Source organism: Zea mays, chromosome 1 (assembly GCF_902167145.1).
Source record: "Zea mays cultivar B73 chromosome 1, Zm-B73-REFERENCE-NAM-5.0, whole genome shotgun sequence".
Lineage (NCBI taxonomy): Eukaryota > Viridiplantae > Streptophyta > Magnoliopsida > Poales > Poaceae > Zea > Zea mays.
In genome coordinates, this window is record NC_050096.1 from 262,263,175 (window position 1) to 262,334,131 (window position 70,957).

The following is a 70,957-nucleotide window of genomic DNA, read 5'->3' on the forward strand; positions in this document are numbered from 1 at the left end:
GGGGGAAAGCGCCATGTTGCCCTCGGAGGGCGCCGAACATTGTGTCTCTAGTGAGTTGCTAACGGGTAATCCGAGTGGACGCCCGTGCCCCATTCGTTAGGGGTCGGCTAGTGGCCCTGAGGCGCGCTCCAAAAGTACCTGCGGGTGATTCACCGGACCCGGTCCCCTTTTGACGGGGTCCGAGGGCTCGATGCCTCCCTCTGGTGGGATTTCGTTACAAAATCGTTCCCGTTGGTCTCGGAAATGTCCTAGGGTACCTCGGGAGCGTAGCCCGAGCCTTGGTTATGTATCGAACGTACCCAGGGTCATCCCTCGCTCTGTGTGCTCTGAGGCGGCTGTCAGAACCCTTCGGGGGCCAGCCTACGAACCCCTGATCAGTAGTGGGCGCGGAGCCCGAGTGGCCTGAGGCGGCCGTTGAACCCTTCCGAGGGGCCAGCCTTCGAACCTCTGACCAATAGTGGGCACGGAGCCTGAGTGCTCTGAGGCGGCTGTTGAACCCTTCCGAGGGGCCAGCCTTCGAACCTCTGATTAGTAGGGGGGCTCGGGGCCCGCTTCCTTCGCGGAGAAGGATCCCTTTCGGAGTATCCCCTTTCCCAGTCCCTGTAGCAAGAGAGAGAAAGAGGAAGTGGAAAAGGATATGAAATCGAACGACGTGGCGCACCTTTTTTGACGAGGTCATTATGGCGGAGGTGAAGCGTCGCCTGCTTCGCCTGCCAAAGGTGTCGCATGTCCTGTCGTAGAGTTAATGCGACGGGACGAGTGGTTCGCGGGGCAGCCGTTGTGCGTGCGCGAGCCGTTCGAGGAACGGAACATGGACGCGTCGTCTTCACGCCGTGGGAGAGGGTTCTCTCGCTGTCCCAGGAGGGGGCGTGAGCTTGCTGACGACTTGACTGCTGCTTCCGCCCGCCTGCCACCGCCATTACTGCTGGCCCATTTCTGGCCGTATCGACCGTCGCGCCTTCTCCCGCGGCTGGCTGACCCGTGACCGATGTGCTCGGTTGGCACTGTTGGGTCATGCGCAGGGTCACCTCGAGTCGCGGCACCGGTTCCGCAGTCGAGAAGGCGCGGTACTGGCGCGAGTGGCGGTGCAGTTTCTTGCACGTAGTAACCGGCGTGCCGATTACATGACGTGTGGGCCTGGGCCTCCATGTTGAACGCGTCGAAGTCCAAAGGGTGTGCCCCCTTGGTGCGGTTGCATGCCGCCTGCATGGCAGTCCGCCCTTTCACCCGCTGGTCCGGGCAATAGTGGAGGAAGGCTTGTAACTGCTGGGAAGTTGCACGCACCGCGCGTGGCAGTTTTGGCTCCTTCTGTCCTGGGCCAGCTTGCATGACGTGTGGGACCTAGCCCCCGTGTCGTAGGGAGAGGACCTTGGAGCGTGTTGGTGAAGACTCAGTCCGCGACGGCTGAGGACGCAAGTGGGGAGAGTTGCCTTTAAAAGGAGGGTGACCCCCTTGGATGGCAACCATGTCTTCGCACTCCCTTCATGCATCGTGTCCTTCCACCTTCCGAGCCCCGGATGGGGAGCACTCGCGTCGCTTTCATCTTGCTGTCGTTGGAGGAACGCAACTTCGCGGAAGTTGGTACCTTTCAGCCATCGTTCGGCTTCAAGGATTTTCATCAGGCAGCCCGGCTGCATCCCCTCGCCGGTGGTCACCCAAGACGGTGACCACCAGTTTGATGGTGGGGAGAAGCAAGCCGGGCTGCGACCTCTGCCCCGCCCTCAGCTTCAAGGATGTTCATCATCCTGGCTGGGGCGAAGGCCGGACTGAGTCAGAGCTCTACCTCCCGCGTGGATTCGTGGGTCACCTTCTCCCTCAGCATTCAGGGGAGAGGGCGCTCACCGGCCTAGCCGGAGGGTCGGACTTCGACAACGTGGGGCTGGTCGGCGGCGAGCGTCGTCAGCTTCAGCGCATTGGGCTCGCTGGCTCAGCTGGCTCAGCTGGCTCTGGCTCGGCTCCCGGTGCCCCCTCCCGCCGCGAGAGCGGTTGTCGCGCCGCATGCACCGGAGGACCGCCAAAGACGTCGCGCGCTGCTAGGGTGGCGTTCGTGTTCTTGGGCTATCCTGCCTTTGCTCCGGTATGGCGCCTCTGCGCGGAGGTTGGTGCTCGCCCGTCCGGGAGGATCCGAGTGGGGATCTGCCGGTGGGCAGATGGCTTCCGTCGTCGGTGCTGAGGTGGTGGCGGCTGAAGAAGTCCTCGTCGCCGACGGGATCACCGCCACCATCCGCGCTCCGAGCCTCCGGCTCTTGGGCTTTGATAGCTTGTCTTCGCCCCTCGAGTGGGGACGTGGGTGAGGGCCTTGTTGCAGCAGCGTCCGCCCTGAGGCCGTCGCTGCTGCTGTTTGGCCACCTGGAGCGGAGGTCGTTGTCGCTGCTGCCGGAGCAGGTGGCGGTGAGCCACCTGGGGTTTCGTCGCCCCGCAGGCCCTCCAATGTGGGGGGTTGTTCGTACCTGCGGGGGTGGAACCGGAGTTCTGTTTGTAATGGCACCTTGAGTGCCGGTGTCTGTTCATTGTGGCTGTCGGGGCCTGAACATGTATGTATTTTTGGCATGAAGCAGTGTTTTTCCTTATTTCGAGCACTAGGACTCGCCTGTCGGCTAACTGAACCGCTTAACCAAATGTGAGTCGCCTCGTGCGAAGGTGACGAGTGAGGTATTCGTATCCCGGAGGCGTAGGAGTCCCTCGGCTCGGTCGGCCTTGCCGCCCGAGGCTTCTCTTGCTTAGTTAAAGGAACCCTCGGCCGCTCTGCGGTGAGCCGGGGCCGAGGGCAGCGGTGTTAGCGTGGACAGAGGCGGAGTTGGCTCGAAAAGAAGACTTCGTCGGCCGGAGCCTGGCCGGGCCGTCCACTGGCGGGACCAGCGCCGGAGTCGGGTTGCCGAGGCCATGAGCCGGGCTGGTAGGAATCCCTCGGCTCGGTCGGCCTTGCCGCTTACGTGTACTCTTACTCGTCCGTAGGATTCTGCTATCGATATAATCGAGAAGGCACGAAAAATCGTTTCGGCAGAAAAGTTTCCGAGCATTGAGACTTGTTCGGTCAGCGGAATCGCTTATCCGAGCGTGAGTTACTTATCGCAGAAGGTGATGAGTGAGGTATCCGTATCCCGGAGGCGTAGGAGTCCCTCGGCTCGGTCGGCCTTGGCTGCTTACGTGTACTCCATCGTTTTCAGGATCCCACTTTCGAAGTAGTCGAAAAGCACGAAAGACGTTCTCACAGAAAGACCTTTTCCGAGGAAAATTTTGACGCAGAGGGGGTTCCCCCCTTCTAGCCCCCGAGGGAGGGTCGGGCTTTGCCGAGGCAAAGCTGACCCTTCCTTGATGGTTAGACTTCATATGTAAACGAGGTATATGAACGGCTTGAAAACATCTTAAGGGTAGAAGCGACGTAGCTGTCGGATGTTCCAAGCGTTGCTGTAGACTTTGCCTTGACTGTTGGCCAGCTTGTACGTCCCGGGCTTCAAAACCTTGGCGATGACAAACGGCCCTTCCCAAGGAGGCGTGAGCTTGTGCCGCCCTCGGGCGTCTTGTCGTAGTCGAAGCACCAAGTCGCCCACCTGGAGGTCTCGGGACCGAACCCCTCGGGCGTGGTAGCGTCGCAGGGACTGCTGATACCGAGCCGAGTGTAGTAAGGCCATGTCCCGAGCCTCTTCCAGCTGGTCCAGTGAGTCTTCTCGGTTGGTTCGATTGCTTTGGTCATCGTACGCCCTCGTCCTTGGGGAACCGTATTCTAGGTCTGTGGGCAAGATGGCCTCGGCCCCATAGACTAGAAAAACGGTGTGAAGCCCGTGGCCCGGCTCGGCGTTGTCCTCAGACTCCAGACCACCGAGGGGAGTTCCTTCATCCATCGCCTGCCGAACTTGTGGAGGTCGTTGTAGATCCTCGGCTTGAGTCCTTGCAGAATCATGCCGTTGGCACGTTCTACCTGCCCATTCGTCATGGGGTGAGCCACGGCGGCCCAGTCCACCCGGATGTGGTGATCCTCGCAGAAGTCCAGGAACTTTCTGCCGGTGAACTGGGTGTCGTTGTTAGTGATGATGGAGTTCGGGACCCCAAAGCGATGGATGATGTTGGTGAAGAACGCCACCGCCTGTTCGGACCTGATGTTGTTTAGGGGTCGGACCTCGATCCACTTGGAGAATTTGTCGATGGCAACCAGTAGGTGCGTGTAGCCCCCGGGTGCCTTCTGCAAGGAACCGACGAGGTCCAGACCCCACACAGCAAACGGCCAGGTGATGGGTATTGTTTGCAGAGCCTGAGCGGGCAGGTGGGTCTGCCTTGTGTAGAATTGGCACCCTTGGCAGGTGCAGACAATTCTAGTGGCGTCGGCCACCGCGGTCGGCCAGTAGAAACCTTGTCGGAAAGCGTTTCCAACAAGGGCTCGAGGCGCTGCGTGATGACCGCAAGCCCCCGAGTGTATTTCTTGTAAGAGCTTCTGGCCTTCGGTGATGGATGTACATCGCTGGAGGATGCCGGAGGGGCTGCGGTGGTAGAGCTCCTTCCCGTCACCCAGCAAGACGAATGACTTGGCACGCCGCGCCAGTCACCGAGCTTCGGCTCTATCGAGGGGTAGCTCTCTTCGGTGGAGATATTGCGGGTACGGGGTCTGCCAGTTTCGATTAGGCATGACCCCGTTCCGCTCTTCCTTGATGCGCAGTGCCTCACCCTCGGGGGCCGAGGGTGCCTCGGGCTGGGCCGAGGGCGCCTCGGGCTGGGCCGAGGGCGCCTCGGGCTGGGCCGAGGGCGCCTCGAGCAGGGCCGAGACCTTCTCGGGCTCGGGCGTGTCGTCGGTCTTGACTAATGGTTGATGTAGGTCCCGGGAGAAGGCGTTCGGGGGAACCGTTGTTCGCGCCGAAGCTATCTTCGCCAGCTCGTCCGCAGTCTCGTTGTATCGTCGGGCGACGTGGTTGAGCTCGAGCCCGTAGAACTTGTCTTCCAGGCGCCGAACCTCGTCGCAGTAGGCTTCCATCTTCGGGTCGCGACAGTGGGAGTTCTTCATGACTTGGTCGATGACAAGCTGCGAGTCACCGCGAGCATCGAGGCGTCAGACCCCTAGCTCGATGGCGATGCGCAACCCGTTGACCAGAGCCTCATACTTAGCCACGTTGTTGGACGCCGGGAAATGGAGGCGCAGCACGTAGCGGAGGTGCTTCCCGAGGGGCGAGATGAAGAGCAGGCCCGCGCCTGCCCCTGTTTTCATCAGCGACCCGTCGAAAAACATGGTTCAGAGTTCCGGTTGGATCGGAGCTGCTGGGAGCTGGGTGTCGACCCATTCAGCCACAAAGTCCGCCGAGACTTGGGACTTGATGGCCTTCCGAGGGGCGAACGAGATCGTCTCGCCCATGATTTCCACCGCCCACTTTGCAATCCTACCCGAGGCCTCTCGGCACTGGATGATCTCCCCCAGGGGGAAGGATGACACCACAGTCACCGGATGAGACTCAAAGTAGTGTCGCAACTTCCACCGCGTCAGAATCACTGCGTACAGCAGCTTCTGAATTTGTGGGTAGCGGATCTTGGTCTCGGACAGTACTTCACTAATGAAGTAGACCGACCTCTGGACGGGAAATACATGTCCTTCTTCTCGTCTCTCAACCACGATCGCGGCGCTGACCACCTGAGTGGTAGCGGCGACGTAGATCAAGAGGGCTTCTCTGGCAGCGGGAGGCACCAGGATGGGTGCGTTCGTAAGGAGTGCCTTCAGGTTCCCGAGGGCTTCCTCGGCCTCAGGGGTCCAAGTGAAGCGCTCGGTCTTTCTTAAGAGGCGGTATAGAGGTAGGCCTCTTTCGCAGAGGCGCGAGATGAAGCGGCTCAGAGCCGCAAGGCATCCCATGACCCTCTGTACGCCTTTCAAGTCCTTGATGGGCCCCATGTTGGTGATGGTCGCAATTTTCTCCGGGTTGGCCTCGATGCCCCGCTCGGAGACGATGAACACCAAGAGCATGCCTCGGGGGACTCCGAAGACGCACTTCTCGGGATTGAGTTTTATGCCTTTCGCCTTGAGACACCGGAATGTCGCTTCAAGGTCGGAGAGGAGGTCGGAGGCTTTCCTCGTCTTGACTATGATGTCATTGATGTAAGCCTCGACCGTTTGACCAATGTGTTCGCCAAACACGTGGTTCATGCACCTTTGGTATGTCGCACCCGCATTCCTCAAACCAAATGGCATAGTTACGTAGCAGTACATGCCAAAAGGTGTGATGAAAGAAGTCGCGAGCTGGTAGGACTCTTTCATCCTTATTTGGTGATACCCTGAGTAGGCATCGAGGAAAGACAGGGTTTCGCACCCAGCAGTGGAATCCACGATTTGATCGATGCGAGGCAAAGGGTAGGGAACCTTCGGACATGCTTTGTTTAGACCAGTGTAGTCTACACACATCCGCCATTTCCCTCCTTTCTTTCTCACAAGCACAGGGTTGGCAAGCCATTCGGGATGGAATACCTCTTTGATGAACCCTGCGGCCATCAGCTTGTGGAGCTCCTCGCCTATGGCTCTGCGCTTTTCTTCGTCGAATCGGCGCAGAGGCTGCTTTACGGGTCGGGCTCCAGCTCGGATATCCAGCGAGTGCTCGACGACATCCCTCGGTATGTCAGGCATGTACGAGGGACTCCACGCAAAGACTTCGGCGTTCACGCGGAAAAAGTCGATGAGCACTGCTTCCTATTTGGGGTCGAGCTCGGAGCCGATCCGTATCTGCTTGGAGGCGTCGTTGCTGGGATTGAGAGGGACGAACTTAACCGTCTCTGCTGGCTCGAAGTTGCCGGCATGGTGCTTCACGTCTGGCGCCTCCTTGGAGAGGCTCTCCAGGTCGGCGATGAGGGCCTCGGATTCGGCGATGGCCTCGGCGTACTCCACGCACTCCACGTCGCATTCGTACACGTGTCGGTACGTGGGGCCGACGGTGATGACCCCGTTGGGGCCCGGCATCTTGAGCTTGAGGTAGGTGTAGTTGGGGACGGCCATGAACTTGGCGTAGCATGGCCTCCCCAGTACTTCATGGTAGGTTCCTCGGAACCCGACCACCTCGAACGTGAGGGTTTCCCTTCAGAAGTTAGAGGGAGTCCCGAAGCAGACGGGCAGATCGAGTTGTCCGAGGGGTTGGACACGTTTTCCGGGGATGATCCCGTGAAAAGGCGTCGCGCCTGCCCGGATCGAGGACAGATCGATCTGTAGGAGCCCAAGGGTCTCAGCGTAGATGATGTTGAGGCTGTTGCCTCCGTCCATGAGGACCTTGGTGAGCCTGACGTTGCCGATGACGGGGTCGACAACGAGCGGATACTTCCCCGGGCTCGGCACGCGGTCGGGGTGGTCGCCCTGGTCGAAGGTGATGGGCTTGTCGGACCAGTCTAGGTAGACTGGCGCCGCCACCTTTACCGAGCAGACCTCTCGACGCTCTTGCTTGCGGTGCCGAGCCGAGGCGTTCGCCACTGGCCCACCGTAGATCATGAAGCAGTCGTGGACCTCGGGGAACTCCTCTGCCTTGTGATCCTCCTTCTTGTCGTTGTTGTGGGCCCTGCCACCTTCCGCAGGTGGCTCGGCCTTGTGAAAGTGGCGCCGAAGCATGACGCACTCCTCAAGGGTGTGCTTGACGGGCCCCTGATGATAGGGGCACGGCTCCTTGAGCATCTTATCGAAGAGATTGGCACCTCCGGGAGGTTTCCGAGGGTTCTTGTACTCAGCGGCGACAACAAGGTCCGCGTCGGCGGCGTCGCGTTTCGCTTGCGACTTCTTCTTGCCCTTCTTCTTGGCGCCGCGCTGAGTGGACGCCTCGGGGACGTCTTCCGGCTGGCGACCCTGGGGCTGCTTGTCCTTCCGGAAGATGGCCTCAACCGCCTCCTGGCCAGAGGCGAACTTGGTGGCGATGTCCATCAGCTCGCTCGCCCTGGTGGGGGTCTTGCGACCCAGCTTGCTCACCAGGTCGCGGCAGGTGGTGCCGGCGAGGAACGCGCCGATGACATCCGAGTCGGTGACGTTGGGCAGCTCGGTGTGCTGCTTCAAGAATCGCCAGATGTAGTCCCAGAGAGACTCTCCCGGCTGCTGGCGGCAGCTTCGGAGATCCCAGGAGTTCCCAGGGCACACGTACGTGCCCTGGAAGTTGCCAGCGAAGGCTTGGACCAGGTCGTCCCAGTTGGAGATCTGCCCCGGAGGCAGATGCTCCAGCCAGGCTTGAGCGGTGTCAGAGAGGAACAGGGGGAGGTTGCGGATGATGAGGTTGTCATCGTCCGTTCCACCCAGCTGGCAGGCCAGCCGGTAGTCCGCGAGCCACAGTTCCGGCCTCGTCTCCCCCGAGTACTTTGTGATGGTAGTCGGGGTTCGGAACCGGGTCGGGAACGGCGCCCGTCGTATGGCCCGGCTGAAAGCCTGTGGACCGAGTGGTTCGGGCGAGGGACTCCGATCCTCCTCACTGTTGTAGCGTCTCCCACGCCTGGGGTGGTAGCCTCGGCGCACCCTCTCGTCGAGGTGGGCTCGACGGTTGCGGTGGTGGTGCTCGTTGCCGAGGCGACCCGAGGCCGCAGGCGCTGTGTTGCGCGTGCGCCCGGTGTGGACCGAGGCTTCCCGCATAAATCGGGAAGTCGCGGCGCGATGCTCCGAGGGGTACCCCTGCCTTCGGGAGGCGGAGCTTTCGGCCCGTCGGACCGCGGCATCCTCCAGGAGATTCTTGAGCTCTCCCTGGATACGCCGTCCTTTGGTGGTCGATGGTTTCGGCATCGCGCGGAGTAGTATTGCTGCTGCAGCCAGGTTCTGGCCGACCCCGCTGGAAGCCAGTGGCGGCCTTGCCCTGACGTCGTCGGCAATGCGGTACTGGATGCCTTGGGGTAGATGGCGCGCTTCTCCGGCCGGAGCTTGGTCTGCCCATTCCTGCCCGATGTTCCGCCGGAACGGCTCAAGTGTTCCTGCTCCCTCGTCGAGCCTGGCCTGAATCTCACGGATTTGCTCGAGCTGTGCGTCCTGACCCCCCGCAGGGACTGGGACCACAGCTAGCTCCCGAAGGATGTCAACGCGAGGCGCAGGCCTAGGGGGATCGCCGCTCTCCGGCATACCAAGATGGTTGCCTTTGCCGGGTCCCCCTAGATCGACGTGGAAACATTCACGACTTGGGCCGCAGTCCTCGTCGCCGAAGCTGCGGCTACCATCGGAACAATCGGAGAGGCAGTAGTCGCATGCGGTCATAAAGTCCCGCATGGCACTGGGGTTACCGAGCCCGGAGAAATCCCAACAAAAGTCGGGCTCGTCATCTTCCTCGGAACTCGAGGGTTCGTAGGTCGAGACGGCCGTTAGTCTGTCCCAGGGCGAATGCATATGGTACCCCGGAGGGTTGGTACATGCCTCTATGAAGGCTTCCACCGAAGCGAGGTCGCTTGGTGGATCGAAGCTGAATCCAAAAGGCAAGATATGGGAATCGGTCGGTACCTCTTGGTCGACGGGCGGTGACGAAGTCGTCGGGGGCAGACTGCACCGTTGTCTCAGGTACGAGGGCGACACCCAGCAAGTCCTTCGCGAGCTTGCTGGCGTCGTTCGTCTGCTCGGGGTTGGCGTGTTGCGGGGAAACGGCGCTCGTCTTCATCTCAGACGCAAGGTCAAAGCCCGACGTGTCCCCCGCTGGGGCACCGGCGTCGTTGACTTGCTCGACAGCCGACGAGGTGCCGCCTCCTGCTTGGCCATGGTTGCCCCGCCTCCTCCTCCGTCGGCGGGGGAGGCAACAGGACAAACCCGGATGTTGTTCTTCCACCACATGGGGAAGACGTCGTTGATTCCGTCGCCGGCGAGCGGGCTGACGGCCGCCATTGTCGCTGTCGCGCGGCGGAGGAAGGAGTATCATGTCGTAGCTGCCGTCGAGGGACATGAACTCAAGACTCCCGAAATGGAGCACCGTCCCGGGCTGGAAAGGTTGCTGGAGACTACCCATCTGGAGCTTGATGGGAAGTTGTTCGTCAACACGCAGCAGGCCCCTACCTGGCGCGCCAACTGTCGGCGTTTCGACCCCCGGGGGGTCCCTGGACCGACGAGTGAATTGTCGCCGCGTGTCCCAGCCCAGATGGGTCGGCGCGAGACGGAGCACGAAGGGGGGAAGAAACAGGCAAAGGGGAAACCCGCGGCCTTCGTGTTGCCCTGCGCCCAGGTCGGGTGCGCTTGCAGTAGGGGGTTACAAGCGTCCGCGTGGGAGAGAGAGAGAGAGAGAGCCTTATGCGCCGGCCCGTTCCCCCGCGCGGCCAACCTTCTCGTACGAGAGCCCTGGACCTTCCTTTTATAGGCGTAAGGAGAGGGTCCAGGTGTACAATAGGGGGTGTAGCAGTGTGCTAACGTGTCTAGCAGAGAGGAGCTAGAGCCCTAAGTACATGCCGTCGTGGCAGTCGGAGAGGTTTTGGCACCCTGTTTATGTGATGTCGTGGTCGTCGGAGGAGAGCTGGAGCCCTGCGGAAGGACAGCTGTCGGGGCTGTCGAATCCTTGCTGACATCTCCTTGCTTCCGTAAGGGGCTGAGAGCCGCTGTCGTCATGGAGCACGCGGGGCGCCATCATTATCTGTTTACCGGGGCGAGCCAGATGGGACGCCGGTCTTGTTCCCCGTAGCCTGAGCTAGCTAGGGGTAGGGTAATGATGGTCCCCCCTGTGACATGGTCGGTCCGAGCCCTAGGTCGGGCGAGGCGGAGGCTCCTCCGAGGTCGAGGTCAAGTCCGTCTTCCGAGGTCGAGGCTGAGTCCGAGCCCTGGGTCGGGCGAGGCGGAGACCGGCTTCCGAGGTCGAGGTTGAGTCTGAGCCCTAGGTCGGGCGAGGCGGAGACTGTAACACCCCTGGTGTTACTATAACTAAAACTTGAGCATGGCATCATAAGCATTGGCATTGCATATGTTTGACACACCTAGAGTGCATTCACTAGGTAAAAATTTCAAACAAGTTGTATTGTTTTAATGTTTTGCAAATAGAACCCTGGTTAAGGAACTTAACCTTAAATAGTGGTTAAAGGGGTAAAACTTAACCCAAGTTAAGAAAACCTAAAGGCTTTAGGGTAAAAGTCATAAAATGACCCTAAGAATAAACTTGAATCACTTTTGTACCCCTGGGATACCAGAAACCCTAATTGGAACCCTGGAAAATCCTAAAACCAAACCCTAGGGGCTTATGTGCAAAAGTGATGAACCTTTGGACTAAAATGTAAAAACTACTATGTTTATGCATCTAAAGTCATTTGGTTCATAAGTATGTGAATTTGCAAGCTAAACCCTAAGTTTTGGGCTTATTTGCAAAAATCACCTCTTAAGCACTATAGAGCCTAAGTCTGAAATTCAGTTTAGTTGGTTCAACTTTGGAGCCCTGTATCTTTTAAAATATAGGGATTTTGTCCAAAGTGACCATAACAAGTTTGAAGACCAAACATAGGAGAACAACTTTGTTTAAGGATTCAAGCCATGTTCTTATAAGAAATGTGGAGAAAATCTCCACCCAAGTTGGACTGTCAGACTGCTAAAGGACTGAAATCAGGCTAACAGTGAGCTAACAGCAACTTCAAGCCCAATTTCGAGTATGATCTAATGGCTTTTAGTGGCAACACCATATTGCAACATGGTATATGGTACATTGCTCTACAATTTTTCTGCAGAGCTTGACATGGGTTGTCATTAGAAATTGAGAGAGAATTGGGCTCCAAAATTGGCTGTCAGGCCAACTGAATGGTTTTGTCGATGGTACAGTAACCTGCTTGGGTTCAGAGCACTTCACCGCCGTCGATCACTCCTCCGCCGCAATACGTGTCGCCGGCGTTGGGATTCGCGCTCGGGTGGGTGGATAACATCGCGAGAGGAAAGATATTTGTCGTCGGTGGGCTGGAGGTCACTCCGGTGACTCACCGTCACCATCTCCCTTCTGTTTTGCGGCTGAGCAGATAAGCTCGCCGGGGAACCACCGTCGCACGGCCTTGCGCCACGTATCTGAGTACCTCCACCGCATCGCCGCGCTTCGTTTTAGCTTCCCGCCGATCACCGGAGTTGTCGCCACGACGGTTGCCACGAGTTCACTTGCACCAGTAGCCTTTTTCCTCTCCGGCCGCCACCGCGCCATCTTCAATTCATGTGCCACCGACGAAGCTGCCTATAAATTGAGCTCGTGGCTAGCTTCGCAATATCATTGTGCACCCCCACACCAAGTATTGCTCCTAGTCGATTCCCTACGAGCTCTAATTTTGCATTCGCCCCAATTCTGTTCAAGCACACCCGAAATCCAACCTCATCGTGGCCAGCGCCCCTCCGGTCAGTAATGATCAAATTACTCTTTGTTTTAGTTAGTATGTGATCTCTTATTGCCCCAGTATCAACCAATCGAATTGCGGCCGAAGCCTTTCACCAGAACGCGTGCTTGCTCTGAAAAATACCGTCGTAACCAACCCTCACCGCCGCCCTGCTCTTCGAGTCTCGTATTACCCAAACCAAAGCGTGTCCAGGATCCCTGGTGAACCCAGGAACCTCTCCCTGGCTTCAATTCATCCAGCCCAACCTTCGGTGATCCGGAACACATAATTCACTTGAACACCCGCACTGGCACCGTGGTCAGAACGTGACAGACCGTCCCTAGCAAAATTGATTGAGGGGAAAGGTGCGGATGGAGCCTAATTTGGATCCTGTCGCTTGAAAACTCCAGCTGTGGCGTCATCCGGTCGGTCTAGCTCGTCGGAGCTCGGCTCCTAGCTTGGACCGCCGTCGAGGGCTTCATGGTGTAAAGAATTAGAAGATTGAGGACCTATCTGCAAATCGTCAGAGACTCTTAAAAATAGTAACTGAACCCGTTCGCACTTTGACAGAAACGCGAGGGCCCCTATGCAAAATAGCCAGCGCGCGGGCGCGGGCGCGCCCTGTTTCTCAGAGTAGCTGGGCCGTATGGGCTGCTTCCGGCCTAGTTCTATTCACACTTTTGCATTTTCTTTTCCTGAGAAACTTGAGAAATGTGTAGAAAACTAAAGAAAATTCGTAAAATTGTGAAACCAATTTTCCTAGGCTTATTATTTTACCTAGAATTTAATAAAAATATTTTCATGAATTTTTGGTTAAATAAGGAATTTTAAGGCATTTAAAATAGCTTAAAGAAGTAGTTCTGGATTTTTAGAAAATAGATAGTAATCCCAAAATTGCCCAAACTTTTTATGTGAGCTTTTCACAATATTTAGAAGCCATGGGTAGAGTTTGGTTTGATTTGAACATTGTTTGATAATTAGAACCCAAAACCCCTACCCCTGCCCTTTGAACTCCTTTACCGACTCCGGAAACCCTAAGTTCCCGGAATTCCGTGAAGGAAAGTTGTATTCAAGACTTAGTTAATAAATCTTTATTATCTTTGCACTCTCATAAGCATGACATGGCATTCATTCTTATATATATACCTATATGGTTATATTTAGAAAACGAAGAAGAGAGTGAAGTGACTCAAGAGAAGACATCACCACCTTTGGAATCTCAGGCAGAGACTTGGCTCTACTTCGACATTTGCGAGTCCGAGCCTGACTCACCTACTAACAAAGGCAAGCCCCGGTGCATGCAACCCCTTTCCTTGTGTTTTTAAAATACTTTTCGCACACTTTAAGTCTAGTGAAATGTGCATTAGGTTCATAGGAGTTGCTTGGAACCCTTTGATGCATTGCTTTCCTTGATATCCATACCTTTATAGATACTTCTGTGAAGTATCAAAATATGATTTACAAAAATGCTTAGCCTTGCTTAGATCTTGTGGATAGAGGTTGTCCTTAATTTAACTCGAGAAAGGATGGCTTCTACCTGCAAGAATATTTTCATTTGGAGCAATGGTGGGATCTTACTGCAAAGTTCCCTGTGATGCTCTTTCATCCTAAGGAACAGACACAATCCTAAGGATGGAAATACTTAAATTGAGACTTGGGGTAGGAACAGGTGATGTTCTACCCAGCTTGGTTAAGGATTAACGTGTATGTAGGCGTGCTGACCGAGGACCCTTTAACTGGTCACATGCCTCGTCATGGGTAAGCCTTGCCTCGGGCAGACTAAGGCCGGAATAAGACAACACGAGATGGGCGTGGAGCGGTGGCGAGAGTAGCGTGTACCCTCCGTGGCAAGAGGCTGGACGGTGGTGTATCTGTGCTCTCGGTCTGCGTGAACCTGATCCGGTCTTAAGAACCCCGGTGGCGGGTTGACATATGCAAGGGTTAAGTGCTACATATGTCGTGTGATTGGAGATCCTCAGCTGAGTATAATCGATTCGGATCGCCGTACCTTCGCGGTTATGAAGACTTGGTCACTTCCCTGCAACCTAGAGTCAAGATGTGAACACAATGGATAAGAATGATGTTGTCTTGATGTGATGTGAAATTAGACTAGATGCAAATGGAGTCTATTAATACTTAACATGGCGTTAAAAGATTGAAAGTAAGGACTCACTTTAGTAAGCTACTTCTGCAAAAGTATAAGTTGATTTTTGCTAAAGCCTCTCCTTGACTCCTATTTATCCAGCATACCCTTGAGAGTCTTTTCCTTAGTCGGGTAAGACTTGCTGAGTATTCCATACTCAGGGTTTATCCTTTTGTTGTTTTTAGGTGAGGAAGCGACAATCTTTTGTTGCTTCTGCTCCAAGGTGGTACCAAACGAGGAAAAAGAGGACTGAAGTGCGGGAGGACTCGGTCCTCCACTTAGGATCTTTTGGTTTATTAAACTTATCGGGAGGAGTTTGTGCCTCCCCTGGCTTGTATAATATTACTACTCTGCACTCACTTGTAGTCTGGTCTGTAATAACCTAACTCAAGTTTGCTTTTGAAATAAATGTAAAATTATGTAATTCGCTTCCGCATTTCTTTATCTCCGATGTTCTGTAATGTCTACAAGATGGGTGAGACGTTCCTGGTAAGGTAAGGAAAGATACCGAACTTGTCAAGTAGTTCAGGGGCACCTACAGGGTTGTCTGATGTCTGTGAGACAAAGACAACTGTAGGTGGGCCTAATTACTTGGGAGGTTCCGTCACAGCTGGTATCGGAGCGTAGCCCTTCTTGGCAGATATTATGAGGCATCTTCAAAAGAATTTTCAAAAGTCTTACCTAAAAATTCTTTTCTCTTCTTACCTAAGTATTCTGAAGAGTCTATCTTAAAGACCAGATAGGAAGAGTGCAATGTATAGAAGGTTGAATCGACTAAGGTTGATTCTGTACTTACACATGCATCATGCTAAGCACTATATTAATAAAGTTTTCCCCCTTAGAGAAATGTTGTCGCGCATCAGAAAGACCGCGCACAAATCTACTAGACCCATTGGCGTACCCTGCCATTAACTTACTCCAAGACATGAAGAAAGTAGCAGTGGTAGCAACGATCCTATCGGGATCTGGAAGCACAAGTCGAACTGCTTCAATCAGAACTCCGTCACAGGAATGATCTATGGATCGCGGATGCAGCCATCCGCTACTTGCAAGACCAACTCGCGAAACGAGATTTAGCACTCGATTGGGTGGTTAACTCTCGTTTACTCGTCTGGGCTAAGGAAGCCAAAGCTCGAGCCCGTGTGGAGGAGCTTAGCTTAGCCATGGATAACTTGCAGGTCTGTTGTAATGCACTACATGAAGAAGTGCATGTGTTGTATTCACAACTGCACCCGAACGTCCCTGCGAATCTTGTCGGGACAGAAGCGGGACCTTCTCATGTAGCGGGAGAAGCACGTGATGGTGAACCGGACCTTTTCAGGCCCCCTCCCTCTATGAAGTTGGTTAACGAATGGTCTTCTACGCCCGACAGTAAAGCTACCAAAAGTGAAAAGAAGTGGCTTGTCAGGTGCCCTTAACATTGGCCAGACAGGACTTTCCTATTAATATGATTGTTCTGAAAAGCCAAGACATGGATGTCATCTTGGGCATGAACTGGTTAGCCCAGCAAAAAGCAATTCTCAACCTTGATCCGAGAACCATCAGGTTGAGTTATGACCAATAGAGAGTTGATGACTTGGTTGCCTAAACCCAAGAATTAGGCTTTAGTGAACCATGACCCGACCCAAAGTCGAATTTTCCGTTATCATTCCATGACCACACCCGTACAAGTAAATGCCTAGATAATTTCTTTGTCGGACCTAGAGTATACCTAGACTTCAAACAAGGATCTCAAGTCGTGCCTCCTTTTAGAGCCATTCTCTTGATCAGCTGATGCAGGTTGAAGTCTCTAGTATAGTTGGCCTCTCCTTGTGGATTGTCAGGTTACTTTATTAACCCAACCTAGGAAAGACATGTCCGACCATTTCCTTGAATTTGATACCTTTGGTTTCTTCATATCTATCGAAGGCATACCAACTTAAGCCTTGACCTTGTGATCTCTGCGATGGGCATAGAAATATGATTGGGCTGAATTAACAGTCTCCCATCGTACTCCTTCTATCAAGTTTAGATTATGGCCATGCCTTGGGCCATGATCTATTTGGCCCCTTACTTGCAACCATCTTTATTAGTGGAGTATTTCGTTGTGTATAATCACCCTTGCTCAATCTATTGGTGACATGGTTAAGAACTTATGGTACCGCGGCGAAGCTGAGAGCCTCCTATGAATGTGCACCCAGGATTTTGCTGCTTGGCGCATGTCGGTATCGCGGTCTCTAGTCATGATCCATTATGGAATTACACTGATGTGTTGTCTTCCATTGACCTTTCCTTGAAACACTCTCTATGTTGTCTTGAAGAGATCAAGCAACATCTGTCATTTCCATTGGATCAAAGGGGCATACCACTTTCATGTGTGGTCTTATTTCTTTTGATCTTGGTAGTGACTACTCACACAAGTTCCCTTTGCATCCTTTGTGTAAAGGTGAAGCCTTGGAGCTTTTTAGTGTAAGAAAACAACTAATTAGCTCTCAAATTGGAGATTGACTTTCCCCTGCTGCTGAAATGCAGGAGTTTGTTCATTCGCTTTCCTAATTAATCTATGTATTCCCTAACCAAGTGGATAATTCATCTCGCTTGAAGAAACGGATGAACAACCTGACCAAATGGATTTCTATCCAAATGCATGACCTTTGGCTTGCAAATGTGAACTCTCAACCCTTGGCTTACCGATGGTACTGAGAGGACTTGCTCAATGTCAAAAGTAGTTCAACAAGTTGGTTTCACTAACGTGCAACTACCTGGTGAACGAAGGTTGAGTTTAGAGATCGTTTTATCGAGTTGTCTAAGCTCACTTTTGTACAACCCCTCTTAAGGAAGAATTTTCAAGAATCGAGATTAAGTCGGTCAATAACCACCTAACCATCGCTCTAGTCGTGCCTCGATTGCCTCATGTATGCTTTTCCAGCATAAGTGATTGGGTCGAGCCATGTCTAGTGCCCGATAAAATGGACTAGTTGCAAAGTCCGCATTTTTAGATCCCTCCACTGGTGATTTTTCTTGAATCAATATCACCTTTCGTGAATTTGGATTCCCTGGCTAACACGAGTTGACCGTGATGTTACTCGACATTCACACTCGTCTCGTGTGCTATGAACTCACTGTAACCACTTGTTGGTAAACCTCTTCTTGTGTGTTTTACCCAAGATGGTGCATCTGATTCTATTTGGGTAAAGTTGCATAATTGCCACCCAACAGACTCAGATAGTACAGTGTCATCAGAAAAAGCAAGTTGCACACGTGGAAATGGGAAGATATTGTATGGACTTTATCATGGGATTACCCAGGACTACAAAAGGGTATGACTCTATCTGGGTTATTGTTGATCAGCTTACGAAAATTTCTCATTTTCTGCCAGTCAAGACCGATTACCCAGTTACTGTCTATGCCCAATTGTACATTGCTCGTATTCTTAGTCTGCACGGTGTTCCGAAAATCATAGTGCCGGATCGTGGATCGCAATTCGTATCCAAATTCTGGGAAGAACTTCATAAATCCCTGGGTACTAAACTGCTCCACAGTTCGGCCTATCATCCTCAAACCAGTAGACAGACTGAAAGAGTCAATCAAATACTGGAAGATATGCTACAGGCATGTGTTCTAGAATTCCCACAGAAATGGGGTGAAAGTTTGCCCTTAGCGGAATTCTCATATAATAATAGCTATCAAGAAAGTATCAAGATGGCACCCTTCGAAGTTTTATATGAACGACGATGTCGTACTCCGCTAAATTGGTCTGAACCTGGAGAAAGATACTTCTTTAGGCCTGATATGGTGAAAGAGGTCAAAGAAAAGGTTCAGAGAAGTATTCATAATATGAAGAAAGCTCAGACTCGACAAAAGAGTTATGCAGACCGATGACGACAACCCTTATGCTTTCTGGTAGGCGATTATGTCTACTTGAAAGTTTCATCAATGAAGGGTGTATCGCGTTTCGGGGTTAAAGGGAAGTTTGCACCCTGGTACATTGGTCCATTCCTGGTACTTGAGCAATATGGACCAGTGGCGTACCGACTTCAACTACCCGAAACATTGTCTGCTGTGCATAATGTGTTCCACGTGTCACAATTGAAGAAGTGTCTTCGGGTTCCTAATCGAACCGTTGAAGTAACTGATGTTGTCCTGGAACCAGATTTAACATACTCGGAACATCCTATTCGAGTTCTGGATCAAAAGGACAGGGTTACCCGAAGAAAGACTCTCAAGTTCTACAAGATACAGTGGAACCAACATTCTGAAGATGAGGCTACATGGGAAACCCAAGACTTTTTAGATAAGAATTTCCCAGGCTTTCTAGCCTCATGTAAATTGTAAAGCCTGTATAGTTGTTGTAATAAAGAAGTAACCCCCACGTCACCCCTGCCTTGTACCAAAATTAAGGAAATAAAAATGTGATGTGTTTCCTTTACCATTATCTACCCTAGGATCTTAATCTCGGGACGAGATTCTTTTATGGGGGGAAGGATGTAACACCCCTGGTGTTACTATAACTAAAACTTGAGCATGGCATCATAAGCATTGGCATTGCATATGTTTGACACACCTAGAGTGCATTCACTAGGTAAAAATTTCAAACAAGTTGTATTGTTTTAATGTTTTGCAAATAGAACCCTAGTTAAGGAACTTAACCTTAAATAGTGGTTAAAGGGGTAAAACTTAACCCAAGTTAAGAAAACCTAAAGGCTTTAGGGTAAAAGTCATAAAATGACCCTAAGAATAAACTTGAATCACTTTTGTACCCCTGGGATACCAGAAACCCTAATTGGAACCCTGGAAAATCCTAAAACCAAACCCTAGGGGCTTATGTGCAAAAGTGATGAACCTTTGGACTAAAATGTAAAAACTACTATGTTTATGCATCTAAAGTCATTTGGTTCATAAGTATGTGAATTTGCAAGCTAAACCCTAAGTTTTGGGCTTATTTGCAAAAATCACCTCTTAAGCACTATAGAGCCTAAGTCTGAATTTCAGTTTAGTTGGTTCAACTTTGGAGCCCTGTATCTTTTAAAATATAGGGATTTTGTCCAAAGTGACCATAACAAGTTTGAAGACCAAACATAGGAGAACAACTTTGTTTAAGGATTCAAGCCATGTTCTTATAAGAAATGTGGAGAAAATCTCCACCCAAGTTGGACTGTCAGACTGCTAAAGGACTGAAATCAGGCTAACAGTGAGCTAACAGCAACTTCAAGCCCAATTTCGAGTATGATCTAATGGCTTTTAGTGGCAACACCATATTGCAACATGGTATATGGTACATTGCTCTACAATTTTTCTGCAGAGCTTGACATGGGTTGTCATTAGAAATTGAGAGAGAATTGGGCTCCAAAATTGGCTGTCAGGCCAACTGAATGGTTTTGTCGATGGTACAGTAACCTGCTTGGGTTCAGAGCACTTCACCGCCGTCGATCACTCCTCCGCCGCAATACGTGTCGCCGGCGTTGGGATTCGCGCTCGGGTGGGTGGATAACATCGCGAGAGGAAAGATATTTGTCGTCGGTGGGCTGGAGGTCACTCCGGTGACTCACCGTCACCATCTCCCTTCTGTTTTGCGGCTGAGCAGATAAGCTCGCCGGGGAACCACCGTCGCACGGCCTTGCGCCACGTATCTGAGTACCTCCACCGCATCGCCGCGCTTCGTTTTAGCTTCCCGCCGATCACCGGAGTTGTCGCCACGACGGTTGCCACGAGTTCACTTGCACCAGTAGCCTTTTTCCTCTCCGGCCGCCACCGCGCCATCTTCAATTCATGTGCCACCGACGAAGCTGCCTATAAATTGAGCTCGTGGCTAGCTTCGCAATATCATTGTGCACCCCCACACCAAGTATTGCTCCTAGTCGATTCCCTACGAGCTCTAATTTTGCATTCGCCCCAATTCTGTTCAAGCACACCCGAAATCCAACCTCATCGTGGCCAGCGCCCCTCCGGTCAGTAATGATCAAATTACTCTTTGTTTTAGTTAGTATGTGATCTCTTATTGCCCCAGTATCAACCAATCGAATTGCGGCCGAAGCCTTTCACCAGAACGCGTGCTTGCTCTGAAAAATACCGCCGTAACCAACCCTCACCGCCGCCCTGCTCTTCGAGTCTCGTATTACCCAAACCAAAGCGTGTCCAGGATCCCTGGTGAACCCAGGAACCTCTCCCTGGCTTCAATTCATCCAGCCCAACCTTCGGTGATCCGGAACACATAATTCACTTGAACACCCGCACTGGCACCGTGGCCAGAACGTGACAGACCGTCCCTAGCAAAATTGATTGAGGGGAAAGGTGCGGATGGAGCCTAATTTGGATCCTGTCGCTTGAAAACTCCAGCTGTGGCGTCATCCGGTCGGTCTAGCTCGTCGGAGCTCGGCTCCTAGCTTGGACCGCCGTCGAGGGCTTCATGGTGTAAAGAATTAGAAGATTGAGGACCTATCTGCAAATCGTCAGAGACTCTTAAAAATAGTAACTGAACCCGTTCGCACTTTGACAGAAACGCGAGGGCCCCTATGCAAAATAGCCAACGCGCGGGCGCGGGCGCGCCCTGTTTCTCAGAGTAGCTGGGCCGTATGGGCTGCTTCCGGCCCAGTTCTATTCACACTTTTGCATTTTCTTTTTCTAAGAAACTTGAGAAATGTGTAGAAAACTAAAGAAAATTCGTAAAATTGTGAAACCAATTTTCCTAGGCTTATTATTTTACCTAGAATTTAATAAAAATATTTTCATGAATTTTAGGTTAAATAAGGAATTTTAAGGCATTTAAAATAGCTTAAAGAAGTAGTTCTGGATTTTTAGAAAATAGATAGTAATCCCAAAATTGCCCAAACTTTTTATGTGAGCTTTTCACAATATTTAGAAGCCATGGGTAGAGTTTGGTTTGATTTGAACATTGTTTGATAATTAGAACCCAAAACCCCTACCCCTGCCCTTTGAACTCCTTTACCGACTCCGGAAACCCTAAGTTCCCGGAATTCCGTGAAGGAAAGTTGTATTCAAGACTTAGTTAATAAATCTTTATTATCTTTGCACTCTCATAAGCATGACATGGCATTCATTCTTATATATATACCTATATGGTTATATTTAGAAAACGAAGAAGAGAGTGAAGTGACTCAAGAGAAGACATCACCACCTTTGGAATCTCAGGCAGAGACTTGGCTCTACTTTGACATTTGCGAGTCCGAGCCTGACTCACCTACTAACAAAGGCAAGCCCCGGTGCATGCAACCCCTTTCCTTGTGTTTTTAAAATACTTTTCGCACACTTTAAGTCTAGTGAAATGTGCATTAGGTTCATAGGAGTTGCTTGGAACCCTTTGATGCATTGCTTTCCTTGATATCCATACCTTTATAGATACTTCTGTGAAGTATCAAAATATGATTTACAAAAATGCTTAGCCTTGCTTAGATCTTGTGGATAGAGGTTGTCCTTAATTTAACTCGAGAAAGGATGGCTTCTACCTGCAAGAATATTTTCATTTGGAGCAATGGTGGGATCTTACTGCAAAGTTCCCTGTGATGCTCTTTCATCCTAAGGAACAGACACAATCCTAAGGATGGAAATACTTAAATTGAGACTTGGGGTAGGAACAGGTGATGTTCTACCCAGGTTGGTTAAGGATTAACGTGTATGTAGGCGTGCTGACCGAGGACCCTTTAACTGGTCACATGCCTCGTCATGGGTAAGCCTTGCCTCGGGCAGACTAAGGCCGGAATAAGACAACACGAGATGGGCGTGGAGCGGTGGCGAGAGTAGCGTGTACCCTCCGTGGCAAGAGGCTGGACGGTGGTGTATCTGTGCTCTCGGTCTGCGTGAACCTGATCCGGTCTTAAGAACCCCGGTGGCGGGTTGACATATGCAAGGGTTAAGTGCTACATATGTCGTGTGATTGGAGATCCTCAGCTGAGTATAATCGATTCGGATCGCCGTACCTTCGCGGTTATGAAGACTTGGTCACTTCCCTGCAACCTAGAGTCAAGATGTGAACACAATGGATAAGAATGATGTTGTCTTGATGTGATGTGAAATTAGACTAGATGCAAATGGAGTCTATTAATACTTAACATGGCGTTAAAAGATTGAAAGTAAGGACTCACTTTAGTAAGCTACTTCTGCAAAAGTATAAGTTGATTTTTGCTAAAGCCTCTCCTTGACTCCTATTTATCCAGCATACCCTTGAGAGTCTTTTCCTTAGTCGGGTAAGACTTGCTGAGTATTCCATACTCAGGGTTTATCCCTTTGTTGTTTTTAGGTGAGGAAGCGACAATCTTTTGTTGCTTCTGCTCCAAGGTGGTACCAAACGAGGAAAAAGAGGACTGAAGTGCGGGAGGACTCGGTCCTCCACTTAGGATCTTTTGGTTTATTAAACTTATCGGGAGGAGTTTGTGCCTCCCCTGGCTTGTATAATATTACTACTCTGCACTCACTTGTAGTCTGGTCTGTAATAACCTAACTCAAGTTTGCTTTTGAAATAAATGTAAAATTATGTAATTCGCTTCCGCATTTCTTTATCTCCGATGTTCTGTAATGTCTACAAGATGGGTGAGACGTTCCTGGTAAGGTAAGGAAAGATACCGAACTTGTCAAGTAGTTCAGGGGCACCTACAGGGTTGTCTGATGTCTGTGAGACAAAGACAACTGTAGGTGGGCCTAATTACTTGGGAGGTTCCGTCACAGAGACCGTCTTCCGAGGCCGAGGTTGTGTCCGAGCCCTGGGTCGGGCGAGGCGGAGTCCGTCGTCCAGCGTCGAGGTTGTGTCCGAGCCCTGGGGTCAGGCGAGGCGGAGTCCGTCGTCCAGCGTCGAGGTTGTGTCCGAGCCCTGGGGTCGGGCGAGGCGGAGTCCGTCGTCCAGCGTCGAGGTTGAGTCCGAGCCCTGGGGTCGGGCGAGGCGGAGCTTCCTATGGCGCCTGAGGCTGGACTAAGCTGCTGTCAGCCTCACTCTGCCGAGTGGCACAGCAGTCGGAGCGACGTAGGCGACGCTGTTTTCTTGTCAGGTCGGTCAGTGGAGCGGCGAAGTGACTGCGGTCACTTCGGCTCTGTCGACTAGAGAGCGCACGTTAGGATAAGGTGTCAGGCGATCCTTGCATTAAATGCTCCTACGATACGGTCGGTTGGTGTGGCGATCTGGCCAAGGTTGCTTCTCTGCGAAGACTGGGCCTCGGGAGCCGAAGGTGTGTCCGTTGCTTGAGGGGGCCCTCGGGCGAGACGTGAATCCTCCGGGGTCGGCTGCCTTTGCCCGAGGCTGGGCTCGGGCGAGGCGAGATCGTGTCCCTTGAGTGGACTGAGCCTTGACCTTAATCGCGCCCATCAGGCCTTTGCAGCTTTGTGCTGATGGGGGTTACCAGCTGAGATTAGGAGTCTTGGGGGTACCCCTAATTATGGTCCCCGACAGTACCTACGCTCCAAACTTAACAATATCCCAAATGCTAGCGTGGAGTGAGGTTAGATGATGCCTCATTTTATCACTCCACATACAATAATCTTCACCATAAAAAATCGGTGGTTTGCCTAGTGGGACAGAAAGTAATGGAGTGCGTTTAGAAATGCGAGGGTAGCGTAAGGGGATATTACTAAACTTCTTGTGCTCATGGCGCTTAGAAGTGACGGACGGTGCGTCGGAGCCGGAGGTGGAGGGCGACGAAGAATCGGTCTCGTAGTAGACCACTTTCTTCATCTTCTTCTTCTTGTCGCTACTCCGATGCAACTTGACGCGGGGAGGTGATTCCTCCCTTCCTTTGGCGTCGGACTCCTTTGATGGAACCTTCCCGCGGCTTGTGTCCGTCTCCCTCTTGGCGGATCCTCCCGACATCACTTCGAGTGGTTAAAATTTAATGAAGTACTGAGCTTTGATACCAATTGAAAGTCGCCTAGAGGGGGGTGAATAGGCAAATATGAAATTTACAACTTTAAAGCACAACTACAAGCCGGGGTTAGCGTTAGAAATAAAACCGAGTCCAAAAGAGAGGGCGAAAACAAATCACAGGCAAATGAAGAGAGTGACACAGTGATTTGTTTTACCGAGGTTCGGTTCTTGCAAACCTAGTCCCCGTTGAGGTGGTCACAAAGATCGGGTCTCTTTCAACCCTTTCCCTCTCTCAAACGGTCACCTAGACCGAGTGAGCTTTCTCCTTAATCATCGGGTCACTTGGACCCCTACAAGGACCACCACAACTTGGTGTCTCTTGCTTTGATTACAAGTGTCTTGAGAACAAGAATGGAGGAAGAAGAAAGTGATCCAAGCGACAAGAACTCAAATAAACACGAAAATCTCTCTCTCACAAGTCACTAAGTGTTTGTAATGGTTTTGGACTTTGGAGAGGATTTGATCTCTTGTTTGTGTCTTAGAGTGAAGTCTAGAGCTCTTGTATTAAATGCAATATGCTGGAAACTTGGATGCCTTGAAGTGGTGGTGTTTGGGGGGTATTTATAGCCCCAACCACCAAACCAACTATTGGGGAGGTTGTCTGTCGATGGGCGCACCGGACAGTCCGGTGCGCCACCGGACACTGTCCGGTGTGCCAGCCACGTCACCCAATCGTTAGGGTTCTGACGGTTTCGACCGTTGGAGCTCTGACAGCTTGGTGCACCGAACATGCATTGTTCACTGTCCGGTGCGCCTTCTGGCGCTGCTCTGACTCTGTGCGAACTGTCCGCGCACTGTTCACGTTTGCAGGTGATCGTTGGAGTCGACCGTTGCGCTTCTTAGCCATTGATCCGCTGGCACACCGGACAGTCCGGTGAATTATAGCGGAGCGGCTCTCCAGAAACCCGAAGGTGAAGAGTTCAGCCTGTACAATCCCTGGTGCACCGGACACTGTCCGGTGGCACACCGGACAGTCCGGTGCGCCAGACCAGGGTTCTCTTCAGTTTCTTTTGCTCCTTTCTTTTGAACCCAAACTTGCATCTTTTTATTGGTTTGTGTTAAACCTTTGGTACTTGTAGAATACATAATCTAGAGCAAACTAGTTAGTCCAATTATTTGTGTTGGGCATTTCAACCACCAAAATCATATAGGAAAAGGTTTGACCCTATTTCCCTTTCAATTAATATGCTTCCTTACTCTAAATTATTGATATTCAAAAATTGTGAATCAAAATTTGACGAGTCATTTGATATTGGGTGTTTTGACATAGGACTTGTGCTTAGTTTGATGTTTGAATTAGATGTGGTTAAGCTAGAAAAGTGTGATAATTGTGCTTAGTCATATGTTGATAACTAGTGTTTCCTTATAAAATGGTACAACGTCTCGCCACTAGCTGTTTAATTCGCTATCGTGTAACATTATTTAGGCTTGTGATATTCCTGCATTTACTTTCATGCCTCATTTGTTACCTTCTGAATTTTGATGCCTTCATCGAGGTTGTTTCACTGTTTGGCATGTACGCTTATATAATGCAATATCATGTACCTAGATTGTTTTGATTGAAATTTAGACATTTGTATTCTAGGAGTTTTTCCTCCTTGCAAACGAATGAGACATGAAAGTAAGATATTTGATGTGAACTTTAACTGAAAGTGACATTTTGTCTCTTTGTTTCTATGCAAACGAATGGTCTTAGTTTTCTGCTTGTGGTTTTTGGTAGGTTAATAAGAATGGTGTCTGACAGTTTACTGTCATGTATCACATTTTAGACACAATGCAAAGTTTTCATCACTAAGCTGACTGAATATCCCGAGTCGTCCTACATACCGGCACATAATAAATGAAGCGATTTCTAGATTCCTCTCGTTTCAAACTTAGCTAAACATTTAGTTCTTGATGGAGTTGTGGAGGCATATATATTTGTTAGTTAGTTGGTTCTGATTCTCTTCTAAATTCTTTAACTAACTGCATCATGTTTACAAAAAATAATTAGACCCCGATTCACAATAAAATAGCCAACAAACCTACTTACTATATTGTTTGACATCCTAATTGTGGTGACATAGGATTAGACCAAATCCACAAGTCCGGGGGGTAGAACGCTATAGTCTATAAACTGAACAATTGATTTTTTTTAAGTTTGTGGTTGTTTGTTATAAACTAAGATGTTTTCAACAATGCTCTTTCTTTTACCAATGTAATCGCTACTGTTTTTTTGCATGAAAGGGAATATGCTTTGAGATCTTTCAAGAGTGGGCAAACTACTATTTTTGGTCATTCCTCTGAACTCGTGGAGATGCACCGGTGGACACTGGAGATTGTGGTGTAGGCCATGACACGCGTGCATGGACGCCGGCGTCGGCGCATGTCTTCACGTCTTAGTCATTCTGAGCCAGACGATCATTGCCATTTGTGATGTGCAGGAGAGATGCATTATGGTGTCTCGCTATATAATTGGTATGGATAGAGTATGTTTTTGCTATGTCTGTATTTGTATATCATATGTGTTCTGAATGTTGTATGATACTAGATAATAAAGGGGTGATGCTCCTTCAATAGGAATCTTTTCTCTAAACAATAAATGTTCTCAATAGGAATCTTTCTTTATTTCGATCTTGTATTATCAGCTTAGGATTTGTCTATTTCGATTAATAGTAACATTAAGCCAAATTTTGGTTGTTCGAAATGGCAGACTTTGACATTTGTTATGATTGTTGAGTTGATTTTTGATAGCATCATTAAACAATGACATATGCATACAAGTGTCTTCCGTTGCAACCCATAGGCATATACCTAGTATACAATTAGGTCTCATGTGTAAACGTGCAAGCGAGCATTCAGATCCATTGGATCATAATCTAACCGTACATATAATTATGGTTTGTTAGGGGTTTTATTATAAATCTACGCAAGCCCATGGTGAAAGAATTTAAGTGTTAAACTAGCCAACGATTTTTATATATCATATAAATAGGTATTAAGATATTTATTCAAATATAATTATTGTTTATTTCTAAACACTAAGGTACGTGTGGTTTAATGGTTAGCCCCAAATTTCCGGATCTAGGGTGTGGGTTTGAGTGCTCGCTCTGCACTTTTTTGTGTGGTGTGGTAGCTGCGTGGGTGGGGTCGGGTGCTGAGCAGGCGCAGTAGATGGCTATATGGGCGTTGGGATCCATAGGGCAATAGCTAAGAGAAGGGCGGGAGAACCAGTTAGAGAGTGTGGGATGGGCCTAGAGTGCCAGCGTGTCCACAGGGTAGTAGTTGAGAGAGGGACGGGAGAAACAATCGGGGCGCGTGGAGTGGGCACAGAGTGTCAGCGTGGAGGGTGAAACGGTAGCACCAGGTGTCCACCTTAGATTCTTAATTGACTAGTATAGATAAATAAGTATTGAGATATTTATTCAAATATAAGTATTGATTATTTATAAACATTAAGGTATGCGTGATTGCGTGGTTACCCTCAAATGTTTAGAGAAGGGAGCGTAGGTTCGAGTGCTCATTTTGCATTATTACATTTATAATTCGAGTGCTCATTTCACATTTATAAATTAATATGATATTTCATATTTATAAAATTAATGTGATATATATGTTTGAATCATGATACAACGGATTATGAGTCTCGCTTGCATGTTGTACATCAAGATCTGATTGCACAATAGTTGTTGTGATTGGACACCATGAATATTTAGTTTAAGTTATTTTTTTTTCAATAACGATAGAAATAAAAATTAGAAACATTTATAAACGTAATATTCAGTTATTCAAACTTTTTCATGTTAGTAACTTTTTTATATAGTTTGGTTAAATCGTTTGATCTTTTGAAAATGGAGAATTGTTGTTGCTTTTTTATGGAAGGGGTATTTCTTATCACTCATAATTTTCTCTCTCTGTAACTGTAACTTTAACATGGCCGTTCCATACGCTCGGCTCCATGCACTCCCCGCCACCCAGGCCCACATCCAATCGATCTGGTCCCACTGCGCAGTACTTATAAAACCTTTCTCCTCTGAAGCTGCTCTTCTGGCCTTCTTTTCCCGGCCGAGAGGCGAGAGCCCAAACCCGCGCAGACGCGCAGTCAAGATTTCTCGTCGTCGTCGGCAATCGGCAACGGCAAGACAAGAACTCGAACCCCTTCGCCGCTTCCCCTCTCTTCCTGTTGCTCCCCGCCGCGCCGTCGTACGATCTCCTGAGCCGCCGGGCGCTCACGTCGACTACCTTTGCGCCCGCCACCGTGCACCGCTGCCTCCAGAGCGTCTCAGGTTTGGCCTCAAGCCCCGCTCCGCCCGTGCAGAAATTTTGTGTTTCTTGGTTCTTCATTTCTTGGATGGTGACTCCAGCGTTCTTGTTCCTCACTTCCTTGCTTTGGGGTTTCATCGAATTGGCTCGCGGAGTATGGCAGGCATTTTGTTCTTGGTCTCCCAAATCCCAATGGCGGAGCGCTAGGGTTCTCGCACTGTTTATTTGGGCATTCTTTCTTGGTCAATGTTGTTTGGACTCCACGGACCGGATAGATATATATTGTGGGTTCTTGGTTCATTTCTGAAAAAAACAAAAGGTTCGGCTTTTCTTGCTTTTAGTGTTGAATCGCTCGATGACAACAAATGTGATTCTCTTTTCCTCAGATAGATCAGTATTTGTTAGCCCTTTGTGCCAATGTCAATCCATCCTAGACAAAGGCGTGAGTTCTTCGCGCCTCTCCCAAAAGGCATTTATCTGGTCAACATTCGTTTCCCCTGCTCGGTTTGAAGTTTTGAACACCAAGCGGATGTCTCGTAGTTCATTCGTAAATAAGCACAATGGTCAATGGATTATGTTGATTTTTTTATCCTTCTTAGTCAACTCCTCACTTTGGTTAGGATTCGGATCTTTTGAGTTCGTGTTAAGCCTCGACTATGAAACATAAATAGTTCTTCCACTTTCGGCTTGCTCAGTCAAGATGGAAGTTTTGACATTAATTGGACTGAACTCTCCGAGGTCAGTGCTGTTGGTTGTTATTGCAACATTCCTTAGTTATTGCTTATTAGGTAAATTCATAGTGTTGGCCAGGTTCACCAGGTAGCTGCTTGCATCAAAATTTCGTTTTACTGTTAGATAAAGGTCTGGTCAATTCTTGGTCGTTGTCAAGTATGTCTGTTACCGAATTTTGGCAATGCTGATTATTCACTATGCAAAAAATTGGCACCTCTGAACTCTGATGTTTCCGGCTTCATGGAATTTCCAGCATAGAACTCAGATACAGCCAATTTTAAGTTTTTTATTATTTTACAAGAATTGTCAAGAACTTTTTTTGTTGCCGGAAAGTTTGGGTAAGATACCATTATTATCTTACTATTGCAGCTGCCAAATCTTCAGTGACATATTTGTTACTACCTGCTAGACTCCAAGAAAGGGTTGGTTCTTTCAGTGTGGTTTCCAATGGAGAAAAAGGGGCCTCAGGCCCTCACAGCAACTGAGCTGAATGCTGCCGTGTACAGATACCTCCAGGAATCAGGTTTCAGAACCATAATATAACCCTGTCACATTTCGGTTAGATATTAGCATTACATGTTTGTCGGTTCTTTCATGGGTAAATTATGATCGTTGTGTTGTTAGGGGTCTACGTAATGAACAGAATTAGTGTTGGTTTGCTAAGGTCGATTGAAAATCTGGAATATTTATGTCTAGAGAGAACAAAAAAAAGGAGGTGAAGGGAGGCAACAGGAACAGATTTTATGAAAACACCTCTTACCATTGTTCCATAAATTTCGGTTGATTCTTGGATCAGGTAAGGGTCTTGGGGTCATTTATTGTCATGCTGGTTTCATCAAATTGCTTAGTGAATCTTAATTTCTTTATAAATATGAACCAGGAGAGAGTACACTTCTAATTTAAATAAACGTTAATGGTGCTTCATTCCTTTCAGAAACATCTCTTCTTTGTTTTCAAGACTACGGTAGTACATCCTTGTATAGCTTCTTCTTGCTTAGCAAGTAGCTAGAAGAAGTATGGAACACTGTGGTTATTAAAATATGATGTTCCATGAAACATTCAGAGTTTGAAAAAAAATATTGTGCTCAGTTCATTATTAGGTTTGTAGTATCGAACACGGTTTGTTAAGAAAAGAAACCATGATTAACATTTTTAAGGGATTGTTAGAATGTGTTGCTTTGGTTCATCTTTGGGACAATTTAACAAGTTTGTTTGGGTTCTTTATGTAGCTACTTCATTTTTTTTATACAGTCAAACAACTAACTGAGCAGTGGCCACGTACCAGTTCTTTATAAGTTAGGATTGAATAATAAAGTGTTGTTGGCTTGTTGATTTGTTTGACATGAGAAAAATGACTGATTTCAACTGCACATACAAACTGGTAGGAGAACTCAATGAATGGCAACATTTCTTCCTTGGTTGGGGCGTTCCTTTTTTCATACCCCACCTTGTCTGCTTACGCGATAATTTAATGTTGGACTTTTTGACCCCAGATTGATTTGATTCTGGCATTATTCTTCTGTTGAACCATAATTTGGTCTATGCAAATAGCTAAAAGCACTTGGGTTGACCCCACCTTGTCTGCTTACACGATAATTTAATGTTGGACTTTTTGACCCCAGATTGATTTGATTCTGGCATTATTCTTCTGTTGAACCATAATTTGGTCTATGCAAATAGCTAAAAGCACTTGGGTTGTAACATGTTTTTCGAAGGGCGACAAGATCATTGCCACATAATTTATTATAAAAAAAAATGGAACAACTGCACGGTTCCAAAATGGAAACCAGCCCAACCTGCACAATTCCTAGCAATTTAGAGTTAAAGAAAACAGTATCTAATGTAGTAGTAAAACGCTGGCATCATTTGTACTACTATCCTTTATTGAGAAGGTATGGAATTGTTTCTGCATTGCTTAATTGTTTCTTGGATGCTTTATCAGGTTTCCTCAATAAATAATTCAGCACCTCAGAGAACGCACTACAACCTAGCTGATTGTTTAGTGTCATCTTGTTGCTTAGTATGAGACAACTGTAAGGTCCCGTTTGTTTTATTTTATTTTGAGGAATTGGAATCTTACTAATGGAATAGACTATTTTTTTAGGACGTGACATTTCACCACTTTTTAAAGTTATCATATAAGTCTATCTCAAATTTCATGGAGTGAGAGATGGAAATTGATTCTATAGATTTGTATACTATTTTTCCGATGTACAACTTATAGCACACTTTTATACTTGCTTCGCTATAACATAAATGTAGTATATAAATATCTCTCTCATATGATTTAGGATAATATACAAATATATTACATATATAAATATATGAACTTAATTAGTTTTGTCTAAATTATAATTATTAAAATGGAATTGAATTCCAACTAAACAAACGGGGCCTAACAGTTTTTATTGTATAAAAAGTAGATTCAAACTTTTCTTTAGTTGATTGATTTCGGTATTGGCGTTCTCTGTGTTTTTTTTCTTTTGCTGTGTTGTTTAGGTTTTTATGTCTTCAAGCATGTAAATTATCTGTAAAGTTTAATCTGAAAAATAGGCATTCCATGTTTAAAATGCTTTATCTGTTACATATCAAATGCAGGATTTGTGCATACAGCATTCAATTTCTTCTACGAGGCAGGCATTGGAAAAGGCAACATACAGGAAATGCTCCCACAAGGTGCCTTGATCAGAATCATGCAGAAAGGTCTTGAGTACATTGAACTTGAAGCAAATGTAAGCTAATATATCTAGTCTGTTGATAATCACTGTGTTATCTGTTGGTAACTCCTAACATGTTTTCTATTATTTGTGTCTGTAGTCTGAGATTGGCAGCGATGAGGAGCACCACTTTTTTGAATCTCTGGACTTAATGACCAATGATTTAGATGATCTGACAAAGAAAATTACCAGCAGTGGGAAGCATAGTTCTGAGAAGAAAATCGATTTAGTTGAGACTGACAAAGCGCAGAATATTGGTTCTGCTGAGACTACCACAACTTATAAGGCTGCACAGAACAGCAAACCTGATGAGACAGCTACGATGGTCAGAACTCAGCCAGTGAAGCATACGAAGGCACAAAACATCAGTTCTGCTGAGACTATGCAAAAGACTGGTTCTGTTGAAACTACCACAGGACCGGGGTTGCCTGTTTCATGGATAGGGAAGAAATCTAGACCCAGAAGACGAAAGGATTGAAAGCTAGACAAGTGAAGGGATTGAAGTTAGACATTAAAATCCGTTGCTGATTCAGAGTGTGGAGATTTGATAAGGATGCTTAAAATACTAAATACATCAAATTTATGACAGATACCATTCAGTTTCTGATTTAGTAGGCAGTATATGGAAGTACATATGGTATGGCTGCATTTTCACACATGCTAACAAGCAGTTTTACAACTCGTATACCTGGGATGGATGAATTTGTGCTTGCCAATACGTTAGTAAGCATGTTAAAGGATAATTGACAATGTGCATAGCCTAAATGATTACTGGTGCATTTTTTGAAACTTGAAAGGATATTTCATTTGACAGCAGCATTGTATGGTAAGATTGTGTACTTGTGTAGTAGTGCACTGCTTTTGTAAATCGGATAGGTTCTCCTTCCCCCTCTTGTAGTATCCCCTCTTTTGGGGAGCACTGTCTTGTAATCAAACTTTCGTACCTTTTCATAACTTTTTTGAGAATTTTTCATAACTTTTGTTGTTTAATTGCACAACAGTTTTTGCTGTTACACGTATTCGGTAGCCTTTTGACAAATATTAGGATAATCAACTGTATTGATATTTGCAACACTATGTAACACTCAGCAAAAACACACAATCTGTTGCATATTATTTACTCGCTGGATGTGAGAAGTGGCAAACATAAATTATATCCAAGCTATACATACGAATTTCAGCCAAAACAGCCCATGGTCACTCTAAAGAAGCTACAGCAGTTTTCGTCTCTTGTGATTAGTTCACACCTCTTAGGCGTAACTGTTCCCTGCTGAGACGCTTGAGTAGCTCTAGTTATTCTCTATTTTCCTAGGTGGACTCTAGCCGAAACATGACCCTGCAGAGCCAGTTAATTTGATGTGAATACGTTTGAGAGGTTGGTTTGAGTTGACCAGTTTTGTTCCATTTTGTCTGCATAACCTCCTGAAAATCATCCATGTGCACCTAAAAAAATTCAAAACAGAAAATAACCGATACACTAGTACTCATCTTTGTCATCTTCTTCTTTCTCGTCTAATTTTTAAGGCCAACTTGTGGTTCCTTTTGTGTCATCATCCCTCTCGGTGGTAGAGCGATCTAGCAATTGTTGAATTGCTCAAACAATTTTGATTGAATCATCCCCTGGCTAGCCTTATAAAGCTTGTTCAACATACTCTTCTTCATGATTGGGGACTCGCTCCTACTCATTGCTAGCCTCTTCCTCTTGTGTTGAGCTCCTATCCTAGCCTCAGGGACGGTCCGTGATAGTGTAGGGTCATCTTCTTCCTCGCGAGAACATAGATCCTGCCCCTGGGGGAGAGATCTTAGGGTGCTCTGGGTCGGCAGATCACTGGAAGCGTCTCAAGATGACTTAGAGTCGCATAGGAATTAAGAGATCAACTCGAGAAAGAGATCTCTTAGATTGACAACCAGATCTTGCCTCTGGGAGAGGTAAGATCCTAGGATCATTTTGAGATCGACATGTCATACAAGACAAGTCAAATAGGGATGGAGGTGGATATGTAAACAGCTATAAATAAGATTATGCTACATCTAATTCTATTGCAGAAATGATAAAGAAAATAATTAGAATAAACTGATACTAGATTTGTTTGATTCCGGAAACTTCACTTACTAGTATTCCTGTTTCCTGATATAAATATCACCATCACCGATATCTTTCACAGCAAAACCAAAAAAAAACTCTGAACAAGAGACCTACCATGTTTTTTTCATGGATGGATCGACTGAGACCTTCAGATGCTGCCAAGTGTAGCAGAGCTCAAATTCATGAACCATACGATGTTGCAGTACTTTACTCGAGGACATCTGTACATCAGTACATGCATAGGTTAAAGGAAAGATAGCGTGTTTGCTAAAAAGCAAAGCAGGATAAAAAAAAGCTGGGAAGAAGAAGATGCCAAGCAGAGACGAAGCAGTCCAGTCAGTGTCGCGGCTCGATCACAAGGTAGCTACTGAAAGTTCCTGTCCGATGTTCAGGCACACAGCCTCTCGCGCGTTCATCGGCCGTCGACAGATGCGCGCAGTCCTCGAGAGCTACCTGTCTCTGTCGCAGCGCGACTGCCGACTGGGGAACAACGGTAGCGTGAGGAGGACAAGCAAGAGAGACGTGCCCGATTGGAGCACCACACAAGCCTGGTTGCATTGTTTGTCAGCAAATTAATGTTTGGTTTGAGGTCAAAGTAGAATGAAGCTGCCGGGACGATATCGTTCACTTAATTTTTTGGATTATGTCGTCACTAAAAATTATTATGGTATTTACCTTGCTATCACTTGACTATCATCCTCCTAACACTAGAGAAACTGTGGTCGCCCACTTCAATCCCTCTTTGTACATCAACCAAACACATTATAAAGTGTTGTCGTCTTTGAATGGTCGAGCTCCCAATATTCTTCTTTTCTCGCACTAGCTAGCAGCTCCATCTGCATGAGTGAGAAGCTAGGCCGGGCACACCTGAGACGTCACGTAATAACCCGCTCTAGTAGTTCTGCTCTCATCGCATGCTACAGTGCACACACACACACATGTGACATGTCGCTCTCACTCACGCCCGTTGCCTTTTGGCTTGTAGGCAGGACAGGACAGGACAGGACAGCCCCCAATTCATGCATGCATGCATGGCTGACAAATTGAGCATGCATGGTCCAAGGAATCAACATGTGTCTACATGCATGCATGCACTTGGCATATAGTACTACTACTTACATGCATGAGCATCATCAGATGACTGATTGGGAACCGAACGCATCGCATCAGGCTAGCTACGGGTTTCTTTGTTTTCTTCCTTTCTTCAGGGAGGCAAATTAGGCAAGCAATAAATCACATCGCTCGCTCTGTCGTCTCTGCAGCTCCAAGTCTCGCCTCTCAGTCTCAGCAAGGCGGACGATGGATGGGAACGGTTACTGACATGTCGCGTCGGTTGTAATTAGTTCAAGCTTGAAGCAGCTGATGAAGAAGGGAAGGGATAAGCTAGGCCTAGGCCGGCCGCGCGCCAAAACAAAACAAATAACTGTACTTGAGCTCCCTGTCCCTCCCATACAGATACAGGTTTGCTGCAAGCTAAGTACAGGCCGGATCGATGGAAGCCATATGCAGTTGCGTGTGTGTTCCTGATTGCTTGGTCATTTCTAGGTCACACTGCATGGCTTATATATCTCTATCTAATCACGTTGAAAATTCGCCCAACAACGTACGTATAGTACTGCCGTCTCCATTACGAAACCGAAGGACCTACTGCCATTATATATGATCATGTTGATGTTGAAAGAAGAAGATGAGGTTTGAGATCATCAGGCAGGTCAAACGCAAACAGCTGATCGAGCTCTGGACGGACGGACGACGACCACGGATTAATTCAGGCGCTCACCATCCATCGATATAAATATACCTAAATATATATCATGATGGCAGGAAGCACTACTAGCTTACTTGCAACAGCCGGCGAAACCGAACTGCCCTGATCAATCGTGCTAGCTATAGCTAGCTGGAGCCTGGAGGAGAAGAGACAGGAATAAGGCATGTAGATCTGCAAATCTCGCCGAAAGCGACCGCCTAATGTTGCAGCTGCGCCCCCGCCCCGGAGGCCCAGGTGCCTCTCCTTTTCTATGCGTCGTCTATCTATCCTCAACTCAAGCCAGCTAGCCTGACCAAGTTGACTTGGACACCCACCCCCAGCTGATTAATGCCAGCACCATCCACACACACTGCACTAGCTTTCACAAGAACTCATGATCATCATCGTCAGCTCCCTATGCAGTCCCAGCACAAGAGAAGACCACGCCCAAAAAGTGCGGCTGGTGGTCGTCGTCCTCCGGTCCGGTCCGGTCCGGTCCTCTATATACCGATATATATCAGTGCACTTGTGACTTGTGCTGCGACAGCAACAGTCTCCCACTACCAAAAGGAATGGAACCCTACCGCCTGTGCCTGTGGTGTGTGGAGGGGACGGGAGGAGAGGCATCATTGTACAATCCCATTACAAGAGCTGCTGCTGCCACTGCTACTTGAGGAGGAATAACAAGAATGCATGCACTGCACTGCACGCATGGGACTCTACCCTGTTTAGTCTAAACTCTGAACTGACAGAACTCTTATTAGTGTTCATATCAGTCAGCTCTAGTGCTTCCAGCACGCAATATATATATATATATATATATATATAATATATATATATATATATATATTACAAAAATGAACACTACTACTAGTGCATAAACACTAGTATACAAAAAGGAAATCATCATGGGTACTAATGGAGCTTTTTCGTCATCAGAGAGAACAGCAGGCGCAGTCAACGTCAGGCGGCGGTGTGGTGGGTGCGTCTCGATCAGTCTGCCGTGTTTGGGCGCAAATGCTAATCTCCAGACAGATTAAAGGTTGTTTGCGAGAGATGTGTAGTCTAATTAAGCATGTAAAGGTAGGGCGCGGGTGCCCATCAATATACTAATGGCGTGTGATCGGGCGCGGCGCCGGTCTGCGGAGGGATCGACACTTCGACAGGATTACTTGGTGCATGGCTTTCTGACTGTGACATGAACCCGGCCGGCCGTTCCTCTAACTGGAGTCTGGTCTCTGGACAGCTAAAACTCCACAAGAGTTACGTGAACTAGGTCACTTTCACCGCACCCTGCGCCACTGGTAAAACGACGCGTGTCCACTCCACTCCATTGATGTTTCAGTGGATGGTTAACTTGTTGTCTACATACAGAGAGAGAGAGAGCTACAGTTTGCTACAGAACCCGCAGATGATCGAGCATGGATGGATAGTATAGTACTGCTGAGAATTGAGATGGCGATGCTGACGTGAGGAGCAGAGGAAGCGTTGCTCCAGGGACATGGGCCAGGTCCACAGTTGGATTGGACATGGATCGGATGGAGGAAGAAGAGATGAGCCGAGCGGGCTTCGCCTAAGATTATCCACTAAATAACTTATTGGGGTGGGAGAGACAGACAGACACACACACACAGGCCTCCCTACCTCCTGATTCCGCGCAGAGACAGAGAGCTAGAGACGAGACTCTCCCCCTCCACAACCCTCCCTCCATTACCATCACCCAAACGAATTGTTCTCTCCCCATCTCCGATCCCTACGTCAAACGTGTCCCCCCCGCCCGGCCTCGCCTCCTCTCACTCTCTATAAAGCAAACCGCGAACCTGAAAGCAGGCTGATCTTGATCACCTGCAACTGCAACTGCAAGCGACGATCGAGAGCCAACAAACAACATCAGCAACAGCAGCAGCAGGCTTCAGTTTGCACGCAGGGTTTATCGGGCATGGACTTGGAGCGTATGGACGAGACGTCGTCGGTGAACGATCAGAGCGCGGAACGGCGGCCCACGGTGGCCGGCGGCGGCGGCGGCGCCATGCCGTGGCTCGACCTCACGCTGGCCGTGACCGCCCCTCGCGACGAGTTCCCGGCGACAACGGACGGGGACTCCTCGTCCGCCGCCTCAGACGGCGAGCCGCCGCCCAAGCCCGTGCCCGTGCCGTCCTCTCCTCCTCCTCCTCCTCCCTCCGCGCCCGCGCCGCACAAGGTGTTCTCGTGCAACTTCTGCATGCGCAAGTTCTTCAGCTCGCAGGCGCTGGGCGGGCACCAGAACGCGCACAAGCGGGAGCGCAGCGCGGCCAAGCGCTCCTCCGCGCCGTCGCCCGCCTACCAGTACCAGTACCACCACCTCCACGCGGCGCAGCGGATGGTCATGGCCGGCCTGCCGCTCGAGGCGCACGCCGCCCTGGTGCGCGCCGCGCTGCGGGTCAGCCCGGCCAGCGCGGTCATCCAAAAGGGCGCCGCCAGCCAGGAGCTCGCCGCCGCGGCGCGGAAGGCTGCCGGTGCCGGGGCCCCCGGCGCCACGAGCACGGCCCCCAGGTTCCACGACGGCAACAGCGCCGCCGCCACCTCGTGGGCGCCGGCGCTGCTCTACGAGATCGAGGAGCCGGTCAGCTCGACGTGGCCGGGGAGCTTCCGCATGAGGACGCAGCCTGAGCCGCCGAGCTCGGAGGAGCAGGCGTCGGCGTCGGAGCAGAGTAAGAAGATAGACTTGGATCTCAGGCTGTGAAACTGAAGCCGAAACATCGTCGTAGTTACATGTTGCATACTTGTAGATGAGGAGGAGCTCGCGCGACCAGACTGTACTTTGATTTCTAACTAGTTTCGATTTTCACCGGTATATAGTTGTCTGTCAGCTGCCTAATCCCTCGACTTCGTGCCGCCTTCTGAATAGCGAACGGTTCCTCGAAACGAGCAGTTCGATCTGCGTCTTCTGAAAAAAAAAACGAGCAGGCAGTGATCATTTTCTGAATCCTTTCAGCCAGATGCGAAATCCGTTCTGAGTGCAAGCTCAGACAGTATTTGTTATTCAGGGAAAGAAAGAAAAATATATGGGAGAAAATAAAGGAAAACTGGATTAGAAAAAAGAAACTTTGCAAGGCGGATGGAACGGTACAAAGAACGCGTTGGCAGCAATAAAGCTTGCTTCAGAAAAATGTTCCTTTGACATCTGAATTTGTCCGGACGCAGCCCCGACATGGAAACTGCAGTCGTCAGCTATTCCCTCCTGTTCCTATTCAGCAAGTTGCGGTTCCAGGTGCCGATGTGACATTCCACTCAGCACAAATGATAGAGAAAAGCAACCTAGTTCCCTATTAGAGCATATAAAAAACTAGCTAAATAGTTTGTAAAGCTAAATTTTAGCTAATTAATCTCTACTACTTATTAAGTAAGCAATAGTAGTCTGCCGTTCTGCCGTTCTGCCATCCTGCAATCTCAACCGTCCGTTCACCGTTCTGCGATCTAAGCCGTCCGATCCTGCCCACTAATTCCACACGGCCTCTCCCACCCTGCCTTCCGCCGCCAGCCCGCATCTCGCAACCGTCCCGCACGAGCAAAGAGCCCTCGTTCCCCTCCCCTTCCGCTCGAGTTCGTCGCCGTCGCCCTGCCCTCGTATCTCCTCCCACGACACCGGTGACAACCACAGGCCACCGTCCTGATCCTCATCCGGGTGATCCCCAGGCAGGCAGGTCGGCGAGGAGGGCAGCAAGACCGAGCCGTGCGGGGGCTCGGGACGGGAACGGGACAGGACCCCAAAATCTCAGATCCTTCCTGCTCGCCCGCCCGTGCCCGTCGGCGCGTCGTTCTTGCCGTCCGCGCCCCACCTCCGCCCTCTCCTCCTCCAGGTAGGTGAATGGTGATTGCTGCAACCGACCGTCTTTGATGGGCGGGGATTCTTCGGTGGGGTTGGTACGCGGTGTGGCGGCCGGATTCGGAGAGTGCTCTGCATACTCCCGCGCGCGCATTGGGTTTTGGTGTTTGGGATTTCATTTTCCCGAGGGTTCTCATCTTCGCGGTGGCGACCATGGTTCGTTCGGATTGGGACGGTGGATTTTTGACTCTCGTCTCTGCATCTGTTTCCGCAGGGGAATCAGATATGCCACAGGCTGCGCGATGGTGTTGTGGGTCTTCGGCTACGGCTCCCTCATCTGGAACCTCGGCTTCGACTTCGACGACAAAATCCTCGGCTTCATCAAGGGCTACAACCGCACCTTTAATCTCGGTATGGATGCTTGTTTTGCAGGCGCTTGCTTGGGTTTGGGTACACCCTCGTTGACGCGAACCTCAGCCTCAACTTCCTCCCTTGTTCTGTCTTCCACCCTCGCAGCTTGTATTGACCACAGAGGCACAACAGAGCATCCGGCGAGGACCTGCACGCTTGAAACCGACGGCGAGGCGACGACGAGGCCATATGCGTGAGAAACCAACCACTTTGTGTTTATCCTTATTTTCCCTGTTTGCAGTGTTCTTGTTGCGAAGATGAATTATCTAGCTTTTACTGCAGGTGGTGACACAGTATTACATGTGCAATTTAGATATGGATTTGGACGACTAAAATCATTTACTGAAATGTACCTAAATAATGTTCTGTTTGTGTAGCATCTTTGCATGCCCCCCTTTTTACACGGTGACACAGTGTTACATGGGCAAGGTACTTTGCGTGGCCTGTCGTCATGAATTTCTTTCTGACAACAGATTGGTTCAACTTGTTTTCTTGCCATTAGCCATAATTACAGAAAATTGTTTTTAATGAATTGTTATTCAGTTTTGCGTCACAATTTCCATGTTCTCGCATGAATATGTAGCTCTGCATTGGCCTTGAAATCTTATCGAGGTCTTCACTTTGGACTAAGGAATTAGAAAAGAGTGGAAGAATAGGGTAGGGAGTAATTTCTTTTTCTACTTGTATAGTGAGCTGTGTAAAATCTCATTACTTTAACCACTCCAATAGCTGTTAGCTTTGCACACCAGTTTGGCATGTTGGACCCATGGATCAGCTTTGTGTGACGACACAACATGCAGCATTATATAGAAGACATTGGCAGAGTTCCTGCATGTCGTGCCAGTGTTCCTGGTCGGTAAATGCAGTTGCACATGAAATGGGAATCAGGGTGATAATTCAGTGTTACAGGTAGGGGAAGGGAGCAAGAAGCAGCCCCGCTTGGTCAGCTTTGATGATAGATCATCCGTCACAGACTTGGACTTCGACTTGGATGAAGAGGGGGCCATCACGTTATACAATTTTTATTTTTTCATTACTTGTTGTGTTTGTTTACAGATAGTCCCAACTCACTTGAATTCTTGATAGCCTGTTGTGGTTCTAGCAAATTTGCTCATCGTTACCATCTTTGGCTGTCAAATATATTTCTATGCTACAATTTTAGCTTAGGACCCTTATGTGTATCATTTCTACATAGAAATATTGTCCAAGAAATGACTTGAATAGGTTGTCCATTTACTACTCTCACATGGCATCATCTGAAGATAACTCTTTGGGTTACTATTTATGTAGTATGCACGTGTAAAAATAAATGCCAAGCCACTTAGTTGAGTTTTAAAGTATGATTCGTGCACCAAGATACTTGTAGAAGATACTATTGCAGCTTATGATCTGTTCGGGATCTCTACAGTGCAATTGTTTAAGAGAATTAGACAATTATAGTATTGTTTCTTCCCAATTATTATTTGGAAAAATAGGCGGCATGCACTAGAATCAAGCCTAACCGCTTGGCTTGTTATTACATTGTGCTTCTACATTACATTGCTTCACTGTTTGAATTTCATCTCTATTTTTGTTAGTAGTAATAGTTAACATGTTTGTGTTATGCATTAGTAAACTTTTTTTTGCTTGTAAGTTTCAAAGTATACACACTATTTTTAATGTGCAAAGTGGCATGCTACTTATTTCAGTTTATTGTTGCAAAATTAGCCATTTCGGTTTGTTGTAGGTCAGCATGGTACAAGCCTACAAGGAGAAAGTTTATCCAAAAAACAAGGTATGTTTGGTTCATGCTAATCCTCACCTCCTTCCCTTGCTGCCGTCTCAGGTAAATAAGATGGAACTTTAAAAGAAAGTTCAGTTGCTATTTATGCATCAATTGCTTAACCTGTTTGTTTTGGTGACGAGCTACTATCAGTCGCGCCATAACTTATTGCATGTTTTCTCATGTATCGCTTTAGGACCGGTATTGCTTTAGGATGTGATATGGCATTTGACAACGTTTTTTAATTTAATTACTGAAATTCGAACGACTGGAATGCATTTTGTTACGTTTATTACACAACATTTTTTATTTGTTTGTTGCTGAAAGTAACATCAATTAGGAAATGAAATTTGTACTTGGTATTCGCCTCTGTACAGTTGAACTGCTGCAGCATGAGCCAGAAGTTGGTTATGAACTACCATATAAGGTTCCCTTCCAGAGTCTCCCATGCTATATCGTGAATTTTCCCAAGCAAAGCACCTGCCAGGCGCCAATATGCCACCGGGGTAGCCATTAAAATACTTAAAATCAACTCCAAGGCTCATCGAACGTTATCCAGTGCTTCACCGTGTTTCTGAACTCCCTAAAGCAGATGTTGTCATGTTGGTCAGTTTGGTGTTGGTTTAATTTCTACGGGTGTCGTATATCAGAGGTAAACAATATTAGATGTTTATTTATTTGTTTGGAGGTATCAGTTTTCTATGAATGTACAACTGTTTGCTTTGTGCTTTATTTAGACTTCTAATTTATATCGATATTTATGACATGTGTTTACCTGTTTTGTAAGTCAATCAAAAAGTTTGACTAGCAACTAATGGTGCCTATACATGTATTTATGGAGCTTCTTCTGGTCATATGTGTAGTGGATCTCTCCTCCTGGTAACTAGCTAGATCATCTATTGTTTTTATTTTAAATTTGAAAATTTACTTCTGATTTGCAAAACAAATGGATATAGTTGTTCCCTTCAATCATGTCCAAGGTCAAGAACCATTCAGGTCATAAACCCCTACGACAGGGGCCACGAGGGCTCATCTTCGCCACTGCCCCTACTCCCACCTTCTGGTAAGAGATATCCTTGCGCTTTTTTTGCTTATTTGCATTTCTAAATTCCATTCGGATAATAATTGTGAAGGCAATCATATCTTCACTTTTTTTATCCAGGTTCATTGAGATTAGATTACAATTACGGTATCAATCATGTCTTTGTTTGATGAATAGTTAACTAAATAATTTGACATCCCTCAAACATCATTTATTCTGCTTACAAGTTAACAGTATTATTCCTGGCCCGATTAAGGAGGTCTCTAACTGTGTCTATGAGAACGAGGTGCACCACACTGCAGCTACTAGATAAACCCTTGGTTCGCATATTCTTAGTTGTGTGTGTTTTCAGTTTCACAGTTCAAAAACACTTATCAAGAAACAACACGACACAACTAAACAGTTCTCTGTGTAAAATTCATAGTTCAAAAAAAACATATTAACAGTCCACATGCCACAACTTCACAGTTCTCTCTATTTTTTATTCACAGTTGTCTGTGCACTGAATTCTTAGTGTTTTCAGATAACTGCTACCACATTCAAGATACAAAGCTAGATGACGACACACATTATGTTGTTCCGCATTAGTTTTCGTTTTTCTTAATTGATTTTGGAAGCACATGAATAAAGGTCATGCAACGTTTTACAATGTTTTGCTGACCTATTATGTTCCAATTCGTTTAGAATTTTCTGCTGGTTATGCTCTCATCGCCTTCAATCGCTTTTGGTGTATCAGCATGTCCTGCTCGGTGCTGTTCCATTCCCTAGCGATGTTCTCCGGCTAAAGACGCTTGGAGTTTGTGGTGTGGTGACACTTAATGAATCATACGAGAGGCTTGTTCCCACATCCCTATACGAGGTTAGTATATCACAACTGACCGACCGAGTGCATCTAATTGTATTGTTCTGTAGATTAGTTTTGCACAGGCACTCGTTTGTGGTATGCTGGTTCTACTCCCTGGGTATGTGATCAGATAGTATGGTGCCACTGTGAACCAAATTCCATGTATAGTGAAAATATAAGCTACAGATACAGAGTTGGGGAGAATTGAATAGGATATGGTCGATCCGTGACCCCTGGACGCCGAAGGCGTTCATCACTCAAAATAACCACCATTCTGAAGGAAACATACACATCAACTGATTGCTGCTATTTTTAGGCTGCTATTTTAAAGCTGCCATTTGCATTCAATTTTGGTCAACATTATGAACTGACAGCAAAACAAAGCTGCTATTGTCAGGTTCCTATTTTGAAGCAATTTTAGCCACCATTGTAAACTGCCTGCTGCTTGGTTTTGCTACTTGCAAATAGCATTCTTATGAACTGGCTGTTTCCACCGGTTCACTTAATATGTGCATTATTTCTAGCTTTTAATGTTGATAGGATATGATAGGTGACATATTGATGTTGTGCGGTGACAGATTAGAGACGTGAAAGAAATAGAATGAGCAAGGTACTTAGGTACTTGCCTGCCTGTTCCATTGCGCGTAGAATGAGAAATAGTTCCTATAGTGTTAGCGTCCACATAACCACCATTCTGAAGGAAACAGACACATCAACTGATTGTTGCTATTTTTAGGCTGCCATTTGCATTCAATTTTGGTCAACATTATGAACTGACCAGAGATTGATAGTGATAGTGTTGGATCACGATTGCAGGTAAAGTTCACTTTATAACTTCAAGTAAGTTTGCACAGAATTTGGACCCTATATATTTTTTAGTCAAGTCTAGCAATTTTACCCATGCGATGCATTCTCTTGCTTCCACTGGATTGCCCATTGTGTTAAATTGTTTATTGCAGTATGTGTGATATAGAGATGTCCCATCAGTTAGGGTCCTAAGAAACACATTAGAAGTCTTGAGAACTGATGCTCATATACTTCTTGCTTGCAAAATGTCTGATCAGAAGCATTCCTTTCTTATAGGATAAAAGAAGTAGGCGCAATGAGGAGTCATGTTCATTCACAAGCTCTAACAGAGAAAGTTGGGGCAGATGTTCATCTTTAGGTGCAGCCAGTGATGAATTATTCTCAGGCAATAATAATGATAAGCAGGTGACACATTGCTTCAATTGCTTGAGGTCATTTTGCATCAACCACTCCAAGTACTTACTTTCTTCTCCTCTAATACTTGTTTTTAGATATGAGCCCTTGGGCCTCCAGTTCGGGCAACAAGCATATGGCAAAGAGAGTGAGGGGGCATGATATTGTTTTCCAATTCCAAGTACTCTATGTTTGGGTTTGGTCGATTCTGTCAAGATTCATTTCTACATTTTATATGTTCTATAGTCTCACAAGTATTGTTTTTGGTGTTGATAGGATCTAAGGAGCAAAGACTATTAATTATCATAAACAAGATTTCTAATTGGTGAAAGCTTTTTATATATAGCAGACTGTGATGATGTGTAGAGGCAAAGGATCCTTCAGAGTTGAAGCAGGGTAAAAGATTTTGTGTCAAGCATCGAGCCAAAGATTTTGTGTCAAGCATGAAGGACATTGAAACCCGGTTTATGTGTATAGTTGAAGCAGGAAATAAGGTTTCTAGAATGCTTGAAACCAAGAAGATCTTGCTTGACATATGTGCTAAAATACCAGGTGATATTCATGACTGTTGCATATATCTTTTGTGCCCTTTCAGTATCGTGTCAGCATTTTTTCAATAAATTTTAGTTCATTTAACAGGATTCTAGGTTCTCCAGTTAAGCTACCTACTGCCCGATTGTGTCAGCACTTCAAGTGTGCTGCAATTGTGATGTTATTCTCAACCATGGTAACCAGGGTATTCTCATTATTCTCTTCGCAATCATAATGTTTTCCTGAAGTACTAATTTTAAATGTCTTTGTAGAAACTGTGACCCTCCATAGTTAAGGGATTGCACTTTCTTAAATATTTGTAAGCACTTACTGTTTTGATTATGCACTTAGACTCTCTGTTTTGAATGCGATATTTCTTCCTTGAACAAAAAAGGTGCACTTTTGTTGTAAATTTCAGTTCTTGGTGTTTGTTTAGACACATTTTTTTGTTTTAAGAACTTCTGTTAAAAGTTTCTATGATCTATATAATATGAAGCACTCTTAGACTGACTGGCTGAGTTCTCATGTTTATGTTTCCTGCTTGTTGCTGTTAAAGGATGAGGACGTTGTTGGACTTTGATGAACCTAGAACTCTTGCACCAACTTGTCTTTTTGTTGGAGGTACAAAATACATGGTGATCCAAGGTGAACCTAGAGTGGTCATCCGAGGAAAGAAGGTACAGTGGGAACATATTTTCTAATAGAAGAAATGCTTTGATGCCTTTTTCATTTGCTTATGTTAATGTTACCCAAAACCAAACTCAATTCATATCTGTAGTACTATATTCTTGTTACGATATCTAATATGCATCAAGCTTGTGTATAGAAAAATTAAGTAGGAGTACTGTATCAAAGATGCCTAGATACATGGTCATGATAACTTTGTGTTAATTAATATGCCTGCTAAACTCTGTTAGTTTATTGCATTTGCAAGCTTCGTGTCCTAGGGTTCTTGAGGTGGTTGGCGACCACAGGAATGTTCTTAAATGAGCAACCTTTTCATGCAATCAAGAATCAGAAGTCTGTGTTGGTTTACATCTTTTCTGAAAGTGATTTACTGTTTTATACTTGAGTAACTTTGTCCTATGATATGAGATATCCAAATTCATCTAATAATTAGTTTTTTTGAGATGAGTTGGTCCTACAAGGGTCCGTAACTGTATTGTATGCTCTTGCACCCACATATATCTAATAAGTGAGTCTGAGCAGTGACATAGTCCATTGGTACCATGGGCTGTATGGATATAGGTCACTGCATTGCTGATAGTGAGGAGCAGAAAGTTCATGTTATTGTTGGTGTGTTGACCCTTACCACTCTCCAATTTTAGTCCACCCCTATTGACCACATAGTTCAAATGAGTATTATGGGTGTGATTACATGAGTCATATCTGCAACATGGCTCATTTTTGAATGTTTGCTGGTGGGATGCTCATCTCTTCTATGTCTACAAGAATATTTTGCCAGTGATGACGTGTGTTTAGAGGATGGGATCCTTGCAATTGTCAAACAAGGCAAGTGAGATGTACATGTAGTGTTCGGATTGTCGGTGTTCAGTGTTTATCATCTTTGCTTATCGTGGCTTCTTTTTCTATTAGGAGATGAGAGACCCCTTGAATTGCTTGCTAAAGCATATGCTATCAAATCTTTTGACATAGATCCCCAGAACCCCTCTGTAAGCCCTTGTCTTCACCTGCTCAAGTGAACAATTTTTCTTATTTATATATAATGCTAATATAGTTATGGATTTGTGTAGGATGTTGTTTTCACGTTAGAATGGGAATCAATCGGTGTCCTACCTTGTGGCGAGATGGCGAGAAGAAAGATAATTTTTACTACCAAGGGATCTTAATCAGAATTCTAGGCTCATTCATACATTCACTACAATGCCTTCGAACTCATGAACATTTATCTCTGGCTCTATTGTGGTGGGTTACATGAATAGAGTTTTTGCATGTTCTTCGTTTTATATGGTGACATACTTGTTACTATGTGACATTGTTTGATGAAACCCTTGCGGCATTGTATTATTTATTTTGTTCTATATAGTCTTAACATTTTATCAAATAAAAATTTATGTGACGTCACAACATATTGTACTATCTATAGAAGTCGATATTGTATTGATGATTGCAATGTAGTGGTCCCGTTGCAACGCACGGGCATCCACCTAGTAGTATAATAGCTCTCTAACAGAGTAGTCATTTACTTTGCTAAGCTATCTGGCTCTCTAAATTAACTCCCTCACTAGTTAAATTTGGCTAGCAACTCTCGCTAGCCAAGCTAAATTGCATTTTGGAGAGTTTGTTGGAATAAGATGTTATATATAGAGTTTAATATTTATGGAGAGACAAATAAAGAGTCAAATAGAGAGTAAAAAATAAAGAGTCTCTTGGAGATGCTCTTACTAGACTATCCACGGCGTTCCCTCTAATTTTTCCCTCAAACCGTTACTATGCAGCTACATCATCTAAATTTCACCTTCTATTTTTCTCCTTCCCACAGAAATTCCCTCTAAATTATTCCTGCAAGTTTTATTATTTTTCTTTTTTGGTTCAGTCTACTGAAAACAGGCAAACACTCGGAATGGTACCCATTACCCAAATCTGAATTATCCGAACCCGCACCTGATCCACCGGAACCAAATTACTCAAATAATAGTTCGGACCTTAGGTCTTAAAACCCCAAATTATATTGGATAAATCGGATAACATTCCCCGGCACACGATCTACCTAAATTACCCAATATATATTATTTGTAATGTATAATATATAATTTTATGGACTGATAGCTTTACGTGAACTCTTCGAAGCCCTAAGTTGCGTTATCTAACGTATTATGTTTGCATGTGTGGACTTCTATTAGTTCTAGTTCAATCATTTATATTTTAGTTGTACTGGACTACTAGTTTTATCTGTATCCAAGTACCATATAATCAGGCACTACTAGCACTATGAATTTAATTTGTATTGTGAGAACTGTGAAGATAAGATATTTGTGCAATTAGGATGGCATGTTGTAACTTAATTATTTACTATCCTCATATTGTGCTGAACCTAGCGATATATTGAACTGGATGAACTCTGATCGAGTAAATCAGGATTAACCGAACCAAAAAATTTTGAATGCCCGCTTATTTCAGGTAGCTCTTTACATCTTGACTTATTTTATTATTTTTTACCTAAAATATATTTGGACTTAATTATTTTTTCTCTTCAATTAAATATGGGTACTATTGTTCTCTTGTTCTCGAATGATGTGGGTTAAGAACAAGGCAACACAATTGTTAATTATTACGGACCTTCGTCTTCCGAAGCATTATCCTCTCATGGGTATAATGCTCATCGGACGAAGGACAGGAAGGACATACCTTAATCATTTAACATATGAATAAGAATGCATAAGAATGAAGACAATAACTCCATCTTGTTAACTCATTCATATTTGCATTCTATAAAACCATCGTAAACAGTACGGCGCTATTGTTCATCTATTTATAGGCATGGGACACAGTCCGGGTAAAAGTACATTTATGTCCCTGATATCTATTTATAATCACAACATGAATCATTAAGGACTAAATAGTCCTTTTCTCCTTTCGGTCAGCATCATATTTGGTCTTCGTCACCATATTAAGTCGAAGCTCTTCGGCTACAGCTTCGGTGACCATTCTTATCACCTTCGGGTCAGATCTTTACATCGTATGTCTTTGCCATGAGAGAAGACCTTTATGCCGAAGCCGAAGCCCCCCTGTAATAATCCATATACTGAAAAAATATGGTCAGTCAATGTTTTTTAGGACCTTCGGAAGAGGAATGCCCCCAACAAGTACAATCACCAGAATCCTATGACCTAGTCTAGCACGGTGGTGCTATACAGTGCATGTAATAAGGTTGTGAAAGGGAAATTGGGTTAACCATTTCCCATAATTAATTTTGGTGGTTGTTAGTCAACACAAACACATGGACTAACTAGTTTGCTCTAGAACTTATGTATTACAGGTGCATAAGGTTCAACACAAACCAATAAAAGATTCAAGTTATGGACTAAATTTGAAACGGACCAAAGAACTTGTGTGTGTTGTGTATTGGCGCATCGGACAGTCTCCGGTGCACCAGGACCGTACAGGTGTCAACCAACAACTCTCGGGAAAACGAAGGCGTGCTCCGCTATAATTCACCGGACTATCCGGTGTGCCACCGGACTGTCCGGTGAGCCAGCGGAGCAACGGCTAACTACGCGCAACGGTCAATTCTGACGGATGAATAGTGTAGCACAGTACCGCGGCAGAAGTCAAAGCAGCTGAGAGCACCTAGAGGGGGGTGAATAGGTGATCCTGTGAAAACTTAAACTTATAGCCACAAAAACTTGTTAAGTGTTAGCACAATGATTGCCAAGTGGCTAGAAAGGAGTCTAAACAAAACACAATACCACAAGAGATCAATCACAGAGATGACACAGTGGTTTATCCCGTGGTTCGGCCAAGACCAATGCTTGCCTACTCCACGTTGTGGCGTCCCAACGGACGAGGGTTGCAATCAACCCCTCTCAAGCGGTCCAAAGACCCACTTGAATACCACGGTGTTTTGCTTGCTTTTTCTCAATCCCGTTTGCGAGGAATCTCCACAACTTGGAGCCTCTCGCCCTTACAATTGAAATTCACAAAGAAACGCAGAGCAAGGGGGAATGAGCAACGCACACAAGACTTCAAAAGATCAGAGCAACAACACGCACACAAGTCGCAACAAGAGCTCGCAACACAACTCAAAGAGTTCACAACTCCACAAGAGCTCTATATGCTATCACAATGAAACGAATGCGCGAGATCGATGTCTTGGTGCTTAGGAATGTTGTAGGAATGCTTGGTGTTCTCCTCCATGCGCCTAGGGGTCCCTTTTATAGCCCCAAGGCAGCTAGGAGCCGTTGAGAACAAATCTGGAAGGCCATCCTTGCCTTCTGTCATCGGGCGCACCGGACAGTCCGGTGCACACCGGACAGTGTCCGGTGCCCGATTCCTTTCCTTAAATGGCGAAGCCGACCGTTGCAGATCTGGGAGCCGTTGGCGCACCGGACATGTCCGGTGCACACCGGACAGTCCGGTGCCCCCTTCCGACCGTTGGCTTGGCCACGTGTCGCGCGCAGAATCCGCGGCCGACCGTTGGTACGGCCGACCGTTGGCTCACCGGACAGTCCGGTGCACACCGGACAGTCCGGTGAATTTTAGCCGTACGCCGTCAGCAAATTCCCGAGAGCGGCCTCTTCGGCCGAGGCAGCCTGGCGCACCGGACACTGTCCGGTGCACCACCGGACAGTCCGGTGCTCCAGACCGAAGCAGCCTCCTGGCTGTACACAGCCAACTCTTTTCTTTTCTTTTTCTTCCTGTTTCCAATACTTAGACAAGTATATTAGTACACAAAACCAATGTACTAAGACTTAGAAACATACCTTTGCTCTTGATTTGCACTTTATTCATCCATGGCATAAATTCACATTTAATCACTTGAGTTGGCACTCAATCACCAAAATACTTAGAAATGGCCCAAGGGCACATTTCCCTTTCAATCTCCCCCTTTTTGGTGATTTATGCCAACACAACATAAAGCAACTAGAACAAGTGCAAAATCACTTCAAATAAAACTCAAATTGATTTTGATTCAATTTTGGCATATATGGATCATCCTTTGCCACCACTTGGTTTGTTTTTGTAAATCAAACTCAAATCTCTATCTCTAAGTCAAACACACATGTTGAAGCATATAGAGAGTTATCCCAAAAGAGATTGATCAAAGATTTCAAAAACTCCCCCTTTTTTCCATAATCAACACTTCTCCCCACAAGAGGCCAACTTTTGACAAAAGAGACAATACAAGAGTTTTGACAAACCAAAAGCTCTATTCTACTATTTTCAAAGTTTCTCAAGTGGTAGCTGATCCATCTATTGCTTTGGCCTTTATTTTCTCCCCCTTTGGCATCAAGCACCAAAACGGGATCAATCTTGGCCCTTTAACCCCATTGCCTCACCAAAATCTTCAATTAAGAGTACAAAGGCAATAAGATCATAGAGATGAACATGGAATAAGTTACCCTCTCATCGGAGTGCAGTGGAAGTCTTGCATGGTCCAAGTTCACCTTTCCCTTTCAATCCACCTTCGAGACTCCTTTGTTGAGGTCGGTGTGTCCGTCGGTTCCCATCGGAGTCTTTGCGGGCTTGGCGTCCTTCATCCCAAACCGCTTTAGCAGATCTTGCGTGTACTTTGTTTGGGAGATGAAGGTGCCGTCCTTGAGTTGCTTCACTTGGAACCCAAGGAAGTAGTTCAACTCGCCCATCATCGACATCTCGAATTTCTGCGTCATCACCCTGCTAAACTCTTCACAAGACTTTTGGTTAGTAGAACCAAATATTATGTCATCGACATAAATTTGGCACACAAACAAATCACCATCACATGTCTTAGTGAACAGAGTTGGATCGGCTTTCCCAACCTTGAAAGCATTAGCAAGTAAAAAGTCTCTAAGGCATTCATACCATGCTCTTGGGGCTTGCTTAAGTCCATAGAGCGCCTTAGAGAGCTTACACACGTGGTCGGGGTACCGTTCATCCTCGAAGCCATGGGGTTGCTCCACGTACACCTCCTCCTTGATTGGCCCGTTGAGGAAAGCGCTCTTCACATCCATTTGGAACAACCTGAAAGAATGGTGAGCGGCATATGCTAGCAAGATACGAATTGATTCTAGCCTAGCCACAGGAGCAAACGTCTCCTCAAAGTCCAAACCTGTGACTTGGGCATAACCTTTTGCCACAAGTCGAGCCTTGTTCCTCGTCACCACCCTGTGCTCGTCCTGTTTGTTGCGGAACACCCACTTGGTTCCCACAACATTTTGCTTGGGACGAGGCACCAGTGTCCAAACTTCATTGCGCTTGAAGTTGTTGAGCTCCTCCTGCATGGCCAACACCCAGTCCGGATCTAGCAAGGCCTCCTCTACCCTGAAAGGCTCAATAGAAGAGACAAAGGAGTAATGCTCACAAAAATTAACTAATCTAGATTGAGTAGTTACTCCCTTACTAATGTCACCCAAAATTTGATCGACAGGATGATCCCTTTGAATCACCGCTCGGACTTGGGTTGGAGGTGCCGGTTGCGCATCTTCCTCCATCACATGATCATCTTGTGCTCCCCCTTGATCACACGCCTCCTGTTAATGAACCTGTTCATCGTCTTGAGTTGGGGGTTGCACCATAGTTGAGGAAGAAGGTTGATCTTGCTCCAATTGTTCCTGTGGTCGCACATCACCAATCGCCATGGTGCGCATAGCGGCCGTTGGAATGTCTTCTTCATCTACATCATCAAGATCAACAACTTGCTCTCTTGGAGAGCCATTAGTCTCATCAAATACAACGTCGCTAGAGACTTCAACCAAACCCGATGATTTGTTGAAGACTCTATACGCCTTTGTATTTGAGTCATAACCTAACAAAAACCCTTCTACTGCTTTGGGAGCAAATTTAGAATTTCTACCCTTCTTCACTAGAATGTAGCACTTGCTCCCAAATACACGAAAGTACGATACATTGGGTTTGTTACCGGTTAGAAGCTCATATGACGTCTTCTTGAGGAGGCAGTGAAGGTAGACCCTGTTGATGGCGTGGCAAGCCGTGTTCACGGCTTCCGACCAAAAACGCTCGGGGGTCTTGAATTCTCCAAGCATAGTCCTCGCCATGTCGATTAGCGTCCTGTTCTTCCTCTCTACCACACCATTTTGTTGTGGTGTGTAGGGAGCGGAGAACTCGTGCTTGATCCCTTCCTCCTCAAGGAACTCCTCCACTTGCAAGTTCTTGAACTCCGACCCGTTGTCGCTCCTTATCTTCTTCACCTTGAGCTCAAACTCATTTTTAGCTCTCCTGAGGAAGCGCTTGAGGGTCCCTTGGGTTTCAGACTTATCCTGCAAAAAGAACACCCAAGTGAAGCGGGAAAAGTCATCAACAATAACTAGACCAAACTTACTTCCTCCTATGCTCAGATAGGCGACGGGTCCGAAGAGGTCCATGTGTAGCAGCTCCAGGGGTCTTGATGTGGTCATCACATTCTTGCTGTGATGTGCTCCTCCCACTTGTTTACCTGCTTGACAAGCTACACAAGGTCTATCTTTTTCGAAATGAACATTGGTTAGCCCTATCACGTGGTCTCCCTTTAGAAGCTTGTGGAGGTTCTTCATCCCCACATGTGCTAAGCGGCGATGCCACAACCAGCCCATGCAAGTCTTAGCCATTAAGCATGCATCTAGACCGGCCTCTTCTCTTGCAAAATCAACTAAATAAAGTTTGCCGTCTAATACACCCTTAAAAGCTAGTGAACCATCACTTCTTCTAAAGACAGACACATCTACATTTGTAAATAGACAGTTATATCCCATATTGCATAATTGACTAACCGATAGCAAATTATATCCAAGAGACTCTACTAAAAACACATTAGAGATAGAGTGCTCATTAGAAATTGCAATTTTACCTAACCCTTTTACCTTGCCTTGATTCCCATCACCGAATATAATTGAATCTTGGGAATCCTTGTTCTTGACGTAGGAGGTGAACATCTTCTTCTCCCCCGTCATATGGTTTGTGCATCCGCTGTCGATAATCCAGCTTGAACCCCCGGATGCATAAACCTGCAAGGCAAATTTAGGCTTGGGACTTAGGTACCCAACTCTTGTTGGGTCCTACAAGGTTAGTGCAAATATCCTTAGGGACCCAAATGCAAGTTTTGTCTCCCTTGCATTTTGCCCCTAACTTCCTGGCAACAATTTTCCTATCCTTTCTACAAATAGCAAAGGAAGCATTTAAAGCACAATAAATTGTAGAGGGTTCATTCACTACTTTCCTAGGAGTATGGATAATATTCTTTCTAGGCACATGATGAATAGCATTTCTCCTAGACATATTTCTACCATGCATGTAGGAAGAACTAGAAGCAAACATGGCATGAGAGTCAAAATCATCATAAGCATTATAACTCCTATAAGCATTTCTAGTTTGTCTCCTATCATGATACATAAAAGCATGGTTCCTTTTAGTACTACTAGCCATAGGAGCCTTCCCTTTCTCCTTGGCGGAGATAGGAGCCTTATGGCTTGTTAAGTTCTTGGCTTCCCTTTTGTAGCCAAGTCCATCCTTAATTGAGGGGTGTCTACCGATCGTGTAGGCATCCCTTGCAAATTTTAGCTTGTCAAATTCATTCTTGCTAGTCTTAAGTTGAGCATTAAGACTAGCCAATTCATCATTAAGCTTGGAAATTGAAACTAGGTGTTCACTACAAGCATCAATGTCAATATCTTTACACCTAGTACAAATTACAACATGTTCTACATAAGAATTAGATTTATTTGCTACTTCTAATTTAGCATTTAAATCATTGTTGACACCTTCTAGAGTAGAAATGGTTTTATGACAAGTAGATAATTCACCAGAGAGTATTTCATTTCTTTTAATTTCTAGAGCAAGAGAATTTTGTGCACTAACAAATTTATCATGCTCCTCATATAAAAGATCTTCTTGTTTTTCTAGTAATCTATTCTTGTCATTCAAAGCATCAATCAACTCATTAATCTTATCTATTTTAGATCTATCTAAGCCCTTGAATAAGCATGAATAGTCTATGTCATCATCATCACTAGACTCATTATCACTAGAAGAAGCATAAGTGGAGTCTCGAGTACTCACCTTCTTCTCCCTTGCCATAAGGCATGTGTGACGCTCGTTGGGGAAGAGGGATGACTGGTTGAAGGCGGTGGCGGCGAGTCCTTCATTGTCGGAGTCGGAAGAGGAGCAGTCCGAGTCCCACTCCTTGCCTAGATGCGCCTCGCCCTTTGCCTTCTTATAGTTCTTCTTCTTCTCCCTCTTGTTCCCTTGATCCTGATCACTATCATTGTCGGGACAGTTAGCAATAAAATGACCAAGCTTACCGCATTTGAAGCATGATCGCTTTCCCTTGGTCTTAGTCTTGCTTGGCTGTCCCTTTCGATCTTTTAGCGCCGTCTTGAATCTTTTGATGATGAGGGCCATCTCTTCATCATTAAGACCGGCAGCCTCAATTTGTGCCACCTTGCTGGGTAGCGCCTCCTTGCTCCTTGTTGCCTTGAGAGCAATGGGTTGAGGCTCGTTGATCGGACCATTCAAGGCGTCGTCGACGTATCTCGCCTCCTTGATCATCATCCTCCCGCTTACGAATTTTCCGAGTACCTCCTCGGGCGTCATCATCGTGTACATGGGATTCTCACGAATATTGTTTACGAGATGAGGATCAAGAACAGTAAAGGACCTTAGCATTAGGCGGACGACGTCGTGGTCCGTCCATCGCGTGCTTCCGTAGCTCCTTATTTTGTTGATAAGGGTCTTGAGCCGGTTGTAAGTTTGGGTTGGCTCCTCTCCCCTTATCATTGCGAATCGTCCAAGCTCGCCCTCCACCAACTCCATTTTAGTGAGCATGGTGATGTCGTTCCCCTCGTGAGAGATCTTGAGGGTGTCCCATATCTGCTTGGCGTTGTCCAAGCCGCTCACCTTATTGTACTCTTCCCTGCACAAAGATGCTAATAGAACAGTAGTAGCTTGTGCATTTCTATGGATTTGTTCATTTATAAGCATAGGGCTATCCGAGCTATCAAATTTCATTCCATTCTCTACAATCTCCCATATGCTTGGATGGAGAGAGAATAAGTGACTACGCATTTTGTGACTCCAAAATCCGTAGTCTTCCCCATCGAAGTGTGGAGGTTTGCCAAGAGGAATGGAGAGCAAATGCGAATTCGAACTATGTGGAATACGAGAATAATCAAATGAAAAGTTCGAATTGACCGTCTTCCTGTAGTCGTTGTCGTCGTCCTTTTGGGAAGAAGTAGACTCATCGCTATCGTCGTAGTAGACGATCTCCTTGATGTGCCTTGTCTTCTTCTTCTTCCCATCTTTACGCTTGTGGCCCGAGCCCGAGTCAGTAGGCTTGTCATCCTTAGGCTCGTTGACGAAAGACTCCTTCTCCTTGTCGTTGATCACGATTCCCTTTCCCTTAGGATCCATCTCTTCGGGCGATTAGTCCCTTCTTGAAGAGAACGGCTCTGATACCAATTGAGAGCACCTAGAGGGGGGGGTGAATAGGTGATCCTGTGAAAACTTAAACTTATAGCCACAAAAACTTGTTAAGTGTTAGCACAATGATTGCCAAGTGGCTAGAAAGGAGTCTCAACAAAACACAATACCACAAGAGATCAATCACAGAGATGACACAGTGGTTTATCCCGTGGTTCGGCCAAGAACAATGCTTGCCTACTCCACGTTGTGGCGTCCCAACGGACGAGGGTTGCAATCAACCCCTCTCAAGCGGTCCAAAGACCCACTTGAATACCACGGTGTTTTGCTTGCTTTTTCTCAATCCCGTTTGCGAGGAATCTCCACAACTTGGAGCCTCTCACCCTTACAATTGAAATTCACAAAGAAACGCAGAGCAAGGGGGAATGAGCAACGCACACAAGACTTCAAAAGATCAGAGCAACAACACGCACACAAGTCGCAACAAGAGCTCGCAACACAACTCAAAGAGTTCACAACTCCACAAGAGCTCTATATGCTATCACAATGAAACGAATGCGCGAGATCGATGTCTTGGTGCTTAGGAATGTTGTAGGAATGCTTGGTGTTCTCCTCCATGCGCCTAGGGGTCCCTTTTATAGCCCCAAGGCAGCTAGGAGCCGTTGAGAACAAATCTGGAAGGCCATCCTTGCCTTCTGTCATCGGGCGCACCGGACAGTCCGGTGCACACCGGACAGTGTCCGGTGCCCGATTCCTTTCCTTAAATGGCGAAGCCGACCGTTGCAGATCTGGGAGCCGTTGGCGCACCGGACATGTCCGATGCACACCGGACAGTCCGGTGCCCCCTTCCGACCGTTGGCTTGGCCACGTGTCGCGCGCAGAATCCGCGGCCGACCGTTGGCCCGGCCGACCGTTGGCTCACCGGACAGTCCGGTGCACACCGGACAGTCCGGTGAATTTTAGTCGTACGCCGTCAGCAAATTCCCGAGAGCGGCCTCTTCGGCCGAGGCAGCCTGGCGCACCGGACACTGTCCGGTGCACCACCGGACAGTCCGGTGCTCCAGACCGAAGCAGTCGTCTGGCTGTACACAACCAACTCTTTTCTTTTCTTTTTCTTCCTGTTTCCAATACTTAGACAAGTATATTAGTACACAAAACCAATGTACTAAGACTTAGAAACATACCTTTGCTCTTGATTTGCACTTTATTCATCCATGGCATAAATTCACATTTAAGCACTTGAGTTGGCACTCAATCACCAAAATACTTAGAAATGGCCCAAGGGCACATTTCCCTTTCAGCAGCGAGTCAGAGGGGCATCGGACTGTCCGGTGCCGCAAGAGGACAAATCCCCAACGGTCGACTCGGCTCCGAACCCTAACGGTTGGGTGACGTGGCAGCGCACCGGACACTGAACAGTGTCTGTCCGGTGGGGCTATGGACTGTCCGGATTGCCTTTTTTCTTTTCACATTCTTACTCTCAAGTGCTTTGTAAGCGAGGCAAGAGACACTAAGTGTGTGGTGGTCCTTGTGGGGTCTTAGTGACCCGTGATATTAAGGAAGAAGACTCACTCGGTCTAAGTGACTGTTTGAAAGAGGGAAAGGATTGAAATAGACCCGGTCTTTGTGACCTCCTCAATGGGGACTATGTTCTTTGGAACCGAACCTCGGTAAAACAAATACCGTGTTCATTTGCTTGATTCTCATTTGATTTGTTTTCCCCCTCTCTCCCGGACTTGAATTTAGTTGTAATGCTAACCCCGGCTTGTAGTGTGTGTTCAAAGTTGTAAATTTTAGATTACGCCTATTCACCCCCCTAGGCGACTTTCAATTGGTATCAGAGTCAGTGCTTCATTAAGAGTCTAACCAACTCGAAGTGATGTCTGGAGATCACACCAAGAGGGAGATCGTGACCGGCGAGAAGCCCGCAAGCTCGGGGAGAACCCTTTCAAGGGAGTCCGGCAACAAGCATAAGGAGGAATCCTCTTCCTCCATCAAATCGCATCAGAGAGGTGACAAGAAGAAGAAGATAAAGGTGATCTACTACGAGACCGACTCTTCGTCACCCTCCATATCAAGCTCCGAGTCATCTGTCGCTTCTAAGCGCCATGAGTGCAAGAAGTATAGTAAGATGCCCCTACGCTATCCCTGTATTTCAAAGCGCGCTCCATTACTTTCCGTTCCCTTAGGCAAACCACCATATTTTGATGGTGAAGATTATTGTATGTGGAGTGATAAAATGAGGCATCATCTAACCTCACTCCACGAAAGCATATGGGACATAGTTGAATTTGGAGCGCACGTACCACAAGTGGGGGACAAAGACTATGACTCGGACGAGGCCGCCCAAATCCAGCACTTTAACTCCCAAGCAACTTCTATACTCTTCGCCTCCTTGTGTCGAGAGGAGTATAACAAGGTGCAAGGGTTAAAGAGCGCCAAAGAAATTTAGGACATCCTCAGGACCGCGCATGAATGGGACGAAGTGACCAAGATCACCAAACGGGAAACGATTGAGGGAGAACTCGGTCGATTCGTCCTCAACAAAGGGGAAGAGCCGCAAGCCATGTACAACTGGCTCAAGACGATGGTCAACCAAGTGCACAACCTCGAGAGCACCAAGTGGGATGACCATGAAATGGTCAAGGTTATTCTTAGATCACTTGTTTTTTCGTAATCCCACTCAAGTGCAACTAATCCGTGGAGACCCTAGATATAAACAGATGTCTCCCGAGGAAGTAATTGGCAAGTTTGTGAGCTTTGAACTTATGATCAAAGACTCCAAATATATTGTCAACTTGGAGCAACGCGCCACCTCCACATCCGAGGTACAACCCGTCACATTCAAGGCGACAGAAGAAAAGGAGGAGTCTACATCAAGTAGGCTTCCAATTGACGCCTCCAAGCTCGACAACGGGGAAATGGCGCTCATCATCAAGAGCTTCCGCCAAATCCTCAAGCAAAGGAGAGGGAAGGACTGCAAGTCTCGCTCCAAGAAGGTGTGCTACCGGTGTGGTAAGTCCGATCATTTCATAGCAAAATGTCCAGTTTCTAGTGGAAGTGACAGGGACGATGACAAGAAGGGGAAGAAGAAAGAAAAGAAGAGGTACTACAAGAATAAGGGCGACAATGCCCACATATGTCGGGAATGGGACTCCGACGAGAGCTCCACTGACTCCTCCTCCGATGAGGACGCCGCCAACATCGTCGTCAACAAGGGCCTCCTCTTCCCCAACGTCGGCCACAAGTGTCTTATGGCTAAGGACGGCAAGAAGAAGAAGGTACACTCTAGAGCCACCCCCAAATATACAACATCTAGTTATGAGGGTAGCTCTAGTGATAGTGAAGATAATTTAATGTCTCTTTTTGCCAACCTTAGCATGGACCAAAAGAAAAAATTAAATGAATTAATTGAAGCCATTAATGAGAAGGATGAACTCTTGGATAGCCAAGAGGACTTCCTCATTAAAGAAAACAAAAAATTTGTTAAACTAAAAAATGCCTATGCTCAGGAAGTAGACAAATGTGAAAACTTAACTAAAGAGCTTAGCATCTGTCATGATTCAATCTCTAGTCTTAGAACTGAAAATGCTAGTTTAGTTTCTAAGGTTAAAGAATTGAATGTTTGCAATGATTCCATTTCCTATCTTAGAAATGAAAATGTTATGTTAAAAGCTAAGATAGATGAATTGTGAAAGTCGCCTAGAGGGGGGTGAATAGGGCGAATCTGAAATTCACAAACTTTAAGCACAACTACAAGCCGGGGTTAGCGTTAGAGATATAAACGAGTACGAGAGAGAGGGCGAAAAACAAATCGTGAGCAAATAAAGAGTGAGACACGATGATTTGTTTTACCGAGGTTCGATTCTTACAAATCTACTCCCCGTTGAGGTGGTCACAAAGATCGGGTCTCTTTCAACCCTTTCCCTCTCTCAAACGGTCACTTAGACCGAGTGAGCTTCTCTTCTCAATCAAACGGGACACTAAGTCCCCGCAAGGACCACCACACAATTAATGTCTCTTGCCTCGGTTACAATTGAGTTGATCACAAGAAAGAATGAGAAAGAAAAGTAATCCAAGCGCAAGAGCTCAAATGAACACAAGTCACTCCCTCACTAGTCACTAATTGATTGGAATGATCTTTAGACTTGGGAGAGGATTTGATCTCTTTGGTGTGTCTTGTATTGAATGTTATAGCTCTTGTAAGGTGTAGGAAGTCTGAAAACTTGGATGCAATGAATGGTGGGTGGTTGGGGGTATTTATAGCCCCAACCACCAAACTAGTCGTTTGGTGAAGGCTGCTGTCGCATGGCGCACCGGACAGTCTGGTGCACCACCGGACACTGTCCGGTGCGCCTGCCACGTCACCCAGCCGTTGGATTCTGATCGTTGGAGCTTCTGTCTTCTGGGCCACTGGACAGTCCGGTGGTGCACCGGACAGGCCCTGTAGACCGTCCGGTGCGCCTTCTGGTGCTGCTCTGACTCTGGCGTGCACTGTAGCGCATTTAGTGCCTTCTGCAGACGACTGGTTGCGTGAAGTAGCTGTTGCTCTGCTGGCACACCGGACAGTCCGGTGCGCCACCGAACACTGTTTGGTGCAACACCGGACAGTCCGGTGAATTATAGCGGAGAGGCTCCCAGAATTCCCGAAGGTGAGCAGTTCAGAGTTAGAGTCCCTGGTACACCGGACACTGTCCGGTGGTGCACCGGACAGTCCGATGCGCCAGACCAGGGCACACTTCGGCTGACCTTTGCTCTCTATATTTGAATCCTTTCTCGGTCTTTTTATTAGTTTGTTGTGAACCTTTGGCACCTGTAGAACTCATAATCTAGAGCAAACTAGTTAGTCCAATTATTTGTGTTGGACAATTCAACCACCAAAAACAGTTAGGAAAAGGTGTAAGCCTATTTCCCTTTCAAATTGAATACTTGCAAATCATCTACATCTATTGTTGATCATGTGACTATTTGCACTAGATGTAGAGATATTAATGTTGATGCTATAGATGATCAACTTGTCATGGTTAAGAAACAAAATGATCACATAGCTCAATTAAGTGCTAAAATTGCCGAGCATGAGCTCGAAAATGAAAATTTTAAATTTGCTAGTATTATGCTTTATAATGGGAGACGTCCTGGCATTAAGGATGGCATTGGTTTCCAATAGGGGACAATGTCAAGCTTAATGCCCCTAAAAGGTTGTCTAATTTTGTTAAGGGCAAGGCTCCCATGGTTCAGGATAGTGAATGCTACATTTTATATCCTGCTAACTATCCTGAGCACAAGATTAGGAAGATTCATGCTAGGAAACCTCATACTGTTTCTCACCATGCTTTTATGTATAAAATAAGGCTTCTAGCTCTAGGCTTACCACTCATGTTAAAATGCCTAGAAAGAAAATTCCTGATGCATCAAATGAACATGATGTTTCTTTTAAGACTTTTGATGCTTCATATGTTTTAACTAACAAATCAGGCAAAGTAGTTGCCAAATATGTTGGGGGCAAACACAAGAGTCCAAAGACTTGTGTTTGGGTACCCAAGGTGCTTGTTTCTAACGTCAAAGGATCCAAGACTGTTTGGGTACCTAAGAACAAGGCCTAAAATTGTTTTATAGGTTTATGCATCCTGTGGTTCAAGTTGGATAATCGATAGCGAGTGCACAAACCACATGACAGGAGAGAAAATGATGTTTTCCTCCTATGAGAAAAACAAAGATCCCCAACGAGCTATCACATTCGGGGATGGAAATCAAGGTTTGGGTAAAATTGCTATATCACCTGACCATTATATTTCCAATGCTTTTCTCGTAGATTCTTTATATTACAATTTGCTCTATGTTTGTCAATTATGCAAAATGGGCTACAACTGTGTATTCACTGAAATAGGTGTTATTGTCTTTAGAAGAAGTGATGATTCAATAGCATTTAAGGGAGTGTTTGAGGGTCAGCTATATTTAGTTGATTTTAATGATAACAAAGCTGAACTTGACACTTGCTTAATTGCTAAGATAAATATGGGTTGGCTCTGGCATCGCCGACTTGTCCATGTTGGGATGAAGAATCTTCACAAGCTTCTAAAGGGAGAGCATATTTTAGAACTAACCAATGTTCATTTTGAGAAAGACAGGGTTTGTAGCGCATGTCAAGCAGGGAAGCAAGTTGGAGTCCACCATCCACACAAGAACATAATGACGACGGACAGACCGCTCGAGCTACTTCACATGGACATATTCGGCCTGATCGCTTACATAAGCATCAGGGGGAGAAAGTACTATCTAGTTATTGTGGATGACTATTCTCGCTTCACTTGGGTGTTCTTTTTGCAGGAAAACTCACAAACCCAAGAGACCTTAAAAGGATTCTTAAGACGGGCTCAAAACGAGTTCGGATTAAGAATCAAAAAGATAAGAAGCGATAATGGGACGGAGTTCAAAAATTCTCAAATTGAAAGATTTCTTGAGGAGGAGGGCATCAAGCATGAGTTCTCTTCTCCCTACACACCTCAACAAAATGGTGTAGTGGAGAGGAAGAATAGAACTCTACTGGACATGGCAAGGACCATGCTTGATGAGTACAAGACACCGGACCGGTTTTGGGCAGAAGCAATAAACACTGCTTGCTACTCCATCAACCGGCTCTATCTTCACCGAATCCTCAAGAAGACATCATATGAACTCCTCACCGGTAAAAAACCCAATGTTTCATATTTTAGAGTATTTGGGAGTAAATGTTTTATTCTTATTAAAAGAGGTAGAAAATCTAAATTTGCTCCTAAAGTTGTAGAGGGCTTTTTACTTGGTTATGACTCAAACACAAGGGCATATAGAGTCTTCAACAAATCCACTGGATTAGTTGAGGTTTCTTGTGACATTGTGTTTGATGAGACTAATGGCTCCCAAGTGGAGCAAGTTGATCTTGATGAATTATATGATGAAGAGGCTCCATGCGTCGCACTAAGGAACGTGTTCATTGGGGATGTGTGTCCTAAGGAATCCGAAGAGCCTACACAAGCACAAGATCAACTGTCATCTTCCAACCAAGCATCTCTACCAACTCAAGATGAGGATCAGGCTCAAGATGATGAAAATGAAGATCAAGAGAATGAGCCACATCAAGAGAAGGACAATGATAAATGGGGAGATGAAGATAATGAAAACAAGGAAGATGATCAAGAAATTCAGGGTCATAGACCGCCACACCCAAGAGTCCAACAAGTAATTCAAAGAGATCACCCTGTCAACTCCATCCTTGGTGACATTCATAAGGGGGTAACCACTAGATCTTGAGTTGCACATTTATGTGAACATTACTCTTTTGTGTCCTCTATTGAGCCTTACAGGGTGGGAGGATACACTAAGAGATCCGGATTGGGTGCTGGCTATGCAAGAGGAGCTCAACAACTTCACGAGAAATGAGGTATGGCATTTAGTTCCATGTCCTAATCAAAATGTTGTAGGTACCAAATGGGTATTACGCAACAAGCAAGACGAGCATGGTGTGATGACAAGAAACAAAGCCCGACTTGTGGCCAAAGGGTATTCGTAAGTCGAAGGTTTGGACTTTGATGAAACTTATGCACCCGTAGCTAGGGTTGAGTCAATTCGTATATTACTTGCCTATGCTACTTACCATGGCTTTAAGCTTTATCAAATGGACGTGAAAAGTGTCTTCCTCAATGGACCAATCAAGAAAGAGGTCTATGTTGAGCAACCTCCTGGCTTTGAAGATAGTGAGTATCCTAACCATGTTTGCAAACTCTCGAAGGCGCTTTATGGGCTCAAGCAAGCCCCAAGAGCATGGTATGAATGCCTAAGAGACTTTCTTATCACTAATGGCTTCAAAGTCGGAAAAGCCGATCCTACACTCTTTACTAAAACTGTTGCAAAAGATTTGTTTGTATGCCAAATTTATGTTGATGATATTATATTTGGGTCTACTAACAAATCAACTTGTGAAGAGTTTAGTAGGATCATGATTCAAAAATTCAAGATGTCTATGATGGGGGAGTTGAAGTATTTCCTAGGATTTCAAATCAAACAACTCCAAGATGGCACCTTCATCTGCCAAACAAAGTACATTCAAGACATACTTAAGAAGTTTGGAATGAAGGATGACAAACCTATCAAGACACCCATGGGAATAAATGGGCATCTCGACCTCGACACGGGAGGTAAATCCGTAGATCAAAAGGTATACCGGTCGATGATAGGATCTTTACTCTATTTATGTGCATCTCGACCGGATATTATGCTTTCTGTATGCATGTGTGCAAGATTTCAGGCAAATCCTAAGGAAGTTCACCTTAGGGCCGTGAAGAGAATCATGAGATACTTAGTTCACACTCCTAAGTTTGGGCTTTGGTACCCCAAGGGATCCACTTTTGATTTAATAGGATATTCCGATGCCGATTGGGCAGGGTGTAAAATTGATAGAAAGAGCACATCATGGATTTGTCAGTTTCTGGGAAGATCTCTGGTGTTATGGGCTTCAAAGAAACAAAACTTCGTAGCTCTTTCCACCGCCGAAGCCGAGTACATTGCTGCAGGCCATTGTTGTGCGCAATTATTTTGGATGAGGCAAACGCTTAGGGACTATGGCTATAAATTGAGCAAAGTCCCTCTCCTATGTGATAATGGGAGTGCAATCCACATGGCGGATAATCCTGTTGAACACAACCGCACTAAGCACATAGACATTCGGTATCACTTTCTGAGAGATCACCAACAAAGGGGGATATCAAAATAGCTTATGTAAACACCAAGAATCAATTAGCTGATATCTTCACCAAGCCATTAGATGAGAAAACATTTAGCAAACTTAGGAATGAACTAAATATACTTGATTCTCGAAATTCTGAATGAAACATTGCACACATAGCTTATTTATATACCTTTGATCATGTCTCTTTCAATTCGGTACAAATGCATATTTATTATTCCTCTTGTGCCAAGACTACGACTAATGTGTTTCCAAAGTATATTTCTGTGCTAAGTCGTAGATTGAAAGGGAAATGGAGACTTCGGCAAAGAACAAGGCTTCCACTCCACAACTCTGACGGTATCATCTACCCTTTGTCGTTGTTCCTCCACTCTCGATGGTATGATCCTCACTCATATTTATTTCACCAATTGGGAAAAAATTCTAAAAGGGCTCCAACGTTCTCCGTTCTTGGCGATTAATGCCAAAGGGGGAGAAAATATTAAGCCCAAAGCAAAAGGACCGCACCACCAAAAAATTTCGAAATGAAGCTTTAATTGATATTTTTCACATTGGTATCTATGTCATGGCAATTTCTCAATTGGTATCCATTTCAATTGATGTATTCTCAAAAATAATATTTGATATCAATTGGTATCCATGTTTAAAATTTCAAATTGATATCTATTTCAAACCCCTCTTGAAAGCTAAGAGGAGAATTTCATTCAGGGGAGTTTTATTTAGTCAAAGGAAAAGCATTTGAAATAGGGGGAGAAATTTCAAATCTTGAAAATGATTCTTGCAATCCTATTCATATACCTTTTACTATTTGTAAAAAGACTTTGAAAAGATTTTCCAAAAGAATTTGCAAAAACAAACTTGTGGTGCAAAAGTGCTCCGAAATGTTAAATAAAAGAAAAGGCAAGCCATTCATATCTAGTAAGATTTTCAATTGGTTTAACTCCAAGTAACCTATACACATTCTAAATGCAAACTATTTTCATTTCTGCATTTATTATTTGCTTTGGTTTGTGTTGGCATCAATCACCAAAAAGGGAGAGATTGAAAGGAAAATTGGGTTAACCATTTCCCATAATTAATTTTGGTGGTTGTTAGTCAACACAAACACATGGACTAACTAGTTTGCTCTAGAACTCATGTATTACAGGTGCATAAGGTTAACACAAACCAATAAAAGATTCAAGTTAGGGACTAAATTTGAAACGGAGCAAAGAACTTGTGTGTGCTGTGGATTGACGCACCGAACTGTCCGGTGTGCCACCGGACAGTGTCCGGTGCACCAAGACCGTACAGGTGTCAACCAGCAACTCTTGGGAAAACGAAGGCGTGCTCCGCTATAATTCACCGGACTGTCCGGTGTGCCACCGGACTGTCCGGTGAGCCAGCGGAGCAACGGCTAACTGCGCGCAACGGTCGACTCTGACGGATGAACGGTGTAGCATAGTATCACGGCAGAAGTCAGAGCAGCGAGTTAGAGGGGTGCCGGGCTGTCCGGTGCCACAAGAGGACAAAGCCCCAACGGTCGACTCGGCTCCGAACCCTAACAGTTGGGTGATGTGGCAGCGCACCGGACACTGAACAGTGTCTGCTCGGTGGGGCACCGGACTGTCTGATGCGTCCATCGCCAGCAGCCTCCCCAACGGCTACACAAGTGGTTGGGGGCTATAAATACCCCCAACCGCCACAACTTCAACATCCAAGTTTTCTGAAGATCATATTCAATACAAGAGCTCTAGCATTCACTCCTAGACACAATTCAAAAGATCAAAGCCTCTCCAAGTCTCAAATTCATCTCAAACACTTAGTGACTTGTGAGAGAAAGATTTCGTGTTCTTTTGAGCTCTTGCTTCTTGGATTGCCTTTTTCTTTTCCTATTCTTACTCTCAAGTGCTTTGTAAGTGAGGCAAGAGACACCAAGTGTGTGGTGGTTCTTGCGGGGTCTTAATGACCCGTGAGATTAAGGAAGAAGGTTCACTCGGTCTAAGTGACCGTTTGAGAGAGGGAAAAGGTTGAGATAGACCCGGTCTTTGTGACCTCCTCAACGGGGACTAGGTTCTTTGGAACCGAATCTCGGTAAAACAAATCATTGTGTTCATTTGCTCGATTCTCATTTGATTTGTTTTCCCCCTCTCTCTCCCGGACTTGAATTTAGTTTTAACGCTAACTCCGGCTTGTAGTGTGTGTTTAAAGTTGTAAATTTCAGATTACGTCTATTCACCCCCCCTCTATGTGACTTTCAGGTTGTCCGTAGTCAGGAGCTAGAAGGGCTCCCCTAAAATTTTAGGATCAACTGGAGTTCTGCAGTGATTCACCCTACACCCACCCAGCCACCCTACTCTCCAACTCCACCGACCCCAAATGTAGTGTTCTCTCTCACCTTAGCTATATCGAGGCCAAGGCGGGCCCAAGCACGTTGGAATGCAAACAGAGACAGGTGCATGCTGGTGGGTATAGAAAAAGTGTGGGAAAATATGATATAATATAGGATAGATATATAGGGTAATTGTGACCACTTATAATTGTTGCATAGAATAGAGAATCTCACTGACTAGCATAAAATATTCCTTTTAGGATAGAGAAATATGGTATATCAAGTGTGGATAGCCTAAGGCCGGCTCCAACCATGCCTCGTATGTACTTTCTTCCCCTCAACCGTTCACTCTCCCCCTCCCCTGTTTTGCGTGAGAGAGAAAAATTCCCTTGAAGAGGGGGAGCTCTAATCTCCTCTTCACTAATTAGTGATTATATACGCGAAATTAATTTATTTTAAATTTAATTAACTGATAATAATGTGTATTACAATATTAGAAATATTGTATATTTTTTAAAACTTCAAAAATTGATGTATAAAAGTTATATAGATAAATTAAAGTGTACAAGGGACTGAATAGGGGGAATGATTAGAGAAGCGGTGAAATAGGGGGATGAATGAAAGAGGGGGTGTTGAATGGAAAGTACAAATAAGGGGAGACGAGGGGAAATGGTTGGAATCAGTCTGGTCTTCAACGATTCCTTCTATCGACTTCTCCTTACATGTTTCAGTGTATGTTCCTCCCTCTCCCTAGCTGCTCCAAGCCTCCAACCAAGCCCCCTCACACTCAGGAGCATGCCTACAACCCCTATGGAAGATAAAAGTGGAGCCAAATAGGAAGAATAGTTGGAGTGAAAGAGAATAGTTGAGGGGTATTTAAATGTGAATAGAAAGTATGAATGGATTTGAGAGGAATGATTGAAGAGAGCCTCAAATGGTTATTGGTCCATGCCACACAAAAGAGAACAGTTTTTAAATGTATGTATTGTGTTAGAAATTTTGATCATTCACATGGCCAATTTTCCAATTAACGTTAAAGGTGCACATTGTGCTATAATTATCATTCACAACTGTTCCAAGTATCTAGTCTTTCCAGGACACATTTCTTGTGTCAAGAACATATCACTTTCTGGCTTTCTGCATGTGTTTACCAAGACAAGGTAGCAAGGTCTAATACATCCCTAAGCTACCCTCTGATATAACTGAACACTAAATACTGTGTTCTGTACTAGAACTACATGAATAAAAAAGGAGAATATGTAGTAAGAGGCAATGAATGAAAACTTTGGAATTGTGCCCCCAATAAATAAAGGCACCTGGTTGTAATGTATAATTATGATACACAAGTACAAGATTTGATACACCGAACTTTCTATTGAGCTTGAACTTCAAACAAATCAACTCTGAATGCTCCAAGCCGAGCCTAGATGCAGCATCCAAGAACCTCAGTACCCTAACAACCTTAGCATTGCACATCTTGCTTGAGGAAAGCTGTGTGCTTGGCTCTCCTAGATTATCAAGGAACACCTACTCCTTCAGTGTATTGAAGTATGATGCAGGGATCTCAACAGGAGGTAGCAAAGCTGATACACCCTTGAACTGTTCAAAGATTTTTCCACAGTTAGTACACTAGAGTTATGCAAACAATCTAACAACCATGTACAGCTGTCAAAGCCCAAGCTTACTCGGTGTTGCCTGTATTTCTCCCGGATCGCCACCATGGATTGACATGTCCGGTTGAGCTGCAAATTATGTATGGCAGCAACACAGTCCTTCAACTCAGATGGCTTATAGCCTGTTAGCGTTTGCACCTTCTTGCTCTGCAACCCGTTCATAACAAAATGAGTTGGTGGTTTGTATTTGATGAGACAGGAATGTATAGAGATCAAACAGATCGAGATTATACCCAGGGATGGGTGTGTGGATCCAGGGTCAGCCTTGCAACAAAGACGGCTGAGGCTGCAACAAGTGACGGCAAGGAGCGAATCAAGCCATAATCCAGCAAGCTCAGCTCAGAAAGGTAGCTCCCCAGGAACTCCAACTGGAGGCTAGGATACTGCAATATGCATCACAACATAACAAATCAGACAACATCATAAACAAGCAGCAGGCATTTGGAACAAGAACAGATTTCATTGTTGAAATGCAACAAATCTTTCTCACCTTCTTGTTGTCTTCTTGGGCAGATCTGATGAACATCCTAGGAAACAAAAGGTAAAGGGCGCACAAAATTTAGAAATGGGATCATTCTGGTAGACAAGGATTGCAGGACCAATTCAGATTGATTTGGTTTGTGATCTACCTCAGGAACGTCTTGGCGGTAGGACTGCCCACCTCAAACTTGAGGACATTCAGTATATCACTCTCCATCTTAACTACCTACAGATCCCCAAGCACGGACCAGTTAACATTTAGTAATCAACCAGTGGCAAGATCCAGAGACAAATCGCGTTGATAGCATACAGAAAGGAGGAGGAACACGCACCTCCTGCTTGGTGTAGGTGTTATCGGTGATGTAGCAGAAATCCTCCACGTTGGGCGGGCTGATCTCCTCATACTTGCTGCATCGATTTGAATCGGACCCAGCAAATGAGAAATGGAACACCATTCATGCAAAATGGGTGAGTCAGATTAACGGATCGGCTGCTTACGATGCGATGAGCATGGCGGAGACGCCGAGGAGCTGCAGCTTCTGCCTGTTGAGAACTTTGGCAGAGAGGAAGCGGTCGATGTAGGAGACGGTGAGGTAGAGCGTGTCGGAGACGAGCTTGTACTCCTCGGCGACCTCGACGAGCCAGTCGATGAGGATGCCACGCATGTTGGGCGTGACGTCGATCTGCACCGCCGCGATGTAGTCAACAGCGAGGCGGCGCTTGGCCTGCGACTCCATGGAGCGGAGGTAGGAGTAGATGTCGGAAGCGTAGGGCTTGCAGAGCTGAATGTCGTCATCCGTGTCATCCGCGGCGGCGGGCGCGGCAGGCGCGGGCGCTGCCTTGGGCTTGGGCTTGGGCTTGGCGGCGGGGAGGAGGCGCTGCTTCCTGACGGGCTTGTCGTCGTCGTCGTCGTGCGCGCCGAGCACGGCGTTGGGGAGCGTGGGCAGCTGGCTGAGCGCGACGCGCTTGCGCTTGGCGGCGACGGCCACAGCCGTGACGACGGCTGAGCGCTTGGCGGCTGCGCGGGTGAGGCGCGGCCGTTCGGCGGCGGCGGCGGCAGAGTTCTCCATGGGCAACGGTAAAGGCGGGCAGCGCTGCTCCTGCTCCGGCTGTGCGTGCACGGCGGCGGCGGGGGCAGGAGCAGGTCGCTAGGCGCCGGAGCACTGAGGAGGCGGAGGGCGGAGGAGGGGATTGGGGCTGCGGTGGCGGGCGCGCGGTTAAGTAGCGGACGGGGGCGGGGGGAATGGGAGGGAGAGGAGGCCGCCATTATTTTTGGATTCGAAGGATTTGGGAGAGCTCCGGTTGGAGGGAAGAGCCTCGGGTGCTTTGGGTTCCCGGTTTCGATCGCGGCGGCCTCGATTTGGAAATTCGTTCGAGTT

The 70,957-nt window shown here is 46.4% G+C and overlaps 3 protein-coding genes, 1 long non-coding RNA gene and 1 pseudogene across 32 annotated transcripts; 3 read left to right on the forward strand and 2 right to left on the reverse strand.

Annotated features, from left to right (window-relative positions):
• Nucleotides 1-28,253: 28,253 nt before the first annotated feature.
• LOC100382641 (uncharacterized) lies at nt 28,254-32,868 on the forward strand. The gene is given in 4 exon segments (NM_001175365.1): nt 28,254-28,468; nt 29,547-29,700; nt 31,776-31,909; nt 31,995-32,868. Coding segments are annotated over 3 exon segments (588 nt in total). The 5' UTR covers nt 28,254-28,468; nt 29,547-29,624; the 3' UTR covers nt 32,373-32,868.
• Nucleotides 32,869-37,108: 4,240 nt separating this feature from the next.
• On the forward strand, nt 37,109-45,914 carry LOC103645490 (zinc finger protein 4). Of its 29 annotated transcripts, none has more exons than XM_035964332.1 (12): nt 37,109-39,566; nt 39,807-39,943; nt 40,049-40,136; nt 41,670-41,717; nt 42,083-42,584; nt 42,662-42,768; nt 43,484-43,606; nt 44,675-44,803; nt 44,890-44,972; nt 45,068-45,343; nt 45,431-45,518; nt 45,879-45,899. In XM_035964332.1, exon 1 carries the CDS (start codon nt 37,667-37,669, stop codon nt 38,447-38,449), a length of 783 nt encoding a protein of 260 aa, XP_035820225.1. In that variant the 5' UTR covers nt 37,109-37,666; the 3' UTR covers nt 38,450-39,566; nt 39,807-39,943; nt 40,049-40,136; nt 41,670-41,717; nt 42,083-42,584; nt 42,662-42,768; nt 43,484-43,606; nt 44,675-44,803; nt 44,890-44,972; nt 45,068-45,343; nt 45,431-45,518; nt 45,879-45,899. The 29 variants fall into 29 exon arrangements, with proteins under 29 accessions (XP_035820225.1, XP_035820221.1, XP_035820237.1 ...); XM_035964328.1 differs by lacking the exon at nt 45,879-45,899 and adding an exon at nt 40,226-40,372 and having other exon boundaries at nt 45,431-45,806; XM_035964344.1 differs by lacking the exon at nt 45,879-45,899 and adding an exon at nt 44,328-44,407 and having other exon boundaries at nt 42,083-42,357; nt 42,493-42,584; nt 44,890-45,343; nt 45,431-45,806.
• On the reverse strand, nt 43,480-45,362 carry LOC111590567 (uncharacterized; annotated as a pseudogene).
• A 998-nt stretch (nt 45,915-46,912) lies between the features above and the next one.
• On the forward strand, nt 46,913-47,407 carry LOC118476161 (uncharacterized). Its single transcript, XR_004855554.1, has 2 exons — nt 46,913-46,995; nt 47,077-47,407. It is a non-coding gene; the product is annotated as an uncharacterized lncRNA (long non-coding RNA).
• A 21,295-nt stretch (nt 47,408-68,702) lies between these two features.
• LOC100280053 (cyclin superfamily protein, putative) lies at nt 68,703-70,752 on the reverse strand. The gene is made up of 7 exons (NM_001152993.1): nt 70,077-70,752; nt 69,911-69,986; nt 69,728-69,804; nt 69,589-69,625; nt 69,332-69,481; nt 69,111-69,245; nt 68,703-69,024 (listed from the first exon to the last, which is right to left on the reverse strand). The coding sequence occupies exons 1-7, from the start codon at nt 70,646-70,648 to the stop codon at nt 68,953-68,955; spliced, it is 1,119 nt and encodes a 372-aa protein (NP_001146465.1). The 5' UTR covers nt 70,649-70,752; the 3' UTR covers nt 68,703-68,952.
• Nucleotides 70,753-70,957: the final 205 nt, after the last annotated feature.

Bases quoted from the DNA above. Each gene is read 5' to 3' on its own strand.
- LOC103645490 (XM_035964341.1), top strand. From the start codon at position 37,667: ATGGACTTGGAGCGTATGGACGAGACGTCGTCGGTGAACGATCAGAGC.
- LOC100280053 (NM_001152993.1), bottom strand. From the start codon at position 70,648: ATGGAGAACTCTGCCGCCGCCGCCGCCGAACGGCCGCGCCTCACCCGC. The intron at 69,987-70,076 runs GTAAGCAGCCGA...AAATCGATGCAG, and splicing joins TCCGCCATGCTCATCGCATC to CAAGTATGAGGAGATCAGCC. The intron at 69,025-69,110 runs GTAAGCTTGGGC...ATCTTTGAACAG, and splicing joins AGAAATACAGGCAACACCGA to TTCAAGGGTGTATCAGCTTT.